We start from the raw sequence: 65,045 nt of genomic DNA on the forward strand, positions 1-65,045 counted from the left end.
TAGCGATTACCGCCACCCAAGACACCTCTGCCGAGATCAGGGCGCGGCCACTCTCATGTGTGCCGTCGGCCACCAAGGGTGTGCCAACCAGAGAAACTCCATCCCGTGGCTGCAGAGCATTTCCACACCTGCCCATCCCCTTTCTTCCCTTCCAACTTATCCCTTTGCTTTGCCTTCCATTAATAAACTGTTTGGCTTCTTCACTTTACCTGCATCTCTGTGGAGCTGGAGCGATGCAAATCCGCGGCCCTGGGACACTCAGGCCCCTCCTGCTGTTCTCTTCCACGCCGTGTTTTGTGCACAGACACAGAGGAATGAGGACAGATCAGGCTGGAAAGGTCGCTGTGCTGAAGGTCCAGTTCCACAACACTGTGCAGTTACAGATCTTGCTGAGCACTCTGGAGCCCCTGGACATTGGAAGAGCCAAGCTGAGAATGGATGCTCTGAACCCAGCTGTGAGGGATTCCATGGCAAGCATCCATGGAGGGCAAAGGAGCTTGGAATGCTGGAAGAATTCAACAACAGCGTCCTGAAAGCACAGCAGTGCTCCATCCCTGCACAGGATCAGGAAGAGGGCAGAACCAGAGAACATTCTGGTTTAACAGAGAGCTTTGGCTGTGCCTAAGAGCAAATGAAGCAGCAGCATTGTGCCCGAGACTCAGATGCGCGACCGTGCCGGTGCCCGGAGTGCTGTCAGGCAGTGCCGGGATCCCGGCTGTGCTTCTGGTCCCCACAAGTGAGGAATGGCAGCCCCAGGCTCAGACCCAGCCAGAAAGCCAAGTGAGACCAGAGGGAGGGCACCCTTCCAGTTTCTCTTGGGCATGGCTGCAAAACAGCCCCTGCTGCTTCTTCCTCTGCCTGTGTTTGGGCTGTGCTGGTGGCAGAGCCAGCCAGGTTGTCCCAAAGCCTGTTGGCAGCGGGCATGAAAAGCTCTGAGTGCACAACAGAGTCCTGGAAGGCGCTGGCAAGAGTGTCCTGTGGGGACAGGGCTCTGGGCTCTGGCTGGGAACAGCCTGGTTTTGCTGCTGTGAGCGCAGGCAGGAGTTGAGGCAGCTGAAGAGGCAGCGGGCAGCTTGTGTTTGTAGAGGGCCTGCGGCTGCACCCCTGAACCTCCACCTGGAAACACAGAAAGGGGAATACGAGCTGGAGCTGGAATGCCTGTCCTGAAAGGACCTGGAGTCATTCAGCCTTGCCAGGTTTTCTTAAGGGTGTGTTGGTGTTTCCCTGGAAAGCCACACATTTGGGGAAATGCCTTTGGAGGAAAGGGGCTTGCTTCTCAAGGAAAGTGCTCCACAGGGAGCTCCAGTGAGGTAGGTGCAAGTGTCCCCCTTTGGCTCGCTGTGCTCCTTTCAGTCCTTGAGGCCTGTTGCACTTGGCAGAGGGGCAGGGCAAGGGAGAAGGCTGTGAAGAGCAGGTTTGGCATCCACCTGGACCTGCAGAGACCAACCCAAGCACCTGCAGTAGGGTGTGTTCCCCCCTTTGGACAGAGGTGTTAGCAGGAGCATCTCTGTCCAGCCACGAGCCCCAAAGCTCTCCTTGAGAGCTGTGAATTAAAAGGCCTTTACACACACACTTTTCACATTTTCCCTGTCTGTTGTGCTTCAACTCTTGGCAATATGCATTTGCCTCCTACCTGGTGGAAGCTGCTGTGGCCCAGGGCCAGCACAGAGCTGGGCTGTGTGAGCCAGGCAGCGTGGAGAGCCTTGGCTGATCTTGGTGTGTCCCTGGCCTCAGAAAAGGCTTGGAAGGTTTGCCTCCCAAGGCATCCTGCTCATTGGCTCTCCCTGTGCATCTTGGAGAGAACAAGGTGGGCATTTCTGGCAGCTGGGCATCAGCAGGCTTTAAAATGGGGGCGTGTTGTGTAGCAAGGCCAGCTGAGATACCCTGACAGGAACCCAGTGCTCCTTGCTCCCCTTTGCTGACACGTGAGTGTTTGTCTGGTTTTGGGATGGCCCTGGCTGTGTCAGGGGTGCTACATGGACACGAGACAGCCGGTCCTGTCCCTCTGGGTCCCAGCAGTGCCTCGCAGCAGCCCTGCATCCACGTCAGGATGCTGGCCAAGAGAGGTCCTGGTAGCTGAGGCAGCTGATTTTAAGTTTGTGCAGGTGCCTACAGGTCAAGGCCAAGGGTGTTCCCTCAGGATACAGCAGTCCTGAGGGCTCTCCCTTATTCAAAGAAATCAGCAGACAAATGCATTGTCTGCAAGAAGCCCTTTTATTGACCTGGCAGGAGTGCAGGAGTCTGCACCCCACTAAAATGTTTTTCCACCATGTATACATTTCAGTGGGTTAATGTAGGAATTGTATCAAAAATACCATCTATCTTTACACTGCTGAGGTGATTCGATAGGCAGGGGGTTAGAAATACATTGTGTCAGATTCCTAGACTTGAAGCTGATGTCCAGGCACTGGCCAGGAGCGGTCTCCATGCCCTAAAGCATCACAAAGTCTTCCTCAGGGCTTTCCTGCACTGGCTGATTCCCTGCTTGCCCTTAGTTCTTCTGGCAGACTATATCTAAAGGTTTTTGTCAAGTCACTCTCATGTCAAGTTAGGCCAGCCAGGTTTTTCTTATGCTAACTGGTGCTTAGCACTTATGTCTGTCTGCACTAAGCACTTGCACACTATTGTGAATTGCTTGTGCTTACTAATGTAAAACAAAGGCCTTGTTCCATTGCCAAAGGTGCCTGAGGCCCCCTGCTCCTTGTGGCACCAGTTGCTTTCCTGTGGGATGTTCTACCTGCCCGGAGAGTAAAGAGGGAGCTGGAGAAAGAGCTGACCAGGCTGCTCTGGATCCTTTACCAGCAGCCCTGGCTGAGTGGAGCAGTCCGAGCTGAGCGCAGAGGTGCCAATGGAACAGCCGTGCCCAGGAAGGCTCAGTGGGAAGGGTGATCCAGGAACCACAGGCCTGGCAGCCTGAGCTGCCCCCGGGGAAGGCCTTGGAGCAGATCATCCTGAGTGCCATCCCACGGCACGTGCAGGGAACCAGGGCATCTGCTGGAGGGGGGAAAGCTCTGCGGAGGGACAGGGACAGCTGGGGGTCCTGGTGGGGTGTTGAGGGCTTCTGTGGGGGAGTTTGGGGAGGTTGGTGTTGGTGGGCTGTTGGAGGAGGAGTTGTCTGGAAGGTGAGAGGTCTAGGCTGGAATTTGAGTCAGTTTGAAGGCAGCATCTGTGGTTTGGCACAGCTTTGATTACGGAGGGCAGAAAGAATATCTGTGATTTTTCCTGTTCATGGTCCTGATTCTTCTAAAGGTCATAAGAGAGGAGAGCTGTACTTTACTGGCCACTTGGATATCTGTACCAGGGGGAGGATTAGCCCCTTCACCATCTACTCATTTGTTTGGGCTACTTTTGTAACACTGAGTGGACTTTCATTTCTTGAGAGCTTTTATCCTTAAGAGAATTAGGATATTATCATCCCTTCACAGAAAACCATTTGCAAACCAAAGAATGGCCTTTTCTTGCCTCTGTGCAGTGTTATGTTCTGTAAAGTGACTCTCAGAGGATGACATTAAGGCAAATGAGTTGCTGCAATGAGAAGGGAAGCAAAATTCCAACTCTTCACCTTCCCCATCCCAATGAATTTGGGAAGTTTGCAACTTTTTGGAACTATGTGAGTTGACCAATGGGAAGTAAAACTTTCCTGAATTGAGGAGTGTTAAATGACAGGTCCTTCTGTGACTTTGCAACTAAGGTGTTTTTGTGCTGAAGGAAATTACTTCAATGAGAAAATAATTTCAGCATGGAGTAAGAGCTTCTGACAGAAACCAAGTGTTGCCAGCAGTTGCTCCAGGTGCTGCTACCAACAGCCCCTGCAGGAAGGAGCACAGCCCCCAATTCACGTGGGCTTAGGCTCCCTGTGGCACAGAAGCCCCCTGGGGGCACAGGCCTCTGGGGCAGGAGATGGGCACCAGTGCTGCCAGGGCTCGGGGGTGGCCGCTCTGCTTGGGCAGGGACTCTGCCACACCTGCTGATGTCAGTGCTCCCCAGGCCCCAAAGGGTCAGAGCACCATTGGTGCCCTGGCCCACACGTTCCTTGCCTGTGTCACACCCGTGGGTTTAGGATGTTCACCAGCTGGGACGTGTCCGAAGGAGGCCATGCCAGCTTCTGTGGAAGGTCCTGTGCCCTTCCCAGCGCGGCTGCGTCGGCAGCCCTGGGGCTCCTTCTGCTGCACTGAGCCCACAGAGCAGGGCAGCATTTGCTGATGGACTGAGCCATTCCTAAAGACCCTGTTGGGTTGTCTTAGACACTTGGGGTGAGAGATTCCTTCCAAGCTGGGCCATTTTGGGTTGGCTGGGGGCAGCCCCAGGGCAGGGCAGGGTGTGTGCAGGGGCCCTTTGTGACATGGTGCAGCACGGTCACTGTGGCATGGAACGGGTGTCCAAGGGCCCTTTGTGACACATAGGAGCTGGTGGTGACAAGACCACGCCACAGCGCTTGGATCACACGACGGGGCAGAACGGGACAGAGCGGTGCCGTGAGGAGCCCCCGCACAGCGCACTCGTTCCTGTCTGACCCGGAGCCTTTCCGAGGCGTTATTACTGCAGCTGACCTCGAGGACAGACCACAGAACTTGGTGCCCCAGAGGCATCTCCCATCCCTGCCTCCAGTGCCCTCGAGGCCAGACCACAATCCTTGACAGGAGTCTCCTGTCCTTGTGGCAGGAGCCCTCGAGACCACAGTGCAGGACTTTCTGTCCTTTAGCCTTTCCAAGGCTTCTGTCTTGAAGGTGCCTTCCAGGCAGGACTGCAGGACTTGCTAACTCGGAGCTTTTCCGAGGCATCTCTCCTGCAAGTAGCCACAAATCCAGTCACTGACATGAAGCAAAGACCCCCAAGAGTGCCCAAGCTGGCGTGGCTGGAAGAGGAGGAAGAAGGCCCTGGAGTTGCCCCAGCACATCAAACCAAAGAGGTGGTGTCACTTGAGCTGCCGCAGGAGGGTGAGTGCCAGAGCTGGGCCACAGGGTTGGTGCCTGCACCAGCTTGGCGCCTTTGCATCCCATCGCATCCCATCCCATTCCATCCCATTCCCTGGGGACATGCCCATGGACAGGACAGAAGAGGGGCCAGGCAGACACCCTGCAGGGGCCGTGCTCCATCCCCTGAGCCATCCAGGGGCTGTCCCTGCCTGGGGAGTGCAGGGTTGGGCTGTGTTCTCCGGCCTCTCCCGCAGCCCCTCAGCTCTGGCTGCGCTCGCTCTTTGCCAGGTGCAGCCCTGCAGTGCACACAAGAGCAGGACCCCGCCCGCGGCCTCTTCCGCAGAACAGCCCAGGTACCTGCAGCCATTCCCACCTGGGCTGGGCCTGCTGGCACCGCGCTTGGAGCATTCCCTGCAACATCCATGGCTTCTTGCCCTTCTCCTACAGTTGGTTTGCCAATTCATGAGGAGAATTCGGGAGGAAGAGGCCAGCCCCATGGGCACTGGGCTCAGAGCATATTCGCACATCTTCAAAACCAAGACCAGTGCTGCCCTGCTGGATATGCTCGTAGAAGAGGGCTTTACCAATCCAAAGCAAGTAAGCAGCCTGTGGCCAGGGTTTGATCCTCCCAGCAATTGCTTGACCACACCTGCTGGTTCCTGGAAGCCTTTGAGGCCATGGCAGTGTGGTGGGAAGGGAAGCATTTCGCTGGGGACATTCCTCCCTCTGGCAGCTTTCCAAGTCTCCCCGTGCCTTCTCCAGGTTCCTGCCCTGGTCAGGTACATCCACCAGTGGCTCCTGGCCAATCAGTTTGCTGAGCACAGGCTGAACAGGACCCTGCTGGATCTCACCGAAGCACAGCCCGCTGACGTGGTCATGACGCTCCTGCGTGTGGCCCCGTCCTGTGACAGGTATGGGCCCCACCTGCCCAGAGGGCTCAGGGCTCACCAGCCCATCAGCCTATACAGCCTGGCCCAGGTGTCTGACCTACAGAGAGTTCCAGGGCCCTCTGGCTGCTCCTTTAGCCAGCCCTAGCACGTCAGTCCCCGAGCCTGCTGCCGTGCTCCCTCGCTGCCCCTCAGGGGCCTGTCCCCACAGGGCTGGGCTGCCTGGGTGCTGCTGGTGAGTGGCAATGGGCAGAGGCAGAGCTAGCAGCCAGCTCAGGTCCCCACTGCTGCCCAGGCCATGGTGCTATGTCTGAGAACCCCTGAGACAGAGCTCTAACCCCACAGAGCTGCTTTGACCATGTGGAAGAGCATCATTTGCTCGCCCAGGACTGCAGAGCCGGCGCTGCTCATACTCCTGGATGTCCTGGGGAGCTGGCCAGAGCACAGCACGTGCACCTCCGATGGGGACAAAACGGGTGTCTTTGTCCTGGCTGTGAGTTTCTGTAACGGCCTTTGCTGGCCCCAAGGCTGCCTCTCCAGCAGCTCTCCATCCTCCTTCCCCCAGTGCATCTCCCTGCCTCAGGCGCTGGGTTGAAACCCGGCCCAGGGGCAGCTTCAGGCCCACCAGGCCCCGTGCTCCCCCTGCATGTCTCTGGGCCTCTCCCTCCCCTGCTCAGGCCCTGCCACACGGACACCTTGGCACTGAGCCCTGTCTCGGGGTCTTTGTCCTTTGCAGGCAACTGTGGTGATGTGGAAGATCCTCCAGGTGCCCTGTGTCCCACATATGGTGACGGTGTATTTCCCTCGCTTCTTTGTACATCTGCTCTCCCAAGTGTTCTTGAGCACTCTGGATATGCCAGAGGAGGTTGATGCATTTTGGAAGGAATGCCAGGAGGAATACGGCCTTGCCACCAGCCCCAACAGGTGCTCCATCCTACTCCTCCTGTCTCTGCCATGTCCCTGGCCAAGAGCCAGTGTTCCCAGCATGACCTGGGCTTTGCTGTGCACGCAGATTTGCAGTGAGGACCCTGAAGTCCCTGCTCTGCCGAATGCAGCACGAGGATGTGGTGGTGGCAATGGAACGCAATTGTGGCTGGGACACGCTGCTGTGTGCTGACACCCACCACTATGCCGTGGCTCTGCTGGCCAGGTGAGACCCCCTTCTCCCCACTGCCTCTGACATTTGTGCTCCGTGCCCGGGGAGCTCCACACAGTCCCCGAGGTTGTGGACCAGAGGGCCTTGTCACCGAGGGATGGCCAAGCAGACTGGAAAAGGCTGGGAGAGGAGGGTGCCCACCAGGAGCTGCCTCCCAAATAGCCCAGGGCCCCTTGCAGGATGCTGGGGAAACACCAGACCTCTGTGTATCAGTCCTGGCAGAGGCTTGTCCCTCTGGCCCACAGTCTTGGTTCCTTTTCCTCCTGCCAGGGAGATGTGCTGTGTCTCCATCCCCTTGTGTTCCCGGATCGCTCGCTACCTGCTCCGGCTGCTCAGCACACAGGAGCCACGCTGGGAGCTGCCTGCCCTGGCGTTCCTTGTGGAGGTGAGCCTGATGGCCAGCGCTGCCTGGCTGAGCTGCCTTCCAGCTCTCTGCCCTCTCGGAGCCGCAGCTGCCTGGCACGGTGCCCGCGCCCTGTGCTGCTGCCTGGGCTCAGCCCCGTGTGGCTCTGGGCTCCTGCCGGCCTGGTCCCTGTCACTGCCCTGTGCCTTTCAGGTCCTCGAGTTCCTGGACTTGAGTGAACATGGTGCTAACAAAGTCCTGCAAATCTTGTCAAGGCAGCTGCAGAGCGAGTACAGGGAGAGGCGTCGCCTGGCGCTCAGGGCCCTTCTCGAGCTCATTGAGGAGCCCTCAATGGTGAGAAGGGGGCAGCGGCTGAGGCTGAGCTGGGGAATGCACTCGCTTGGGCTTGGCAGGGCTTTGAGTGCTGGGGCAGCTGCTCGCAGCTCTCCTGGCTTCCAGTTCAGCTGCACGAGTGCTTCGGGACAGGCCTTTGGCCTCTGGGCCCTGCGGTAGCAGGATGGCGTTTCTCAAACTTGTGTTCCACACAGACCGAAAAAATGTGGAGCCTGACTGAAGGTCTTGTGGAGTTCCTGTGGGATGCAGATGGAGAGATAGTTTTCATGACAGTCATGCTACTCAGCTTTATCATCTTGGACAATGACATGCTGATACCCAGCCCCATCACACTGCAGCTGCTTGAGGCCCTCCTGCCACTCTTTGACCATGTAAGGCTCACTGCTCCCAGCCACAGCCACTGGGTGTTGCCCGGACACTTGGTGCCCTGTGGATTTGCAGGCCTGCGGCAAGCTGAGCCCCGTGCAGCCTCAATGCTGAGGTCTTTTTTTCTTCCTTCCATACAGAACAATAGCCAGGTGCAGCTGCTCTCCATACTGCTCTTCCGAACACTGGTGACTCTTCCAGAAAGGAAAAAGGAAAAAAAGGCCCTGATGACACTCCTGCGCAAGAGCCTGCTGCCCCTCTTCTTCCACTGCCATGATGAGAATCGGCTTGTGGCACAGGTGAGGATTCGTGGGCTGCTGCTGTCCCCCTGGCAGGAGGCTCGGCTGCCTCCTGCCCTGGCACCTGCCGGGCTGCAGCCTCCTCCAGGCCTTGGCACAGGGACACGGGTTCTGCGCCATGGGCTGTGGGGCCATCTCTGCCTTTCTGCTCTTCTCCAGGCTTCTCAGGAAACGCTGCTATGTGTGGCCAAGTTCCTGAAGAGGAGGGATCTTGAAAGACTGGTGAAGAACCAGAATCTGTGGAAGTTCAGCGAATGCCTGGTAAGGATGGCCTGCAAGCCCCAGCCTCAGCCCGGAGAAGCTCCCTGAGCGCGGTGCTCAGTGTGCGGGCCGGGCAGCTGTGCCCCTGCACCCAGAGGCCCCGCGGGCTCTTCTCCAGGCTCCCGATGGAGCCCTGGCCCGGCGGGGCTGCGGGGCTGCGGGCCGGCACCGCGGCTCCCCGGGCAGCAGCCGGCCCTCTGCCCCTCCCTTTCGGGAGCCCAGCGCCGGCGGCTGCTGGCCGCGCCTCAGGGCCCTGCAGGCAGGGGAGGCCGGGGCTGGATGCAGGCAGCGCCCAGCCTAGGAGCTGAGCCCGCGCCAACCCTTCCCTCCTGCCGCTCTCTCCAGCTGGCAGAGAACAGGAGCAGAGCGGCCAAGCACCTGCGCCAGGCCCTGCCCTACCTGCAGAGCCCACAGGAGCCCCTGCGAGCGGCGGCCATCAGGTTCATCGGTGAGCAACGACCCCGGGCTCCCTCCCTGGCCCGCCGCAGCTCGGTCCCAGCCCCGCCTGCTGCCCCGGCAGCGCCAGCCGGGCCCGGCGCCGTGGAGCCCCGCCTGGCCTGGGCATTGCTGCTTCTGCCCTCTGGCAGCCGTGCCCTGGGGCGGCAGCGTGCGGCAAGGGCCGGGCTGAGCCCTACCGGGCCAGCAGCCCGTGTGGTCACAGCGCCGGCAGCGCCGCTGGCAGGGAGCTGTGCCGCTGGCGCCGTGACAGGCTCTGTGTTCACAGGGATGGCCGCGCAGCACCTGAGGGGGAAGAAGGAAGAGCTCCGGCTCATCTGCAACGGTGAGTGAGGGCAGCGGGCTGGCAGCGGGGGCTGCCGGGGCAGCTGCAAGCCCTGCCCCGGCTGTGGAGGGCTCTGCTCCCTGTGCGGACCAGGGGCGGCGTGGGCAGAGCACACAGAGATCTCAGGGCCACCTGGGCGATTCATGGCCAGCAGCTTCGGGCTGCTCCCGTTGGTCCCTGCTCCCTCCTGGCCATGGCTAGAGCCGGCTGGGATGGCCCTGGCAGGTGGATCTCCACGGCTCCGCGCAGATCCGGGATCTGACCATGGCTCTGTTCCTTTCTCTTTCAGCCCTTGAACACCTGACAGAGGACATCAGCAGTGCCGTGTCAGATCTGGCACTTGAAACATTGTATGTCCTCCAGGCACTGCAGAGTGAGCGTTATTCCATCTTCCAGAGGGTGCAAGATCAGCTCTGCTGGGCATGGAGGACACGGCCTCGTCTGTGCGGGCTCGGCTGGCTGCGCTGCTGGAGCTCTGCAGAGAGCTGATACCTCTGTCTGCTGAGGCCACCTGAGCCAGCGGGAATTTTCCATTTCTTAAAGATTTTTCTTTTTGTTTTCTTCTATTTGTTTTTTCTTTAGTATATGAATATAGAGTGTGTTATAATACACAGACTCCCAGGAGCTTTCTTTTGCTGCCCAGGGTCTGCAGGGCATAGGGGAAGAGGGGGAAAAGGGTGCTTGTGCTCAGAAAGCTGCCCAGGCGTGCAGTGTTGCAGGGAAAATGGCCAGAAACCCCTTAGCCTGTGGTGGTTCTGCTGAAGCCTTTGTGCTGGTGACAGAGCGGCTGGGCAGGGGCCGGGGCTGCGGGGATCCCTGTGAGCGCAGTGCCTGGAGATGGCCACAAGCCCTGTGCCAGGCAGGAAGCGCCATCCTTGTCCTCCTGCCCGTGTGCTGCTGGCTGGATTGCTGAGGGCTCCCAGGTGCCTCTGGATGGGGCTGCTCTGGAGCTGCTGTGGGGCTGCGGCGCTGCTGCCGGGCAGCTTGGCCGGGCTGGGGCAGAGCCTGAGGGGACGGGGCCAGGAAGGGAAGAGGAGCTGGGAAGCCCTGACAGGACACGGCAGAGGGAAGGCACGGGGGGGATGTGTGAGGGAGTGGGTGGCTGTAACGTTGGCTGGGGGGCAGTGGGTTGGAGACAGAGAGAGCACTCACCCCATTGTTCATGTGGCAAACAGAGAGCGTTTATTCTCAAGCCCTTCCTTCTAAAGGGCTTTTGAAAAACCCAGTCTGGAGAATTTCATTGCTCTGATCTCTATGCCTTGTCAGATTCTGACCAGTGAAATGCTGCAGCCCTGGGAGAGATGTGACTGGGCAAGGCCCCTGGCAGTCAAACCAGGGCTGGTACATTCACACAGCATGAGCCAGCCTGCACTGTGACACATGGCCACAGAGTGCAAGGCACAGCTCCGGGTGCTCCCCAGGAACCTCAGCTCTGGGAGCACTGTCTGCCCCAAGCTCCAGGGGCTGCAGTGGGAGCCCGGCTGGGCTCTGCCCTGGGGCCATCCTGCAGGGACAGCTGGAAACAAGGAGCATTCCCTTGCCACAAACAGCCAAGCCAGGGCTGCAGGGCAGCTGCTCCAGCCCGGACTGCACTGTTGTGTGCTGTGCTCTGGGGCTGGGGCTCCCTGCACAGGGCACTGGACTGATGTGCCACAGGAGACAGAGAAGCTTCAGCTTCACCCTAACTGAGGGAGGTGCATGGGCTGGGAAGAGTGGGGAGGCTCAAGGGGATTCACAGAGCTCATCCTGCTGCAAGGATGAGGAAAAGGGAGTGGGAGCTCAGCAGTGAGGAGAGCTGAGGGCTGGAGAGTGGCTCTGAGTGACACTAAAATCCCACTAAAATCCCACTGGACCTCTGAGACATTGCTGCTCCTCAGCCAGTGACAGGATGAGTCCCTAAGCCTGGGGCTCTGCCTTCCTCGTGGAGAGGGGCACCAAGGAAGGCAACAGTGTGATGGAGACTGCAATGGCCTGGGAACTCACTGTGGGAAAAGAGGGAGCAGTTGGGAAGTAAAAGGCAGGTGGGGGGTAGAGAACTGTTCAGAGAAGGGCTGAGCTACAGCTTCAGCAAGCTGAAAAATGTCATTTGGGGTCCTCCCAGATTGATTTCATTTCAGAAGTTACTGAACAAGTTTATTTTTTGAGGGGTGTCATGTTTTCCCTTGGAGGTGTACACTCTGCAGACTTGAGCTGTGCTGCCAAAATGCTCAAGCAAGTCTGTGCTGCAGGTCACACCATTTCTTCTTTGGCTGATTCCGGCCCGGTGCTGAGCTCCAGCAGAGCCCTGGCAGAGCCCAGAGCAGCCTCAGCACCCGCAGAGCCCGGCTGCAACAAGAGAAAGCAGAAACTGCCCATCAGCTGAAGGCTCCTATGCGCTTGTCCCAGCCACCCGCGGTGCCCAGGCCGTGCTGGCCGTGCTCAGAGCGGTGCCCAGAGCTGCCCATCCCTGCTGCCTTTGGCACCGAGCAGGAGGGCAGGACATGTGCCCAGCCTGCAGCCAGCCAGGGCACATGTGACGGTGGTCAAAGGGGTCTTTGCATGCAGGAAGAGATGAGGATTTGACTCCATATTTCAGAAGGCTTGATTTATTATTTTATTATATATATATGTCATGGTTTGACATTGGCACAAAGCCAGTGCCCCCATGAAAATACACTCTCCCTGGTTTCTGCTGTGAGATGTGACCAGGAATAAGCAAAGCAGGGCCGCACTTGGAAAGAAAACTTTATTAACGACACTACAAGTAAAAAGAAACACACAGGGAAAATGAAAACCTTCCAAAAACATTTCCTCCTCCCCCCACCAAATTTCCAATACATCCATCCCTCAGATCACCAACTCTCGGTCCATCACCACCCTTTAGATAATCAATTCTCTGTTCATCAAGAGGAGAGGAGTCCTTCTTGTGCCATAAGTTTCCCCAGGAAACACCGTCAAAACCTCATGTTTGGTATGCTGGCAGTTTATATACAGACGCGAACAGGATGGGGTTGCTTTGATCAGTGTCTAGAGCTTTTTATGTTTTCAGCATCAGTCTCATTACATAGTTATGACAATGGAAAGATGCGTACAGCTCGCTGACCAGGCAGCAGGCCAAAGAAACTTAATGTTATAACATACCATAAATGCATCTCAGCCAATTACATAGAGCAAAAGCATACCAACAGTAGTTCTATCCAATCATCTTAAACACACGTAGCTTTGCTTAAAACGATAGGGGCCAATTCTCCAAAACAATGGCTTGTTTATAAGAGACAACGAATAAAGCTGTATTCATAAGCACAACCTTCTAGATATATACTAAATAAACTTGTTGCAACTTATCAGGCCCATTACACAGCCCTGCTGTCTTCGCTACAGCTTATCTATCTTTTTCTGCTGCTTTAGCACTTCACAATTCTTGCTGTTTCTGCGGCCTGTCCTTTTTACAACCTTCCTAAAACTCTCCGATTTTTATGGATTCCCACACATGTGTTTCCATGTCACTGGTGGCACCACCTGGAGAACATCTGCCATCGTGACCTCTTCCTTCCATGTCCAGTGCTCTCACCACTGCACATGGACCAGAGCTGCTTCTAGGGTTTTCCTTTTAAGGATGCTTTGTCCTGGTCCAAAAAGAGCACAATCTCTCACTTTCACGACACCTGTCCCCCCCAAATTTCACCCCCTGGGGCCAAGGTATCTCATCACTTAACCCTCTTGGCTTTGAGCCATTGCCTCCCCCTGGATGCAGTCTCTGTGTCACAAGAAACATGGTTCTGTCCAGGCCTATACAAGAAAAGTCCAGCTAAGGCCACTGCATCATCTCTTCTCACCTAAGATTCTTCCCCACTCTTCTGACATCTTTCACTTGCAGGAACTTTCATCACACTTGCCCATTTCTTCCTCTGTTTCATCTCTATCTCTCTTCTAGGAAGGTTACTCTTCTGCAAAGTTTTCATTGTCCAAAATAAGGGTTAAAATCTCGGGCTCTGCCTGCCCAGAACTCCCATAGCAGCCGGACACCTTCTTGCTGCACCCCCCGCTCCCTCCCTTCTCCTTCTCATCCGTGCTGTGGGCACACGTTATCAAGTTTCAAGGTAGCACAGGCACAGACACAGGCTGGCGTGCTCTCTCGCTGTCTCTCTCTCTCTCTCTCTCTCTCTCCTGGGCGTGGGTGGCTGCCCGATGCCTCTCGGTGCTCTTCCACCCTTCCACCCTTCCATCCTTGGGGCCAGACCTTCCTCACCTGGCTGCATGGCTTCCCCTACCCCGCCCAGCAGGCAGCTGGGCATGGGAGCTCAGACCTGCTTCCCTCGCCAGAACCCAAGAGAGCTTCCCCTGGGAGTTCTCTCTCTGCTTTTAACTCCTGTGTTCTCAGAGATGTATCCATGTCCACAGTGGCCACACCAGGTGACAGTATTCAATCTGAGCACCCATTGGTTTGACCTCAGCATCCCAAAAACCTCACTTCCTCTCAAACCACGACCACGACGTATGACTTAAAGTTTGTAAAAACTATATTTTAGCATTGATCTATGATCCTTCTAATACGCTGTGTTCACACCCTTGGCATACAGAAGAGAAAGTTTAGTGGGACCAGAACTTACGTTTCACCTTCTAATGTCTTTATCTGTTCACTTTTAGGCCACCCAAGCCTCCAGATACTACATGAGCTAAAGTCAGAGGATGCTGCCGTTTCTTGCCGCTGCCGCAGGAATCTGGATGCTCCTCCCTGAGCCGCGTGCCTTCAGCTGGGTGCTTCCACAGTCAAGCCCTAATTTCATGCCCAAGGCCATGGCTGTCAGGCATTTGAAGGCATGTGTTTTTTCAACCTGCTGTCACAGAGGGAGTCAATATACCAGAGCATCCAGCTGCTAGAAGATCAAGGAAACAAGATCCAGATGGAAAGCAACAACGACTGGTTCAGTGGACTTTTCAGACACTGGGGGATCAAAAGCTGGCTCTCATCTCTAGTTAAGACTGTTTTGTGGGCTTTGTTTATTGTATTCATTGTGCTGGTTATTGTATTCATTTTTGCTAAATGCCTGCAAAACTCTGTGGCAGAAGCCTTCTTGATAGAAAACAAAAAGGAGGGAGAGGTGAGGGCCCAGGGGCCTGCCATTGGAACTGTAATACCTCAGGGCAAAGTGACCAAGGTAAAAGAGAGACACCGCTCTGAATGCAATGGTGAGACCCATGGGCATTTGCAGGCTCATGCTAAAGCCGCACGTTTTGCTGGTATCACCCAGTTCAAATGCTGAATTTTCCTTATATGAAGTCCCTCTAGAATGTTCCCCACTCTCTTATACCCTATTGGTCCTGGCTTACTGTAATGCTCTGCTGCCGTTCCCCTCCCCCATCTAAAACGCTGTGTCCCCAGCCCCATTTTGTCTCCCAGGACCCTCTTCTTTGCAATACACAATGTTTGGAGTTCCACACAAAGATCCCTTTAGATCCTGATTCACCAGAAGTTTGAGCAAGCGTGCTCCCAGCTCTGGGAGTGCAGGTCACTCACAGAGGCTGGCTGTGGGCAGGCCACCACACAGGAACTGAGTGCACCAGGGAACATGGCCTCCAAAAAAAGCCCTGAATCCTACAGCCCACCCAAATCAATGCCTTGCATGTCTCTACTTTTTCCTCCTACTCTCATCTCTCTTGTCACGGGAAAGAGAGATTTTCTCTGAGTGGGAGCTTGGCTTCTCTCTCCTGTCTGCAGGTTCAGCCACACGTGTGACCCTGCAGGAACAGCCTGACCCACAGGGAAGTGGGAGAGGACTCTTTGTCAGGAACTGTAGTGACAGGACATGGGGGAATGGAATCAAACTGCAAGAGGTCGAAGAGATTTGATGATGGGAAGAAGTTCTTTACTCTCAGGGTGTTTGTCCCGGACACCGGGAGCACTGCAGAGAGGCTGTGGATGCCCCATCCCCAGCAACATCCAAGGCCAGGTGGGACAGGGGCCACAGCAACCTGGTGTGCTGGGAGGTTGCTCAGCTTGGAAACAGATGATCTTTAGGGTCCCTTCGAAGCCAAACCATTCAAGGATTGGATCATTCTGCCATCCCCATCTCCCACTGCGCAGCAGCCCTGAAATTTCAGTGACATCACAGCTCCCAGAGGGTTCCAGGTGGAACATCCAGGACCTGGAAACGAGCAGAGCAGGCACTTCACTGGCTGCCAAGGGTCAGTTGCCACTCACTGTGTGCTCTGCCCCTCACTGTTGAGCTGTTGCTGCTGACTGGGCTTTTCCTGCTGCCTGCTCTGGAGCATCGATCCAAGCAGGATGTGCACTGCTGTGCCAGTGGAGGTACCTTGCCATTCCAGGCAGGGGGGCACCCGGCTTGGGCAGGCTGCAGCCATGTGGGAATGGATGGTGTGGGACAGGAAGCCCACGGGGAGATTGTGGTGCGCCTTGCAGAGTGCCAGAGACTCTGTGGAGGAGATAGAAGTGGACATGGTGCTGGAGAGGGAAGAGATGATGGAGGTGGACGAGGAAGACCCTATTGAAGAGATGGAAGTACAGGAGGAGGACAAAATCGAAGACATGGAGGTTGATGAGGAGGATAACACCGAGGTAATGGAGGTCAATGAGGATGATGAGGAGGAGCCCATGGTCCTTGGATGAAGATGGAGCCCCACAGGTAAGACAGGCAGCTGCTTCCCATGCCCTGCCCACACACACACTGGGTCCCCTGGCGCCAGGTTGGGGCTGGGCTGGATGGCCCCGCTCAGGGACACGGTGCCCGCAGGGGGCCTGGATTGTGGTGGCACAAGCACCAGCCCCGGCCTGCCCTGCGCTTGCCTGGGGCCACGCCAGCCCTGCCAGCCCCGTCCCAGCCCCTGGGGCCCAGCTCCCAGCCCTGCTGGGCCCAGTGCTGGCAGCTGAGTCCAGCCCTGCTGCTTCCTTTCTTCCAGGACTGATGCAGACTATGGCGCAGATGCCACGCCTTTGTAAATATGTTTTAAAGCTTCAAGTTTCTTGTAGATATGTTCACTGCCTTCGAAGATTTCTGTAAATATGTTTTGAAGATTGTTAGTCCATCGGATCCCATGTAAATGTCTTCTGTACATTGTCGTTGTTATAAGGATTTTTAAAATGAAACAGGTTCCATAAATCTGACCTTTTGCCAATCTTTGGCAAATAAATACTGCTTCTTTTTAAGACCTCACTTCTCTTTGCCATTCCTTTGAGCGCAGGCAGCGTTTGCACACTTGAGGGTTCCTCTTGATCCGAGTTCCCAGGGCTGGAGGTCCCTGGGGGTGCTGGCACAGCCACCCTGGGGCTGGGGGTCCTGTGCACAGGGGCTCCCACTGATACCACTGCTGGCACTGGGCACTGCTGCTCTTCCAGGCCTGGGGCACAGCGCTGTGTCCAAGAGCTCAGCTGTCACCAGCTCTCACCCAGGGGGCTCTCACAGCACTGGCCCCGGCAGCCATGCCACCAAAGCAGGCAGCAAACCTTCAGCCACCCTTCCTGCTGGAACCACAGGCACTCCTGGGCCCAGAGCAGGCAGCAGGCCACAGCCATGTAAAATCCCCCCGCACGCTCTGAAGGCACCACAGCCTCGGCAACAGGGGCACCTGCATCTGGCTTGTTACAGGGGCTGATCTTTAAGCCTTGCAACCTCCAAAGACTCCGGCCTCTGCTTCCCAGCCTGCTCTGCACTGCCCTGAGCTTGCATTGTTCAAGAGACAAAAGCCAAGCCAGGGCATCCTCACCCTGCCCGCATTCCTGCTGCTGGCAGCGGCCACTGGTCCTGAGCCCCACTCCGGTGACAGCTGACATGACAGGGCAGGCTGTGCTGGGCAGGGGGCACGGGGCTTTGGGCCCTGGGGCTGCTGCTGCTGCTGCTGGGGGCAATGGGCCCAACAGGGCCCCGAGCTCAGCCCCTGCGCGGGCAGCTGCCCCCAAAGCCCCACACTCCCCAAGCATCCCCATCACAGCTGCCAGGGGGAAATCCCACGGGCTTCAGGAAAGAAATTCCCCATACTGACTAAACCAAGGGGTCCAAGGGGAAAGTCAGCACCAGCTGATGTTTACAGCGCCTTTAAAAAGGTGGGTGAAGAGCAGGCGAGATCTCCAGGGCGTCTGGCAGTGCCTGCTCTGCAGGTGAGGCTGTGGGGCTGCTCCCAGTGGGACACAGCACTGTGCTCAGGCCAGCCCTCAGCCCCTCGCAGCTGATCCCAAGGAGCAGGCTCAGAAAGCAGTTTCAGACCACTTGCTGCAGATATTTCAAAGGACTAAATGTCATTCAAAGAAGCCACCTTGCACATTTAGTTTTGGTGTTGTGGCATGAGAAGCCATGTAGGTGCCTCTGAATGTGCACGCTGGGAAATTCCACTGCCATCCCAAAGGGAAGACAGAGGAGAGGCCTCTGCTTTCAGCACTACTGAGCTCCTCACCCAGCAATGATATCTCAGGAAGTAGTAGTTTTGTGGAGGTCCTGGGGCCTACCACTGGAACTGCAATACCTCAGGGCAAAGATAATGAATTAAAGTGAGACACTCCTCTAAATGCAATGATCTTGCCCAATGGCTTTTGCAGGCTAATGGGGATTCAACAGGGTTTCTTGGTATCATGAATTTCTTTTTTTCCTTATATGTACTCCACCTAGGATGTTCTCCCCTCTCTTAACCCCTATTGGTCCTGGGTTGCTGCATGTAAGACCCTTTTATCCCCCATATAAACCCTGTGTTCCCAGCCCCATTTTGTCTCTGGCCCTGGACCCTCTTCAGAACAATCCATAGTGTTTGGACTTCCACACAAAGACCCCTCTCTTGCCTCACTCACCAGCAGTTTAAGCAAGCATGCTCCCAGCTCTGGGAGGGCAGGTCACTCACAGAGGCTGGCTGTGGACAGGCCACCACACAGGAACTGAGTGCACCAGGGAACCTGGCCTCCAATAAGAGGCATGAATCCCACAGCACACCCAAACCAATGCCTTGCATGTCTCTACTTTTTCCTCCTACTCTCATCTCTCTTGTCACTTTCCCCATTTTCTCTGAGTGGGTACATGGCTTCTCTCTCCTGTCTGCAGGTTCAGCCACACGTGTGACCCTGCAGGAACAGTCTGACCCACAGGGAAGTGGGAGAGGACTCTTTGTCAGGAACTGTAGTGACAGGACATGGGGGAATGGGATCAAACTGCAAGAGTTGGAAAGGAGATTTGATGATGGGAAGAAGTTCTTTACTCTCCGGGTGCTTGTCCCGGACACAGAGACCAGTGCAGAGAGGCTGTGGATGCCCCATCCCCAGCAACATCCAAGGCCAGGTGGGACAGGGGCCACAGCAACCTGGTGTGCTAGGAGGTTGCTCAGCTTGGAAACAGATGATCTTTAGGGTCCCTTCCAAGCCAAACCATTCAAGGATTTGATCATTCTGCCATCCCCATCTCCCACTGCGCAGCAGCCCTGAAATTTCAGTGACATCACAGCTCCCAGAGGGTTCCAGGTGGAACGTCCAGGACCTGGAAACGAGCAGAGCAGGCACTTCACTGCCTGCCAAGGGTCAGTTGCCACTCACTGTGTGCTCTGCCCCTCACTGTTGAGCTGTTGCTGCTGACTGGGCTTTTCCTGCTGCCTGCTCTGGAGCACCAATCCCAGCAGGATGTGCACTGCTGTGCCAGTGGAGGTACAGTGCCGTCCCAGGCAGGGGGGCACCCGGCTTGGGCAGGCTGCAGCCATGTGGGAATGGATGGTGTGGGAGAGGATGCCCACTGAGAGATTGTGCTTCCCCTTGCAGACTGCAAGAGAAACTGAGGAGGAGATGGAAGTGGACATAGTGCTGGAGAGGGAGGAGAAGATGGAGGTGGACGAGGAATATCCTGTTGAGGAGATGGAAGTAGAGGAGGAGAACAACATAGAAGACATGGAGGTTGATGAGGAGGATAACACCAAGGAAATGGAGGTCAATGAGCAGGATGAGGAGGAGCCCATGGTCCTTGGATGAAGATGGAGCCCCACAGGTAAGACAGGCAGCTGCTTCCCACGCCCTGCCCACAGACACACTGGGTCCCCTGACGCCAGGCTGGGGTTGGGCTGGATGGCCCCACTAAGGGACACGGTGCCCGCAGGGCGCCTGGATTGTGGTGGCAGAAACACCAGTCCTGGCCTGCCCTGCGCTTGCCTGGGGCCACGCCAGCCCTGCCAGCCCTGCCAGCCCCTGGGGCCCAGCTGCCAGCCCTGCTGGGCCCAGGGCTGGCAGCTGAGTCCAGCTCTGCTGCTTCCTTTCTTCCAGGACTGATGCAGACTATGGCGCAGATGCCACGCCTTTGTAAATATGTTTGAAAGCTTCAAGTTTCTTGTAAATATGTTCCCTGCCTTCGAAGATTTCTGTAAATATGTTTTGAAGATTGTTAGTCCATCGGATCCCATGTAAATATCTTCTGTACATTGTTGATGTTATAAGGATTTTTTTAAGGAAACATGTTCTGTAAATCTGAGCTTTTGCCAATCTTCGGCAAATAAATACTGTTTCTTTTTAAAACATCTCTACTTTTGTCATTCTTTTTGGCGCAGGCAGCGTTTGCACACTTGTGAGTTCCTCTTGATCCGAGTTCGCAGGGCTGGAGGCCCCTGGGGGTGCTGGCACAGCCACCCTGGGGCTGGGGGTCCTGTGCGCAGGGGCTCCCACTGACACCACTCCTGGCACTGGGCATTGCTGCTCTTCCTGCCCTGGGGCACAGCGCTGTCCCCAAGAGCTCAGCAGTCCCCAGCTCTCACCCAGGGGGCTCTCACAGCACTGGCCCCTGCAGCCATTCCACCAAAGCAGGCAGCAAACCTTCAGCCACCCTTCCTGCTGGAGCCACAGGGGCTCCTGGGCCCAGAGCAGGCAGCAGGCCACAGCCATGCAAAATCCACCTGCACGCTCTGAAGGCCACCACAGCCTTGGCAACTGGGCCACCTGCATCTGGGCTGCTGCAGGGGCTGATCTTTAAGGCTTGCAGCCTCCAAAGGCTCTGGCCTCTGCTTCCCAGCCTGCTCTGCACTCCCTTGAGTCTGCATTGTTCAAGCAAAAAAAGCCAAGCCAGGGCATCTTCACCCTGCCCGCATTCCTGCTGCTGCCAGCGGCCACTGGTCCTGGGCCCCATTCGGGTGACAGCTGCAGGGACAGGGCAGGCTGTACTCGGCAGGGGGCACGGGGTGTTGGGCCCTGTAGCTGCTGCTGCTTCTGTGGAGGGGGCCATGGGCCCAACAGGGCTCTGAGCTCAGCCTTGCCCGGGCAGCTGCCCCCAAAGCCCCACACTCCCTGAGCATCCCCATCACAGCTGCCAGGGGGAAATCCCACGGGCTTCAGGAAAGAAATTCCCCATACTGACTAAACTAAGGGGTCCAAGGGGAATGTCAGCACCAACTGATGTTTACAGCACATTTATAAAGGTGGGTGCAGAGCAGGTGAGATCTCCAGGGCCTCTGGCAGTGCCTGCTCTGCAGGTGAAGCTGTGGGCCTGCTCCCAGTGGGACACAGCACTGCGCTCAGGCCAGCCCTCAGCCCCTCACAGCTGATCCCATGGAGCAGGCTCAGAAAGCAATTTCAGACCACTTGCTGCAGATATTTCAAAGGACTAAATATCATTCAAAGAAGCTACCTTGCACATTAAGTTTTGGTGTTTTGGCATGAGAAGCCATGAAAGTACCTTTGAAAGTGCACTCAGGGCACTTCCACTGCCATCCCAAAGGGAAGACAAAGGACAGGCCTCTGCTTTCAGCACTGCTGAGCTCCTCCCCCAGCAATGAAATCTCAGGTAGAGGCAGGAATTGAGTGCACCAGGGAACCTGACCTCTAATAAAAGGCATAAATCACACATACCACTAAACCCAAAGCCTTGCATGTCAGTACGTTTTTGTCCTTCTCTCATCCCTCATGTCACTTTCCCCAAAACCTACCATTGCACAAATGGTCGAGGCATGCACCCTTAGGGCATCCTAACACCTTTATGTCAGCCTAGATAAGGCTACCAGTCAGGGTGTATTTGTGGTGCTCGTAGCCTCCGAAGCTATTCCCTGACATATACATGAAAAATGACCTTGCATTAAATGTGGGGAAATGAGGCATTTTCAACAGAATTGTAAAAATACAGGCTATTACCAGGGACCTTCTAGGTGTCACAACCACTGTCCTCACTGCCCCCCTCATGCACATGCTTTCCAAAACCAGCAAAACCGGTGGTCTGCAGGAAACCCCATACAGACGTGGAAAGGCCCCGCGCAGTGACACCAAATGCGTGGCTGTTCAGCCCTACTCTCCCCAACATCGTGGAGAACCAGCCCAGCGACCTTCTCAGATCCATCGGGACAGCTCAATTGCTGCAGAAACTCGACAGAAGACAGCTCTGCCCTGGAACCCAAAGGCAGCTGGTAAGAGCCTTTTCAATTCCAATCCATGATATTTATGTTCACCATATTCCATTCAGGCAAATACGGGCCTGAAGAACGGCCCAGAGACATTTTGATTTTAAGCAACACCAGGGAAGAGATGGAGACACCCACTGTACTACCTGATGTAGTCGCCTTGACATCTTTGCAGGAGATAACTGCCCAGGCTTTATGCTTAGATCGTCTCCTTTTCATTCCAAAAGGAACAGTTATAGCCAGAGCCTACCTCCTACTGGACATGATCACCACACCAGCTGATCCAATGGTGATGTGGGCACAGATTACAGGTCGAAATAGACCCGTTCTAAAGTGTGCTTTGTCATGTAAAGGGAGAAAGAGATGTCTTTCAGGATTATTAGATACAGCACCTGACAGCATGATAATTTCCCACTCTGATTGGCTGAAGGATGGCCCCTGGTTCCAACTGCTGGGGAAATTTTAGCCATCGGGAGAGCCACTACCAACTTCTGGAGTCAAGACACCATCTGTATGGAAGGTCCTGAGGGCACAGTCGCTACAGTAAGATCTTTCATCACCTGGGCACCAATAACACTTAGGGGAAGATACCTCTTGTCCCAGTGGAGGACAAGGTTAGAGATCCTATCAACATCTCAGGATTTCTAGATGGGGCCACTGAGCAGCGTGCCGCCCTACAGTTAACCTGGAAGACCAATGACCCCATATGGGTGGATCAGTGGCCCCTCCCAGGCAGAAAGTTAAAGGCCCTGCAGTCCCTCGTGCAGGAGCAGCTTTCTGTGGGCCACATTGTACCATCTACTAGCCCCTGGAATGCGCCTGTCCTTGTCATACAAAAGCCTGGCAAAGACAAGAAGTGGCTCCTGCAGGACCTTAGGAAAATCAACGAGGTCATTGAGGACATGGGTCCCCTCCAGCCCAGCCTGCCCTCAGCCTGCATGATACCCCAAGATTGATAGATGGTTGTTATAGAACTAAATTACTGATTTGTTGACTCCCCCTTGCACCCTAATGACAAATCTGGTTTGCCTTTTCCATCCCTCAACCGACAAGCACCTTTACAGAGGTACCAGTGGAGCGTATTTCCTCAAGGAATGAAGCAGAGCCCTGCTATTTGTCAATGGCTTGGAGCCCAAATTCTCTCGCCCATCCGGAAAAGACATCCTCACACTATCATTTTTCATTATATGGATGATACACTCATTTGTGCAGAAGCTCAAATCATTTTGGATTTTGCAGTAGATGACGTCATCACTGCAGTACAGGAGAAAGGTTTTGAGATTGCAGCAGATAAAGTCCAAAAGACAGCCCCCTGGAAGTACCTTGGCCTAAAAAGCACAGAGAGAACCATCACACCCCAAACACTGCAAATCAAGGACAACCCAAAGACTCTGCGAGGACTCCACAGGCTCTGTGGAAGCATCAGTTGGGTACATTCACTGCTGGGAATCACCACAGAAGGTCTCGCGCCACAGTTCCTGCTGCTCCTTAAACACAGTGAAGAACTCAACTCCCTGTGATCGCTGACACCGGCAGAGGAAGCAGCAGTACAAAAGGTACCCCAGGCGATTCAAACTAAACAGGCACACAGATACCACCCTGATTTTCTTTTCTCCCTGGCAATCCTTGGTGTAAGTCCAAAATTCCACGCATTTATGTTTCAGTGGGACTCAACTACCTCAGATCCCCTGACAGAAATGCAATGTGTTTTCAGAGCACACCAACCTACTAAAACTATTACAACACCACAGAAAGTTACTGCAGAACTGATCAGGAAAGCTAGAGAGCGTCAGTGCTCCCTTGCAGGAACAGACTTTGTGAATATGTACATACTTCTCACTCAAAAACACCTCAATTGGCTACTTCAAACATTTGAACCACTGCAATACGCCTTAGATAGTTTTTGAACAGGCTAGGATCAGCCATCACTTCGATCATCAAAATATTCCTGTGCTGCTTTGGATCTTTAAAATTACCTGAGACCAGGCAAGATCCACTGGAGCCACCCGCCCAAATTGTCAGGAAGATGGCCTTGCTTCTGTCAGAGCTGGAGCCAATCCAAGTGGACGAGAGAGTCTCCATATCTGGCCATCAGACATCACACACTAAGCCGCTTTGGCAGACTAAAATACATCCACGTCTCAATCGGTGCCTTTTCCAGTGTGGTTTTTGCCTCTGCCCATGTTGGTGAAAAAATCAAAAGCCACTATAAAACATCACTTTTTAATTTTTTGCCCCTTAGCAGTTCCACAGGAAATTAAAACTGATAATGCTCCCTCTTATATCTTGTACTGATTCCAACACGTTTCTGACCACCGGGGCATAAAATATGTGACAGGCATACCACACTCTGCCACTGGACAGTCCAGAGTGAAGAGGGCTTACTGATCCATCAAAAGGATCCTTGATCACCTGGGTGGGGAGTCCAGATATTATCTCCCTTTGAGAGACTGGCCATGACTTTTTAGGTATTCAACATTTTGAACAACTCATTGATGGAGAAAACTCCCCCAATCATCAGGCATTTTACTAATTCAACTGAAACCCAATTAAAAGAAAAGCCACCTGCGCTGATCAAAGAACCTGAATCTAAAGAAATTATGGGCCCATTCCCATTAATTTCTTGGGGAAGAAAATACACTTGTGTCTCTCCAGCAGCAAACCCAAGACGGACCCCAGCAAAATCATAAAACCATTTCTGGGAATGGCGAGGCAAACACTAGGGCCACCATCAGAAGAACAGAATGAAAGCGGAGCAGAGTGTGAGCATCAGCCTGGGAAAGAGAAAGGATAAAAGGATAGACGAAGATCTCCTAAGCAGTGTTGACCACCCACACCAAGACCAGGATAGCTCACACAGCTCTAACCAGGATATATGATTTGACATTTGTAAAAACTATATTTTAGCATTGATACATGATCCTTCTAATAAGCTGTGTTCACACCCTTGGCATACAGAAGAGAAAGTTTAGTGGGACCAGAACTTACGTTTCACCTTCTAATGTCTTTATCTGTTCACTTTTAGGCCACCCAAGCCTCCAGACACTACATGAGCTAAAGTCAGAGGACGTTGCCGTTTGTTGCCACTGCAGCAGGAATCTGGGTGCTCCTCCCTGAGCCGCGTGCCTTCAGCTGGGTGCTTCCACAGTCAAGCCACAATTTCTTGTCCATGGCCATGGCTGACAGGCATTTGAAGGCATGTGTTTTTTCAACCTGCTGTCACAGAGGTAGTCAATATACCAGAGCATCCAGCTGATAGAAGATCAAGGAAACAAGATCCAGATGGAAAGCAACAACGACTGGTTCAGTGGACTTTTCAGACACTGGGGGATCAAAAGCTGGCTCTCATCTCTAGTTAAGACTGTTTTGTGGGCTTTGTTTATTGTATTCATTGTGCTGGTTATTGTATCCATTTTTGTTAAATGCCTGCAAACCTCTATGGCAGAAGCCTTCGTTATAGAAAACAAAAAGGAGGGAGAAGTGAGGGCCCAGGGGCCTACCATTGGAACTGTAATACCTCAAGGCAAAGTGACCAAGGTAAAAGAGAGATACCGCTCTGAATGCAATGGTGACACCCATGGGCATTTGCAGGCTCATGGTGATTCCGCATGTTTTGCTGGTGTCACCCAGTTCAACTGCTGTATTTTCCTTCTATGTACTCCCTCTAGGATGTTCCCCACTCTCTTGTGCCCTATTGGTCCCGGCTTACTGTAATGCTCTGCTGCCATTCCCCCCCCATAATAAACGCTGTGTCCCCAGCCCCATTTTGTCTCCCTCCCTGGACCCTCTTCATCGCAATACACAATGTTTGGATTTCCACACAAAGATCCCTTAGGAACCTCATTCACCAGCATTTTGAGCAGGCGTGCTCCCAGCTCTGGGAGAGCAGGTCATTCACAGAGGCTGGCTGCGGACAGGCCACCACACAGGAACTGAGTGCACCAGGGAACCTGGCCTCCAATGCAAGGCATGAATCCCACTGCCCACCCAAATCAATGCCTTGCATGTCTCTACTTTTTCCTCCTACTCTCATCTCTCTTGTCACATTCCCCATTTTCTCTGAGTGGGTACATGGCTTCTCTCTCTCCTGTCTGCAGGTTCAGCCACACGTGTGACCCTGCAGGAACAGTCTGACCCACAGGGAAGTGGGAGAGGACTCTTTGTCAGGAACTGTAGTGACAGGACATGGGGGAATGGGATCAAACTGCAAAAATTGGAAAGGATTGGATGATGGGAAGAAGTTCTTTACTCTCAGGGTGCTTGTCCCGGACACAGAGACCAGTGCAGAGAGGCTGTGGATGCCCCATCCCCAGCAACATCCAAGGCCAGGTGGGACAGGGGCCACAGCAAGCTGGTGTGCTGGGAGGTTGCTCAGCTTGGAAACAGATGATCTTTAGGGTCCCTTCCAAGCCAAACCATTCAAGGATTTGATCATTCTGCCATCCCCATCTCCCACTGCGCAGCAGCCCTGAAATTTCAGTGACATCACAGCTCCCAGAGGGTTCCAGGTGGAACGTCCAGGACCTGGAAACGAGCAGAGCAGGCACTTCACTGGCTGCCAAGCGTCAGTTGCCACTCACTGTGTGCTCTGCCCCTCACTGCTGAGCTGTTGCTGCTGACTGAGCTTTTCCCATTGCCTGCTCTGGAGCATCGATCCAAGCAGGATGTGCACTGCTGGGCCAGTGGAGGTACAGTGCCATTCCAGGCAGGGGGGCACCCGGCTTGGGCAGGCTGCAGCCATGTGGGAATGGATGGTGTGGGACAGGAAGCCCACTGGGAGATTGTGCTGCCCCTTGCAGAGTGCCAGAGACTCTGTGGAGGAGATGGAAGTGGACATGGTGCTGGAGAGGGAGGAGAAGATGGAGGTGGACGAGGAAGATCCTGTGGAGGACATGGAAGTAGAGGAGGAGGAAAACATAAAAGAGATGGGGGTTGATGAGGAGGATGATGATATCGAGGACATGGAAGTCGATGACGATGATGAGGAGGAGCCCATGGTCCTTGGATGAAGAGGGAGCCCCACAGGTAAGACAGGCAGCTGCTTCCCACGCCCTGCCCACAGACGCACTGGGTCCCCTGACGCCAGGCTGGGGCTGGGCTGGATGGCCCCACTAAGGGACACGGTGCCCGCAGGGGGCCTGGACTGTGGTGGCACAAGCACCAGCCCCGGCCTGCCCTGCGCTTGCCTGGGGCCAGGCCAGCCCTGCCAGCCCCGTCCAAGCCCCTGGGGCCCAGCTCCCAGCCCTGCTGGGCCCAGTGCTGGCAGCTGAGTCCAGCTCTGCTGCTTCCTTTCTTCCAGGACTGATGCAGACGATGGCGCAGATGCCACGCCTTTGTAAATATGTTGGAAAGCTTCAAGTTTCTTGTAAATATGTTCACTGCCTTCAAAGATTTCTGTAAATATGTTTTGAAGATTGTTAGTCCATCGGATCCCATGTAAATATCTTCTGTACATTGTTGTTGTTATAAGGATTTTTAAAATGAAACATGTTCTGTAAATCTGAGCTTTTGCCTATCTTTGGCAAATAAATACTGTTTCTTTTTAAACATCTCTACTTTTTGCCATTCTTTCGAGCGCAGGCAGGGTTTGCACACTTGTGGGTTCCTCTTGATCCGAGTTCGCTGGGCTGGGGGACCCTGCGGGTGCTGGAGCAGCCACCCTGGAGCTTGGGGTCCTGCGCACAGGGACTCCCACTGACACCACTACTGGCACTGGGCACTGCTGCTCTTCCACGCCTGGAGCACAGCGCTGTCCCCAAGAGCTCAGCTGTCACCAGCTCTCACCCAGGGGGCTCTCACAGCACTGGCCCCTGCAGCCATGCCACCAAATCAGGCAGCAAACCTTCAGCCACCCTTCCTGCTGGAACCACAGGAGCTCCTGGGCCCAGAGCAGGCAGCAGGCCACAGGTATGCAAAATCCACCTGCACGCTCTGAACTGGGGCACCTGCATTTGGGCTGCTGCAGGGGCTGATCTTTAAGGCTTGCAGCCTCCAAAGGCTCTGGCCTCTGCTTCCCAGCCTGCTCTGCACTGCCCTGAGCTTGCATTGTTCAAGATAAAAGAGCCAAACCAGGGCACCCTCACCCTGCCCGCATTCCTGCTGCTGCCAGCGGCCACTGGCCCCTGGGTCCCACTCGGGTGACAGCTGCAGGGACAGGGCAGGCTGTGCTGGGCAGGGGGCACGGGGCTTTGGGCCCTGGGGCTGCTGCTGCTGCTGCTGGGGGCCATGGGCCCAACAGGGCCCCGAGCTCAGCCCCTGCGCGGGCAGCTGCCCTCAGAGCCCCACACTCCCCAAGCATCCCCATCACAGCTGCCAGGGGGAAATCCCATGGGCTTCAGGAAAGAAATTCCCCATACTGGCAAAACCAAAGGGTCCAAGGGGAAAGTCAGCACCAGCTGATGTTTACAGGACCTTTACAAAGGTGGCTGCAGAGCAGGTGAGATCTCCAGGGCCTCTGGCAGTGCCTGCTCTGCAGGTGCGGCTCTGGGCCTGCTCCCAGTGGGACACAGCACCTGGCTCAGACCAGCCCTCAGCCCCTCGCAGGTGATCCCAAGGAGCAGGCTCAGAAAGCAGTTTCAGACCACTTGCTGCAGATATTTCAAAGGACTAAATGTCATTCAAAGAAGCCACCTTGCACATTTAGTTTTGGTGTTTGGGCATGAGAAGCCATGTAGGTGCCTCTGAATGTGCACTCAGGGCACTTCCACTGCCATCCCAAAGGGAACACAAAGGACAGGCCTCTGCTTTCAGCACTACTGAGCTCCTCACCCAGCAATGATATCTCAGGAAGTAGTAATTTTGTGGAGGTCCAGGGGCCTACCACTGGAACTGCAATACCTCAGGGCAAAGACAATGAATTAAAGTGAGACACTCCTCTGAATGCAATGGTCTTGCCCAATGGCTTTTGCATGCTTATGGGGATTTGAAAGGGTTTATTGGTATTATGAACTTCATTTTTTCCTTATATGTACTCCACCTATGATGTTCTCACCTCTCTTTTCCCCTGTTGGTCCTGGGTTGCTGCATATAAGACCCTTTTATCCCCCATATAAACCCTGTGTTCCCAGTCCCATTTTGTCTCTGGCCCTGGACCCTCTTTAGCACAATCCACAGTGTTTGGAGTTCCACACAAAGACCCCTCTCTTGCCTCATTCATCAGCAGTTTAAGCAAGCCTGCTCCCAGCTCTGGGAGTGCAGGCCTCTCACAGAGGCTGGCTGTGGACACGTCACAACAAGTGGTGCCCAAACAGGGACCTTCTTTGAGAATTCCCTGAGAGCGACTCCAGTGACGATCCGGCTGTGCCACCATCACTGGACAGAAAACGCCTCGGGTCAGCCTCCGCCCTGGAGTGGGACCTGAGTTTTATCAGGGCTTGCTGAAGGCAGCGTCGGTGCCCTCAAGGGGCAGGAGGGCCAGCTCAGCTGGTGAAGCCCATGGGACATTTTGAAACACCGGCATCCAGAGCCGCCAGAGCAGTGAGTTGGGGAACAGCTGCCTACAGTGCAGGATCCTTGGGTGATAGTTTAGTCCTGTGGGTGAGCGACCCTTTACATCAGGAGCAGCTATGGGTAACAAATTATCCAAAGCTGAGATGGGCATATATGTTTCAGTTAGGGAGGTTCTCCTTTCAGAGGGGAAGACTTTTACTAAGGGAAGTTGGAAGCCTTTTGTTCATTGGCTCTTTAAGGAGTTCCCAGACATTTCTGTTGATTCAGTTCTTCATGGAGCATTTTGGGACTCAGTTAGGGGAACACTCTGGCTTTTGCAAACTCAGGGGGTGGTAAGATTCACAAAATTTTTCCCACTTTTTCACATGATTTATGGAGTTTTCTCAAGGGTTCAAAGTTTTAATATTCAACCCAGATTTTGTGCTCTGCCCCCAGCATTCCTGAACCCCCTGACACCAAGATTAGGATGAGAGACAGAAACTGCTCCAAAGCACAGATGAGCCACCTGCTCTCTGCCATCTCCCCTCCTTCTCTACCCTCTGCCCAGGTCTGTACTGAACACATCGGCCTGGATTCTACCCTAACCCATTCTCCAGTAACTCTTCTCCCTGTATGCCCTTCAGATAGCTCACAAAATCCAGTCCCTCCACTGGGACGGGATGCCAATGTCAAAATCCCTCCCACCCCCGGCTGTCTCATTGGGTCATCCCCCGTGTGAAAAATGCATATATTTCATGATTGGCTTTTCGCAAATATTAAAATGAATATTATACGTGTTGTGTTAGAAAGCAATGATGTATTAATTTTCTTAAGTCCTGTGTTAAATATAGTTTTAGTTTATAAAATTTGCTAAAATAGAAACTATGCTATGTAAGATGCTTTGTTTAAAAGAAAGGACTTGCAGCATGATAGCAGCCACAGGACACCTAGATCTTTCAGAGAAAAAGAATTTATTGCCTTCTTATCAGAAGAAACGAACTTCTTCCCGCCTCGAATGTGCTATTAGGATTAGAGGGAAGAAGTTGATACTGACCAGACAGAATGCTGTGTTTGAATAGAATTTATGCATCATGTATGAAGTGCATGAATATGCAACCGGCTATTGTTTTTAAGGGTTAATGCTTTGTTAACGGGTGTCCTTTTTCGGGCTCGTGATGCCCAAAAAATGTACCCGGACGTCCGTAAGTCTCTGTTTTTATTGCCTCATATTGTCCAAATTCAATTTGTCCAAATTGTTATTACTCTAATTGTGTTACTATTTTTATAACCATTTTATTACTATTAAACTTTAAAATTGTAAAAACAAATGATTGGCGTTTTTCACAGTGAAAAACACGTTTGCTCTCCTGTTAAAATGTACAAAGTTTAATAATGGACAATGGGAGACCAGGACCATGGAGCAAAGGTTATTATGGCCGGGTGCATCTTGGCACTCAGCCAGGAGCACCCTGTTACCTTTGGGGATCCCCCTGAAATACCTTTCCCTTACATATGCCTGTTGCATATTCACAGACCCTCATGCATATCCACAAACTACTTTACATATTCCAGGAAAGATTTTACATGGCCCCTCTTGGGTCTGCCTTTTCAGAGCATGTGTGTTTCTTGGCTGTGGTTTTGGCTCCTTCTCTTTATCACTGCCAGTTTTTGGGCCTTGGTCCACTCTGCCTTCAGACGGGGAGTGCTGATAGTTGGCAGATCTGTACAGGTGTCCTCATCCTGTGTGCATTGGATGTGATCCCATCCAAGTAGGCAGTTAAACACAAGCAGCTATTCCACTGAGCGTAATTAATAACAGAAATAAAAACTGTATCTTTACAACAAAGTTACTTTAACACCGCACATATAAAATCCATTTTAATATTTGCGAAAAGCCAATGTTTTAATATGTATCTTTAACATTGCCCATATCTTTCCTTACCCTTTGGTTCTCCTGAGTGCAGCAAGGAGCGGGAACTGCCAGCACGGCACGGAGTTGCTGCCGTCTCTCCATCACCCCGTGTCCCTCTCCCATAAGAACCTGAATGAGAGATGTGGGACTCGAGGCAGCTCTTCAAAATACAGTTTATTGTATCCAAGATGTCACAGCAGTCCAGGGTTGTGGGTGGCAGTGCCTGTGCCTACAGCTGTCAGCTCCAGCTGCACACAAGCCTGGAGACCCTTTAGCTTTGGTTACAGTGCATTATATACTCTTTTTTGCTGAGCATCTTCACACAGAAGAACCAATCTATACCTTTAGTTTTACCTATAGCCTATCATAACTCCTGTAATTACCATATTGATGTTACTATTCTCCAATCACTAAAAGTTAGTATGTGTGTCTCCCTGCCTGTCCTGAGAAGCCCTGATTCCCTGGAGAGCACTGCTTTTGGCCTTTGTCCATGGAGAAAGCTTTCAAGGCTTTGGGATGAACTGGAATCTACGATTGTGTGAAATAGATAGTAGTGTAGTTTATCACAGGGTGAAAAACCGAGAGCTTTGGGATTTTAGTATGAGGGTGAACAGAAGACAGGATGGAGGATTTTGGGCATTGTCTGATCTCCTTGTCCTTCATCTACTCCATTTTCTGCTGTGTTGGGAGCACAGAGTGATTGGTTGGAAAGAGCTGCAATGCAGATGCTGAGGGGCAGACAAAGAATTAGTTACTGGCTGAAAGGTAGAAATAAAATGCATTCTAAGATTTAATTGGACAAAATCATTTTAAAAGACCTTGAACCTGTGTGTCTTGTGACTTTTGGTGCCTTCTCTTTGTACGCTAAGTCTGGTGTGCAGCTGGCGTGCTGAACTGTTGATAAGAGAAAAATAAACAACAACCTAAAGCCCAAAAAAACCAAAAGTCCCGTTCGTTTCTCAGTCCTGGCACAGAACTTTTTAGGGGTGTCCCCATCAGTGGATTCTCGGGGGGGTTTCACACCTCCATCCCTCCCCCCCTTCCTGCCCCACTGCTCAGCCCCCTCCAAGCTCTGCACCCGGGGCCCTCTCCGCTTCACAAAAGGACCCAAAATTATCCCAAATCCACCCAAAATTACCTCAGAGCCCATCCTGAGGAGCTCTGGGGGAATTTTAGGGGGGTTTTGAGAGAATCTGGGGAGATTTTGGCTGGGTTTGAATCCTACGTTAAATTTGTTGTCCAGAAGGTACCAAAACCATCCAAAATCCACCCAGAATCTACCCAAAATTACCTGAAATTAACCCAAAATTACGTCCAAATCTATCCTGAGGAGGTTTGGGGAAGACTTGGAGGGATTTTAGGGGAATTTTAGGGGGAATTTTGGGTGGGTTTGAATCCTATGCCCACTTCGGCATCCACAATGTACCAAAATCACCCAAAATTACCTGGAATTAACTCAAAAATTCATCCTGAGGGGGTTGGGGGGAGGTTTGGGGGGGGGGGGGGGAGTTGAGGAGATTTGGGGGTTTTGGGGGGGATTTTAGGGGTGTTTTTGGCAGTCATCATCATCCAAAACACAACACCCCATGCCAAAGCCAAGACCAAACCCTAAGGACTGTGCCCCTCGTGAAGAGGAGATCAAAGATCTGCACCCCTTCTGGGGTGGAGATCAAAAGCCAGAGGAGATTGAGCTATTAACTAAGCAAAAATGTATTCATTTCATTAAGGATCATAATTTCTGTTTCTTTATCCTTTGTGATTAGGTCTGGAATGCTTTTCTATTCCTTGTTAATTTAGATGAATAATATCCATTTTGGTTTCGTAAATGATTAAGTCATATTCCTGATGTTATATATGAGGTCCCACATGTCTAATTTAATAAACCACAAACTTAAAATTTAGCAGCAGTTTTACTGAGATAAAATAATACAATCAAATAGAATCCAGTAGTTACAAAAAGAAATTTGGCAGTGGTTCAGATAAAGCATAAGCAAAACTGATTGATCGGGGTATGGGGAGGGCTTCCCACCCTGCCTCACGTGCAAAAGGCAAAAGGATCCAAACACAACTTATATACTGTGTGCTAATACATATTCATCAATATTTTCCTGTAAATCTCCTCCTATTTCCAATTCCTGAAATCTGCATCACCACACACACACAGCGCATGCTCCCGCTGGGGCTAAGGGGGCTTCTGGCTCTTTGGTGCTCTTCTTGGAGGAAGGCCGACAGTCTTCCTCGCTGTCCTCTGAATAACCTGACAGGTTGTGCCTGTGCCCCAAATCCTGTGTTATGTAAGTGAGCACTATGCTCCAATTAAGCCTCATTATTTTATAGACAAGAGCACTATTTTAGACTCTCTGTCTGGAATTGTCCCAGCGTTATTCATGTCACGGCTGATCCTGTCCTAGGAGTTGTCTTAACTTTGTCTTGATGCCAATTCTGACTTGGAAGGCTTCCTAAATTTTGTTCATCAAGGCCATTCCAATCTCCTGTATCCTGTTTCCCACAGGTATCATCTACAAAGAAACTCATTTCTTTCATAACATTAATCACATATACCTTTCCAATTATTTTCCAAAAATATTGAAATAATTACAATTTTGTTAGAACTAATCACATCCATTTATCACAGGAGGCCAAAGCTTGGAAAAGGATGAAAGAAATGCTCCGAGGATGACGATGACAAAAAAATCCCAATTTATTTTTGACAGCAAATGAACACCGACCGCCCTCCAGCCCTCCCAGCCTGGCAGGCTGAGCGGGGCCGTTCCCATGGCATGAGGTGCTGGCAGCCTGCAGAGAGAAACCAGAGAGCCACGGTCAGTCGCAGCAGGCTCCTGTGCCCCTGTCCCATCATGGCTGTGCCTGGGCCAGGCTGCTGGCTGTGCTCAGAGCCCAAACCTCCCAACCCATTCTCTGTTTTTAGAGAAGGGCAGCGTGGCAGGGCACATTCCACCTCCTCTGCTTAATCACGGCACAGCAACCTCCTCAGCAGCTGCAGGAGTGGGATGCCCGTGTGCCCGCTGCCGCCTGCCCGGAGCCCTTCTGCCAGCCGAGCTGTGGAGCCGGGTGCCCACCTCTGGAGAGCTGCTGCCAGGAGAGGAGCCCATCCCGCACCAGGTCCTCGTCCTTCTGGAAGGGGCTGTCCCTGCAGACCGTGGCCCCTGGGGCAGCGCTGGCACTGGACGCGCTCCATAGATGCTGCAGGTGCTTCCCCATCTGGGCACCAGGTGTAATCCTTGTGGAGGATTTTATTAAGAGTTGGTTAGCTGAGAAAGGCCATACTGACTTAATGCCGCTGGTTAAGCTTGAAAGGGAGGTCAGCAGTCTCTGATTCAGTGACTGCTGACAAGCAAGAATGCTGGATGGCCTTGCTGCAACATGAGGAAAGGGAGGTGAGATTAGTCCTGAATATCTGCAGAATGTAACAGAAGAATAAGCACAAGAATGTAGAAGTAGGTGTAGTTGTTGATATGTAACTAACCAATCCTGAGCTCAACTTTTGCAATATGTATGAAGCTTATTAAGAACTATATTTAACCCGCCATATTCGATCAATAAATCGGACTTGGATGAACCAATTGGTGTCTGGGTCTCCTTCCTCCGACAAATGGTGGAGAATGCGGGCAAGCACTCTGAACGTTCGCTCTCTTGGATTATAAATTCGCCACGGTGGAGGAAGTTGGGTGAGAGTCCTTACAGCCGGGACGGTGCCGGATTTTAAAAGCACCCTTGAGGATCACAAAGGTGACTCAAGTCTCTACGTGTCGCCGAGAGCCTGGAAGGCTGCAACAGCGCGCGCTGATATATAGGTATGGATAGGCAAGCGACATACGATCCCTTCTCCTCATATTTAGAAAGGCGAGGAGTAAAAGGGGTAGATTTAAAAAAGGAATTACCAGGGTTATTAGCTTATGGTCATTCTAAAGGAATTTTTGCTAATTCACATACAGTTCATGAGATAGTAGAGTGGAAAAAGTTTGGGGATATCCTGTGGGATACAGTGTTAGATGATGATAAGTCAGCAAAGAAATTTGGCAAGTTATGGCGGGTGGTGTATCATACGTTACTTCAGCAGGTCTCTGAGAGAAAGGCAGCAGAAAGGGCGACAGAAGCTCATAAGAGGAATATAGGGTATGGTCGTGAGGATGATCCCTTAGCACCTTCTGTAACTCAGATACTTATGCCTAAGGGTCCCCAGCAAAATGGTGTGGAAAATTTTCCCTTAGATACAGTGGAACCATCTGCACCCTTCCTGTCAGAGGGGGAGGGCAAGTTGGATGGTGGAGGTGGGAGCAAGCCAGCTTTGCCTCCGCCGCCAGCTTCAGGCGGGTCGGATGGTGGGGGTGGGAGCAAGCCAGCTGCGCCTCCGCCGCCACCTTTGCCTCCGCCGCTTCCCTCGAGCGGGCCGGCTCCCGGGGGGCCACTTCCCCGCGCGAGTCGACTCCGGTTTCACTGTCAGCTCCAGCAGCGGGGGGGCTGCTTCCCCCGCGCGAGCCGGCCTCAGCGGGGGGGCCGCTTTCCCCGCGCGAGTCAGCTCCTGCTCCACCGCCTTCCCCGTGCGAGAACTCGGTCTCGGTACCGAAGTGCCAGCAGCATAGCACCCTTAAAGGGCCAGATCCTATCCCGGGGGCACACAGTGACCTATGGGGGGAGATGGCTAAACAGAGAAGGGAAGCTTGGGCTGCTGTGGCAAAAGTAGTAATGCAAATGGGGGATGGCGAGGTGGTGGAAGTAGCTTCTAATCTTGCATGTCCGGTCACATACACACCACAGTATGATGCACAGGGGAACCTTATGCATAATATAGCGGAATATAATCCCTTAGATTGGAAGATGTTAGCTCAATTACGTTCTACGGTTAGTTTGGAGTAAACAGTGAACCTGTTAGGCAAATGCAAGAGTGTTAGCTACTTTAGGGGCAAATTGGACTATTGAGGAAGCTTTAGAGCGAATGGCATTAATGCCAACAGCTTCACAGGCATTTATAGCAGAAACTTTAAAGGAATTAGGATTAGGGTTACAAAAGCAAGCAGAGTCTACTCAAAATCCGGTGTTAGCTGCTCAGAATCAGGTGTTAGCTGCTCTTGCTCCTCTCCGAAGCGGCTCACTGGCGGACACGCAGAGCTCGAGACCATTCATCAAGTGTTACCGATGCGGCAGTGAGGGACATACGCGCCCAGACACAAGTAGCTACCGTGACATCGGAGACACCAGCTGCCGACGCAACATCGCTGTCACCTCCTGTCTGCAACCAGCAACAGCAGAGAGCCTCGATTTGGATTTATCAGCAGCAGTAGACGTCACACTAATGACGAACCGGCCTGAGAGGATACAAACTGGAGTAAAGGGTCCTCTTATATTAAATGGATAAAGATGTGGAGCATTATTATTAGGATGTTCTTCAATAACTATGCTGGGATTATTTGTATTGCCTGAAGTTATCGATGAGGATTATACAGGGGAAATACAAATTATGGTTTACACCCTTTATCCTCCTATTAGAATAACAAAAGGACAACGCATTGCACAATTAATACCACTATCACAAATGACATCTGGTATACCATCATTTACTGGACAAACGCGGGATGAAAAGGGTTTTGGCTCTACTGGTGTTACACTTTTAACTGTGGATTTACAAAACAGACCAAAACAAAAAGTGGAAATTACCCATGGGCATCAAAGCATAACCCTTTATGGATTATTGGACGCAGGAGCTATTACAGCTTTTACAGATGCAGGAAAGAAATCAAGGCGTGCTGCTGTCACCTGGCAAGAAAAAGGACAATGGAAGCATCAACTTCTCACAACAGACCCTACAGATAGCTTACAAACTTTGGAATTGTTACCAGTAGTATGGGCAGTGTCCAACTTACAGGAGCCTTTAAATGTGGTCACAGACTCTATGTATGTTGCCGGAGTAGCCAGACGAATAGAGGAAGCAGCAATTAAGGAAGTGAATAATAAACGATTGTATGAGTTATTGATACAATTAAGGAAAGCTTTACGAGAAAGAAGTGCAGCGTATTCTGTGATTCATATTAGCAGCCATAAATGGTCTGAAAATTTAGGAAAAGGGAATGAACGTGCAGACAAATTGGTTACTTTACCCATTGATAACTCTTGTCCTATTGATAAGCATACATTGGCCAGAGAAGCACATAGTAAATATCATCAAAATGCAAAGGGATTAGCAAAGCACTTTGAGCTGAGTTTGTCAGAAGCTAAGGCTATTGTTAGAGCATGTCCAACATGTAGTTATCATAATGGTGGAATAGGTTTAGGCACTGGAGTTAATCCTCGATGTTTAGAAATAAATGAGAAATGGCAAATGGATGTTACACATATAGCTAGATTTGGTAAAGTTAAGTGTGTGCATGTCACTATAGATACATATAGTCATTACATATGGGCTACGGCTCAGGCAGGAGAAAAAGCTATACATGTTATTAGGCATCTGTTAAGTTGTTTCGCTGTCATGGGAGTTCCAAAGAGTATCAAAACGGATAATGTTTGAGCTTATGTAAGTGCTAGGGTCCAGAAATTTTTAAATCAGTGGTCTGTTAAGCATGTGACAGGTATTCTACACTCTCCTACTGGATAGGCAATAGTGGAAAGAGCAAATGGTACCCTTAAGCAGTATATTGAAAAGCATCAAGATATAAAGGACCCACAATCATGTTTAGCTAAGGTTCTGTATGTGATCAATCATTTATGTATTTTTGGGGAAGACGATATCCCTCCTGCAATTAAACATCATCTGAGGTCAGGTCAGGAAATTAAAACCCGACTACAGGATTATGGGAAAAACCTGCAAAATTATTATACTAGGGTCGGGGATATCTTTGTGTTTCCTCACCTACAGGACCTTTGTGGGTGTCTGCTAAGTGGACTAAACCTGTTTTTGATGCAGCCTCTGGTGGACTGTCTCACAGAGGAGGACAAGGAGCTACTGGAGAAGAAACTGTTTCTAATCCTACGATCACTACTGTTATAGTTGAAGGCACACTTGAAAGCGGTGGACAGAGCACTGACACGTCACTATCGGACGGCCCAGGAGCCGATTGGTTTTATTGACTCATTATCAACTTTTCATTTAACAAATCCAGCAAAAGAACATTGCATTGACTGTCACGATCCACATTGTGCTGCCTGGATAACCCTACCTTGTAGTGGTTGTGATAGAACTTTTTGGATAGAACAATCATTATTATGGGATTTATGGTGTCACACTTGTGAGCATGAGCACACGTGGGGTAAAAGCTGGCAAGATGAATTAAGGAGACAAACAGGGCTAAATGCATATATAGCTTTAAATCTTTATGAGTCTCCTGAACAGAAAATTCTTGCTTATTATCGATGGGAAGTACAATGTGTTGTGAATAGAATTAAGGTTCAAGGTAAATCATGTATAGTCTCTGTAAGGTGTAGAAAATTAGTACCTTTAACGCAACGTTTGATTGTAGGGCGTTTCAGGGGGAATCCTGAAAGAGCATTAGATCATTGCATTGAAAGGTTGCAAAAATTAAGTTTGCAAGTAACAGTACCAGTAAAGTTAGGAGCAGCAAAACTGAAAACAGATAAGAAAAAGAAGGTAAGATAGGGAACAACCTCATCTAAATAAGACTATTAGTGATTGCTAATTAGTTTTCTATGATTAGGGCAATTTCACATCTATGGGACCCTGCCTTGTGGGATGCTGTAGCTCCATGAGACCCTGCTTCGTGGCATGCTATAGGTGTTGAAGAACAAGAACAGCGATTACGAGATAAGATACATTTTGTATTAAAGAAGGAGCTTGAATTGGTAGCCGTATATAGTAAGAAAGCTGAAGAGGCTTTGCAATCACCACCATTGAACTGGTTGGATTAGATCACACAAACAAATTTTAATACTGATCCTTTCCTATATACACTTCCTTGTTATGTTTGCAAAAAGGATAATAATAAGTGCTATGCTTGGGTAGCTTTGCATTGTGCTGATTGCAATAAGGTTTATTGGTATTCACAGAGGACAGTAGGAATTTTATGGTGTCACCCTTGTTTTGGGAAGTGGATTCGATATTCTTTCTGGTTTAGATCTCTTGAACAAAGTACTGGCCTGCCAGGAAGGGCAGGATTAGAGCTTTTTGAGAGTGCAGAACAAGTGGCTATAGCATATATTAGATGGAAATTACAGCAAGTACTTAGAGAGCTTGAAATTACTACATCCTCACGCATCATAGCAGTTCGCTGTAAAGCTGATTTGCTTTTAAACCTACCTGATGCTATACCTGTAAGCAAGGATGCTGATTTGGAATTAGACCAGTGTATTCAAAAATTGACTCAGCCTTACAATAGACATTCTAACAAACCAGGGAAAAGACAACGAAGAAAGGAAAAACAGAGAAAGCAGAAAGAAAAATGAGGTTTGTTTCTATTATATTGCTCAATGCTGTAGCAAGTGAAGCAGTAGGAATAACGCATTTTAGTCAGCCAAGAGAGAATTTATGGGTAACACTTGCTAAACAGATTAACCAATCATCGCTTTGTCTTAGTCTTGGAGGAGTTACTAACCCATTTCGAACATGCCTGGTAGGACTTCCGGTGTGGTCTCCTGGAGAATTTTGCGGTTTGATAAATAATCAAACCTTATGTATGTCTAACATGTCAAACATCACATTGCCAGTGCAACAAGGGTATACTGCAGGTCAGAGTGATGGCTATCGCCAATGCTTACTAATCCAATCACTTAACACCTCTTTGCATTCTCCTCCTGAGGAATTGGATCTTTTTGGAAGTGCAAATGCCAGTATGCCTAACACTACAGCTGGAGGATAGTTTAGTTTCAAACCCTTGGATGTTCAAAATTTAAATCAACCTAAAGACACATGGGCCACCTTAGATTCATCCCTGAATTTGAGTGAATTCTCTCCACAGTATTACAGTCAATGTAACAGTACAAAAATCACGGCACCAATGAAATTACCTACAGGAATATTTCTAATTTGTGGAGACAGGGCGTGGAATGGTGTACCAACTAAACCACAGGGTGGACTCTGTTATTTGGGAAAATTGTCCTTGTTTCCTCCTAATGTGTCCTTGCTAATGCAGCTCAGTCGAACATCAAACAGGAAAAAGCGTAGTATACATGACTTGGACTGCAGTCAGATAGGAGATCCAAAGTTTTGGGGTACATTCAGGCAAGTAGTAGTTTCAACTATTTTACCAGGAGGATCTGCCAATAAGGCTATAAATTTAGCAAAGCAATTAGGGTGCTGGGCAAAAAATGAGCTGAACAAGACATCCCAAATTCTAGACATGTTAACCACAGATGTGCAGAGTGTTAACCATACTGTTTTACAAAATAGAGCTGCTGTAGACTTTTTGCTCTTAGCACAAGGGCATGGACGTGAAGAATTTGAGGGAATGTGTTGTATGAATCTGTCTGATCATTCGGTGTCCATTCACACTAAGATAAAAGAATTGCAACAAGGACTACACAATCTCAAGGAAGAAGAAGGTTTAGGAATTGACGAATGGCTTAAAAACTTAGGACTTGGGCCATGGCTGAGGAACCTTGTGATCTATGCTATAGGACTACTGGGTGTAGTTTTACTGTTTTTGCTTATTTTGCCTTGTGTCTTTAATTGCATTCAAAACATGGTCAGTCGTATGATAGCAAAAATGCAGACTAGTCTTCTTGCTCAAGAAGAAAACGGGGGAAATGTGGAGGATTTTATTAAGAGTTGGTTAGCTGAGAAAGGCCATACTGACTTAATGCCGCTGGTTAAGCTTGAAAGGGAGGTCAGCAGTCTCTGATTCAGTGACTGCTGACAGGCAAGAATGCCGGATGGCCTTGCTGCAACATGAGGAAAGGGAGGTGAGATTAGTCCTGAATATCTGCAGAATGTAACAGAAGAATAAGCACAAGAATGTAGAAGTAGGTGTAGTTGTTGATATGTAACTAACCAATCCTGAGCTCAACTTTTGCAATATGTATGAAGCTTATTAAGAACTATATTTAACCCGCCATATTCGATCAATAAATCGGACTTGGATGAACCAATTGGTGTCTGGGTCTCCTTCCTCCGACAAATCCTCCTGATGTGTGACTGACACTCAACTCATCTAGTTAATGGTGACTGCAAAACGTAATTGGGCAAGATGACTGAGTTGGGTAAATTTATCTTGCCATCAGGCGCCAAGCAAGCCACAAGAAAGGGCAGAAAAAACTCATGCATCAGAGCAAAGTCAGTTCAATAGGGAAAAACCCAAACCCAACCAAAACCTAAAAACCCCAAACCTAATCAAAAAACCCAAAGCAAGATCCACCCACAACAACACAAAAACCCCAGAAACAAACCAACCACAAAAAGAAAAAGGCCACAGAGAGAAGAAAAGCAAATTCACAGGAAATCTCCTATCAGCAGAAAATATTTAACCACCCTGTGGCAGGAGAGGATTCTGCATGTGTAGGTGCTGTTTTGAAAGAAAAATGTCTGAAAAAAGAAATTTATCCCCTACCCCCCTTGACCCCCCACTTCTCTCAGTTGATTGCTGATCATGGTGTGACATGGAGTGGAACATCCCTTGGGTCAGTCCAGCCCAGCTGTCTCATCCCTGTTCCCCAGGAACACTTGCCCACCCCAGGCCCATAGGTTGGAGGGGGTTGCAGACGCCTCATGCGGGGCTAGCACTGAGACAAGGACAAGAGACCAGAACAGCCCAGCCTTGGAGAAACTGATTGAGGATGTACCTATGGCAAACAGAAGTCACACAAAAATCAGGCAGCATGCCAGCTCAGCTCTGCAAGGCTGACAAAGCAGAAGTTATGCAGAACAATAATATTGCCCTTACTCAAAAGGAGGGTTCAAGGAACAGCCACCTAAAAAGGGCACTGGATGTTGAAGACAAAACCCAAAGAACCATAAAAGAATTTGTGATAAGGGGTGCAACTATGTCAAATAAACTCAAAGGAAGTGGGGATAGCTAATGGATACATAATCAGTGTGTGTGATAAAAACACTGTTCATTCAATGCTTAATGCACTCCAATGGAAGGAGGATGGCCCAAGTGACCACCACGCTGTAATAAAGAATACCTGCTTTCAAATACTCAAAACTCTGTTCAGAAGTTTCTATCCAGTGGATTTCAGTATCAGTGGTTTCCTTGACTCCCTTATGCCCCACAGTTTCACAATGGCCCCTTGGTTCCATGAGGCCCTGCTGTAGAACAATGGATCCTTGGTTCCATTGGGTTCCGTATTCTCAAAATGGCCTCCTTGGTTCTGCACTGCCACAATGCTCTCCTTGGTTCCACAAGGCCTTGGTGTGTCACAACAGCCCCTTGGTTCCATCAACTGCCAGACTGTCACCCTGGTCTCTTGGATCTGCAGTGTCACAATGGACAACTGGTCACAAGGAGCCCCGCTGTGTCACCATGAATATTTGGCTCCATGGAGTCCCACAGTGTCACAATGGCCCCTTGGCTCCAGGAGGTTCCACAGCATCACCATGATCTCCTTGGATCCGCAGTATCTCCATGGACCATTGGTTCCATGTGGCCCTGCTGTGTCACAGTAGTTCCTTGGTTCCATGAAGCCCCACAGTATAACAATGGAATCTTGGTCCTGTGAGGTTCCATGATGTCCACAATGGTCTCCTTGGTTCCACAAGGTTCCATGATGTCACAATGGTCTCCTTGGTTCCACAAGGACTTGCTTTGTGACAATGGACCCATCTTTCCAGGAGCTTCCATGGTGTCACCATGGTCTCCTCAGATCCACATTGTCACAATGGACAATTGGGCCCTCCTGTGTCACAAAAAAACCTCAGTGCCATGAGGTTCTGTGGTGTCACAATGGTCTGCCTGGTTCAACAAGGCCCTGGAGTGTCACAGTGGCTACTTGGTTCCAAGACCTTCCATATAGCATCAACAATGGTCTCCTTGTTGCTGCAGTGTCACAATGGATCCTGGCTCCACGAGGTCCCTAAATGTCACTGGTCTCCTGGGTTCCATGTGGCCCTGCTGTGTCACAGTGCTTCCTTGGTTCCATGAGTTTCTGTATTGTCAGCAACAGTTTCTTTGTTCCAATGAGGCCCTGCTGTGTCACAATGGACCCTGGGTTCCATGAAGTTCTTCAGTGTCACAATGGCCCCCTAGACCCTTGAGGTCCCACAGTATCACCATGGTGTTCTTGGATCCACAGTGCCATAATGGGCCATTGTTGCAGCCGGAATAGCTGCTAAAAAAGCCCAGGGTAGGGAAGCAAAAAGGGCCTTTGCATGGTACCCACAGATGTTTAATTCAGCCGTGGGATGTTCTGGGTCACAAGGCAGGACTCCTGGGGGAGTCCAGGTTTCTTTATCTCGATAGGAAGGGACTGATCAGTGCCATGGGGGCAGTACAAAGATGGGGCCAATGGGGGAATGGGGAGGGAGGGGCTGAGGGACACAGAACAAGGGGAAGGAGCCAATGGGGTCAAACAGCTTTTGAGAGAAGCTTCTTGTGTCTCCCTAACCCAGGGAATGCCTTTCAGGGTCTCCACAGCTGCAGAATGTCAAAACGGCCCCTTGGTTCTTTTGGGCGCCTCAGGATCCCAGTGGCCCCTTGGCTGCATGAGGCCCAGCTGTGTCACACTGGCCACTTGCTTCCACTGGGTCCCACAGCGTCACAATTGTGCCCTCTTAGATCCATGAGGCCTCACAATGTCACAATGGACCTTTGGTTCCATCAGTCCCACACTGTTCCAAGAATCCTTAGTTCCATGGGGCCCTGTAGTGTCGCAATGGTCCCTTGGTTCCATGGTGCCACACAGTGCCACATTTGCCCTTTGGCCCAACAGGGGTTCATAGTGTCACAATGGACTCCTTGGTTCTATAGGGACACAAAGTGCCACAATGGCTCTTTGGTTTCACAAGGCTTCAAAGTGTAAAAATGGCCTCCATGGTTTCATGCAGCCATACTGTGTCAAAATGGACTTTTGTTTCCATGATGCAACACAGTGTCACAGTGGTCAGCTTGGTTGTGCACTGTAAGAATGCCCCATTGGTCACTCAGAGCCCTACAGTGTCACTATTGTGCCCTTGGTTCCACGAGGGCTTGCTGTGTCACAATGCCCTTTGGTTCCATGAGGTCCCATGTGTCATAATGATCTCCATGGTTCCATGAGGCTTCGCTGTGGCTCAATGGCCCCCTTGGTTCCATGATGTCCCATAGCAGAGCAATGGTCACCTTGGTTTCATGGGGTCAGAAAGGCCCCTTTGTCCCATGGAGCCCAACAGTGTCACTGTGGTCCCCTTGATTCCATGAGGCCCTGCAGTGTCATGGTGGCTCCTTGGCTCTATGAGGGAAAGCAGAATCAGAATGGCCCCTTGGTTCCATGGAGCACCACGGTGTCACCACAGTCCTGTTGATTCCACAGGGCCCCTCAGTGTAACAATGGACCTTTGGTTCCATGAGGTTCCTCAGTGTCTCAGTGGCCCCTTGGCTCCATGTGGCCCCGCTGTGTCACTATGCCAGGTGGTTCCATGAGGTCCCACAGCGTCCAAATGGTCTCCTTTGTTCTGGGAAGCCCCACAGAGCCACAATGGACCCTTGGTTCCAGGTGGCCTTGCTGTGTCCCAATGGACTTTTGGTTCCATGGGGTTCCACTGCATAACCATGGACGCTTTGTTCCATGGGGTTCCATAGCATAACATGATCCCCTTGATTCCAGAAGGTTCTGCAGTGTCCCAATGGACCATTGGTAACATGCAGCCCCACACTGTCACAATGACCCCATGGCTCCATGAGCTTCCACACTGTCAGCAATGCTCTCCTTGGTTCCACGAGGCCTCGCTCTGACACAATGGACATTTGGTTCCATGGGGCTCCACTGCATCACAATGGACCCTTTGTGCCATGAGTTTGCAAAGTGTCACAGCTAGGCCCTTGGATCTGTCAGCCTCTGCTGTCACCAAATGTCCAAAAAATCAGAATAAGGCTCCTGAACACTAATTTGCTATTTCAGAGGGTATCATTTATTCAGGCCTGAGGTCCAGCATGGGATAAGTCCTAACCTTACATGGACATGTAATTCTACCACTGTGTTGCTCATATACAGTCCCTAAATGTGAATTACAATTTACTCATTTCCATGAAACCCACCCCAAGTTCCCAGATTCACTCCTTGTTTTCTCCATTCCTGGCCCCTTGAGCCAGATTTCTTCTTCTCCTCTTCTAACCATCCTTGCTGGGAAAGCAGCCCCTGCATGCCTTGTTCCTGTGCTGAAAGTTCACAGGCAGGGTAAACCTGGAATGAACCCTTTTGGTATCAGCCCCAGGCTTTATGTGGGCAGGGAGAGGCAGGCAGGAGGCAGAGCTGTCAGCAAAGGAAGGGCCCAGCCAGGTGGGGCAGCCAGGGGATGCCGACAGCCTGCAGGGACAGAGGCGCAGGGCAGGGACACCGTGGGACAGCCTGGGCTGCACAGGGCACAGGCATGTGCAGCAGCTGCAAGACAGCCCTGCCAGAGCCAACTTGGGCAGCACTTTGGCCATGGCTGCTGGGCCTGGGCCTGAGGCAGGAGCAGGAGACAAGCGACCCTTGCAGGCCTGGGGCCTCATTGCCTCCTTGTCCCTGCTCAGCAGCCTGGCAGGGGCCGCCCCATGCTCCTGCCCTTGCCATTGCACATCCCCACATGCCAGTGCCCATCGCGGCAAGAGCCCTGAGCAAGGAGGGAGGGACAGCATCTGCCTGGCCAGGGGCTGGGGCTCAGCCCTTGGCCCTGTGCATTCCTCAAACACATCCAGCTTTGCTCAGCATCAGAAACACCTTTGCCTTGTTTGTCCCCAGCTGTCATCACTGCCTCCAGTGTTCTGCTCTAACTGGAACCTGGGGACACTTTCCCAGTCGTGTGCGTCAGTGGGACCCATTAAAACTTCAAGAAAGTTCAGAATTTCAATTTAATTTGAATTGTTGAGAAACTTTCTGAAGACACTCTCAGGGACTGAGACTGATGTAAACAAAATCACTGCCCTGTGAGAATCATTAAAGTTTTTCTAGTCCAGTTATGGAGAAAGATTTCAAAGAACTTGTAAGAAATACACATTCCTATTTGAAATGAAGTCTTTTATTTTATTTCTCTTTAGAATAGAGGTGATTGCAGCATTCTGTGATTGATATTGACCCAGGGTCTCTCCTCAGCAGCTCTGGCCTGCTCACAGAAGCTGTGCCTTGAGCTCTGACCCAGTGTGGACAACCTTGCTCCACATTGCCCAGCCCCATCCTGTCTGTCCTCACTTCCCCGGGACCTGCTGTGCTTGCAGAGCTGGCTGCACTCAGCCTAAGAGGGGTTTGCCCTTTTTGGGGTTTTTTGAAGCAATCTGAAACTCCTGAGTTTCCCCACTGCAAACAGACACACTGCTCAGGTGTGTGCCAGCCACAGGTGCCACCAAAGCCACTGCAGAGCTGCCCTGGGCCAGCTGTGAGGGTGGATCATCAGCCCAAGCTGCACGGGGCCACTGCAAGGGGCTGTGGCCATGGGCACTGCACTGACCCCACTGCTGGGTTTGGCTGCCATGGCCACCGAGAGAAATTAAACTGTCCTTGGAAACACTGGGGAGGACTGGGACATACTGGGGAACACTGGGAATGCTGTGGGAGATACTGGGGCATACTGGGAGTGATACTGGGGAATACTGAGAGAAACTAGGGACACTGGGGCAATTGCAGAGAAAACTGGGGACACTGGGGCATCCTGTGGATGACACTGGGAGGAACTGGGAACGACTGGGAATGAACTCTGGTTTATTGGGACGGACTGGGCTGTACTGGAAGGGATTGGAGGGGTACTGGATTGTACTGGGTTCTACTGGGGATTAATTGGGCTTTACTGAGGTTATACTGCTGTGTACTAGGGATGAACTGGGCTTTACTGGGAGGGACTGCAGGAGGGTGAATGGGCTGTTCCCACCTTCACTGCATCCCATTTGCCGAAGCTCCCACCGATCACCAGACGCAGCCAATCAGCGCCAGGGACCCGGGCCTGGGGGCGGCGCTTACACGGGCAGCAAATTTTCTTTTTGCTTACAACTCCCGCCATGCCCCGCGGCCCTACTGAGCCCCATTGCAGCCGGGAGAACAACTCCCGTCATGCCCCGTGCTCCACAGAACTCCGGGATCCGCCCCCATCTGTCCCATACGTGTCCCCCAAACACTCCAGGATCCCTCAGTGCCCTCTCAGTGCCCATTCGGGACTCCCATAAGCACCCTCGAACCCCTGAGTGCTCCCATCCCCACAGATGCCCGGTACAGCCACTTCTGGGAATTCATCTCCTCTCATCCCCCGTGGCCCCAGAGCCCCTCAGAACACAGTCCCGTGCCTAAAACTCCGGCTGCGACCCGCGCCCTAAAGAGCCCGGTTGGAGCTCCCCGAGCTCCTCCCAAGGGCTCCCGTGCCGTTTACGTTCCCCCAGAGGATCTCAAGTCGGGGCTCGGATGCAAAGGTGTCCCCCAAGAGCCGTCCCGGACTCCCAAACATTTCGTTCCAACCACTTCCGGGACTTTATCTCCCGTCATGCCCCGCGCCCCACCGAGAGCCATTGCAGCTGCGCCCAGAACTCCCGTGATGCTCCGCGGCCCCACTAAACCGCGCCTACAACTCCCATCACAACCTGCTCCCCTGAGAGCCAGGTTCGAGACCCCCAAGGGCCTGCCCGGACCCCGAAGGGCCCCAGAATCCCCTCCCTGACCCCCAAGGGCCCCCCTGGACCCCTAAGTGCTGCCCCGGACCCTGAACTGTCCCTCAGAATCCCTGAGTGCCCCTCCAAGTGCCTACTCGGCTTCCCCAAGTGTCCTCCAGACGCTCAATTTCTCTCTGAATTCCCTCCCCAGACCCAAAACTGTCCCAAATGTACCCCAGAAATGTCTCCAGGGACCCCGCAGTGTACAGCCCCCCAACCCTGTCTGAGAAAAAGATGATAAAAAAGATGACAAAAAGACTACAAATATAACTAATTAACATAAAGAGAAAGAAATGAATAGCCAATGGAAATTAATTAATTAATTCATGAAGGGAATTGTGTTACTTAGAACCAATGATGAATATTTTTCTTGGTTGCTAGAAATGTATCCAATTTTAATTCAAATATACAAATTCGGTAATAAATTATTGTATAAGACTATCCTAAACTAAAATAATATAATTATAATTTTGTTAATAATAAATTTTATTTATAAGGAAAAATGCTAAAATTTTTCTCTTTTTTTGGGATGTCAGTCCCAGGTGGGCGTTGTCAGACATGGTGAGGCTGGGGGTAAGGAGCCGATTGTCCAAACAGGCTCAGCCTGCAAGGGGCTCATTCTTATCCATGCCCAGACATCCTAAGGAGATATTCAGCATCCAGATCACTTGGGGAATGCTTCTATCCCCTCTTCTCAAAACTAAAAAATAAAAAAAATACTGATGTGATTAAAAAACCAAAAATCATGAGGTGCATTTTGAAATCTTCCTCCCGAAGACAACTCCAAACTGACTCCAATCACTGCACAAGCCCTGGAGACTCAAAGACAATGGAAGGGAGACAAAGAGCTCCTGAGCGCTCTCTGTATTTTAATCAGCTCTACACTGGATTTGGGGCTGGGTCCAGGAGCCTCAGACACGCAGAGAAGGATGAAGAAGCTGCTCAAGGAGTCAGCAGCAAAACTCCAAGTGCCTTGGAGCATGGCTGCGCCGCAGGGAGGGAAGGGAGTGCCCAAGGCTGCCCAGGGCCTGGTGAGAGCAGATCCTTGAGGCCAGGATTGCAGGGAGCCCAAGGCTGTGAGCAGGGAACTGCAATGCTGAGCAAGGCCTGGCTTGGCTGCAGGAAGCAGAAAGGCCAAGCCCTGAGCCCAGCCTGGGCCAGCAGGGCCTGTCCCTCACGGCTGCCTCGGGGCTCTTGGTGGGCCAGGGGGATGTGAGGGGCAGCAAGGACAAATGGCATCAACCTGCAGCCCCTGCCAGCCTCCCCAGGGAGGCCGAGGGAGAAGCAAAGTGCAGCCCCTGCCGGGAAAGTTCCTCCTGTGGGGCCTCCAGAGGTGCTGCCTGTGGCCCTGCCAGCCCTGCCCAGCCCTTGGCCATCTGTCCTGCAGGCTGTGCCCCCTGGGCGTGCTGCTCCTCTGCCCTGGCTGGCTGCACTCGCCCATCTCGCTGTGCCCCAGCCTTTCTCACCCAGCGTTTCTTTGCCCTCCCTGGGCTCCCTGCACCCAGCGCTGCCGGCTCCTGGCACACAGAGCCCGGCCATGGCCCAGCCTCACACTGCCACACCTCCAGCACCAACATTCTGCCCTGCGAGGGACTTTGCTTTCTCCTCAGCTCCGGGCTGAACCTTCCAAGAGCCTCTTTGGGGAGGTTTCCTGCAATTCCCACTGCCAAAGAAAGCTCTGTCCCCTGCTGGTCATAAACAGAGAAGGGCTGGTGGCAGATCAGAGGTGGTCAGAGGCTGTTTGGGGCACAGTGACCATTGTAGCCATGATATTTTCTGAAAAATCCCTTTGCTAGGATTTAGCTCCTGAGAAGCTGAGGCCTCAGGTACAAAATATAAACAATAATTATCTGCTGCTGTGGAATGCAACAGGTGGATCTGTGATTGGCTTCATGTCATTGTTTCTAATTAATGGCCAATCACAGTCCAGCTGTGTCTCTCTGGTCAGACACAGGACTTTGTTATCATTCCATTCTTTCTCCTTTGCTTGCAAGCCTTCTGATGAAATCCTTTCTTCTATTCTTTTTGTATAGTTTTAAAATAATATCTATCATAAAATAATAAATTAGTCTTCTGAAACACGGAGTCAGATCCTTTTCTCTTCCCTCTTCTGGGACCTCTGTGAACACCACTACTGACCATGAAATTTTTAAGTTCTTTAATATTCTCTGAAAGAACGAGGGGCATCAACTAAACACCTACAACTGGCTGGATGGCCAGTTGAGTGGCGGTGAATGTTACACCAGAGAGTGGTGGTGAATGCTGCTGCATCCAGCTGGAAAGCAGTCACCTGAGGTGTCCCTCAGGGGTCTCTGCTGGAGCCAGTTCTGTTCAATATTGTTACTGACAACATGGATGAGAGTGTTGAGACTTTCAGTAGTAAATGTGCACACAAAACTAATCTGGGAGCGTGTGTCCATCTGCTGGAAGGTAGGAGGCCTCTGCAGAGAGACCGGGAACAGTTGGATGGATGGGCAGAGTCCAATAAGATGAAATTTACTAAGTCCAAGTGCTGGGTCCTGCACTTTGGCCACTTTGGCCCCTGCAATGCTACAGGCTGGGGACAGAGTGGCTGGACAGCGGCCAGGCACAAAGGGCCCTGGGGCACTGATGGACAGCAGGCTGGACATGAGCCAGCAGTGTGCCCAGGCTGGCAAGAAGGCCAATGGCTGCTGGCCTGGATCAGGAATGGTGTGGCCAGCAGGAGCAGGGCAGTGATTCTTCCCCTGCACTCGGCAATGGTGAGGCCACACCGCAAGTGCAGTGTCCAGTTCTGGGCCCCCAATTTAGGAAGGCCATGGAGGGGCTGGAGTGTGTCCAGACAAATTCAACGAGGCAGGGGAGGGGTCTGGAAGAGGAATCTGGTTTCAAGGAACCGAGGGAGCTGGTATTCTATGATCTGGAGGAGGCTCATGGTAGGCAAGGTGGTATTAGGATGCAGGTTGGATTTGCTGATCTCAATAGTTTGTCACAACAAACCTGAGTGTTTCCCTACCATCCCCCAGCCATTGCTGGTCCCAGGGGCTGATGGCACTTGTGCTCCCTCATGTTCATGTCCCCACAGCAACAGCATGGGGGTGCTCCCCCTGCTCTGTGCAATGCAAACAGGGGCTGCTGAGCCATTGCTGCCGTGTCTGTGCCTGCAAGGATGGGGCACCCGTGTGAGCTGGGGGAGAGGCCGGGGCTGCAGAGGGGGGATGTTGTTGGCAGCTCCATGAGGACGCTCTGGGATGCTGCCCTGGGCTGTGCAGCGCACTGGGGATGGATCAGCCCCTGCTCTGCTGCTCCTTCCCATCTGCCCCAGGGCCCTTGCAGAGCCCCAGCCATGCTGTTTGCCCCCAGCCTGCCCACGGCCAGCCTGGGGCTGCTCACGGGGCTTTTCTGTGCTGAGCATTGGCCTGGGCGTGTTCTTGAGAGAGCCTGGGCAAGGAGCCTGGAGCCCCCAGGCCCTGGGCTGAGGCGTCAGCACTGCCCCAGCCATGCCCATGGCCTGTCCCTGCTGCAGCCCTGGCACTGCCACCCCCAGGGCTGTGCCCGGCCCCGAGAGCACTCAGGCCCTGCAGCAACACCAGGGCCACCAGGGCAGCGGGGCAGGGCCACGGCAGCAGCTCTGGCAACACTAAGTGCTTCTGCTGCTGGGCACAGCTGCTGTGCCAGCCCTGATCTGCCCCAGCTCTGCACACAGACATTGCTGCTGCAGCTCCAGAGAAGGCAACGTAAGGTGGAACTCTGGTGAAAAGTCTGCTCGGAGAGCCTTTATTCTGTCTGAAGCCACTGAGAGTGCAGCTCTTCATTGACACAGTCTGACGCCACCGTGAAGGTTGAGAGAAACAAAATGAGAAATGGTACAAACACTGACCTTCCTTTGTTGTAAATAATAAAACGCTAAACCGAAAGACAAGAACATATAACAAACAAACCCAAGTGGTATCAAAGATGACTTTTATTACATGAGATTTGCAGAAACTGGTCAGAAGCTAATCTTTCTGTAACGGTCTATTCATCAGTTTCCACACCGCAGCCTTGAGCTCCTGGTTCCTCAGGCTGTAGATGAGGGGGTTCATGGCTGGAGGCACCACCGAGTACAGAACTGACACTGCCAGATCCAGGGATGGGGAGGAGATGGAGGGGGGCTTCAGGTAGGAAAATGTGCCAGTGCTGACAAACAGGGAGACCACGGCCAGGTGAGGGAGGCAGGTGGAAAAGGCTTTGTGCCGTCCCTGCTCAGAGGGGATCCTCAGCACAGCCCTGAAGATCTGCACATACGAGAAAACCATGAACACAAAACAACCAAAACCTAAACAGACACCAAGCAATGAAATCCAAATTTTTCTGAAGGTGGAGTATGAGCAGGAGAGCTTGAGGATCTGGGGAACCTCACAGAAGAACTGGCCCAGGGCATTGCCATGGCACAGGGGCAGGGAAAATGTATTGGCTGTTTGCAGTAGAGCATTGAGAAAGGCACTGGCCCAGGCAGCTGCTGCCATGTGGGCACAAGCTCTGCTGCCCAGGAGGGTCCCGTAGTGCAGGGGTTTGCAGATGGACACGTAGCGGTCATAGCACATGACGGTCAGGAGGGAAAACTCTGCTGAGATGAAGAACAGAAAGAAAAAGAGCTGTGCAGCACATCCTAAGTAGGAGATGGTGCTGGTGTCCCAGAGGGAATTGTGCATGGCTTTGAGGACAGTGGTGCAGATGGAGCCCAGGTCGCTGAGGGCCAGGTTGAGCAGGAAGAAGAACATGGGCGTGTGCAGGTGGTGGCTGCAGGCTATGGCGCTGATGATGAGGCCGTTGCCCAGGAGGGCAGCCAGGGAGATGCCCAGCAAGAGGCAGAAGTGCAGGAGCTGCAGCTGCCGCGTGTCTGCCAATGCCAGCAGGAGGAAGTGCCTGATGGAGCTGCTGTTGGACATTTCCTGTGTCTGCACATTTCAACGTACAGAAGGAGGAAAGACAGGGCAATGGAGGGGAAATTTCTCACAGAAAAATCAAAACTCTTTGTCGTAGCCTCTTTCTTTCCACTAAGCACCTCCCCCTTGTCTATGTCTAGGAGATCTTCCTTCACCATTGTTGGTGGAGCTCTGATTGCTGCTGGCCAATGCTGTGTGAGGAGCTGGACCTTGGCCTCCAGGACACCCCCAGTCAGTGCAGGGGAACAGTGAGAGCAGGGCCCAGTCCTGGTGTTCAGGCTTGGATAAAGAATCTTCAGGTAAGGCTGCAGAACTGGGTGAAGTGATGGGGATAACAGAAGGCAGAATGAGGGATTCTGCTGCACCTGGGGAGAACAGAGAGTCCAGAGAGGCAGGAGGGTTGGCTTAGTGCAGACTGAGGGGAGCTGCTCTGTCCCTCTCTCCTGTTCCAGCTGCCCTGCACTTGCACCTTTCTGAAATCCACTCCCGTGTTACCCTAGACAGCCAGGAGACACTGCTGAGAGCAGAGGGATCCCTGGCACACAAAGTGGCTCCTGCCTTTCCCAGAGTCAGGAGAGTGGGCTCATTGCCAGCCTCCCAGGCTGCCCTGCCCAGAGCTGCCCGGGCACAGGGAGCTGGGACACCCCATTGCTGTGCTCAGCCTGCACAGGAGGAGCCCAAGGGCTGGGCCTGGCCCTGCAGCTGGAACTGCCATTGCAGAGAGCCCCTCAGCAATGCCAGCAGCACCTGGGCAAGGCAAGCAGAGAGAGAGAGCTGGGCCTGAGGAAAAGCCTTTCCCTGGCCAGCCCTGGCCAGCCCCTGCCAGGCAGCAGCAGGGCAGGACAGTGGCCCTCAGGCCCTGGTCAGCAGGGAATGGGCACATGGCCGCAGAGATGCCCTTCATCTCTGGGGCTGCTCTGCTGGCCCAGGAGGGACTGAGGGCCCCGAGCCACCGGGCTGAGGGCTGTGCTGGCTGCGAGGGGACACAAGAGCTGTGCTGCTCAGGGCAGAGTCTGCCCTGCAGGGCAGGCCCGGCAGGTGTCACATCTGCCCTGCAGCAGGGCTCCCCTCAGCACTGCCTCCCTCCCTGCCTGCCCACGGTTCTGCTGCTGGAGCCGTCCCAGCCCCCGCTGCTCCTGTGGCCCCGGGCTCCTTCCCTGCCAGAGCTGCCAGAGCCCAGCCCAGCCCCTGGGCCAGCCATGCCCTGCAGCTGCTGCGCCCTGCAGGGATTAAAGAACAGCTCCCCCAGCCTGGGCACCAGGGAAAGGTGATGCTGCATGGATCTGGAGGCTGGGCAGGTGCAGGCACTTGCTGAGGTGCCCAGGAATCCTCAGGGTGATGGTGTAAGAGCCTCAGCCCCTGCTCTACCCTGCATACCTGAGTTTCCATTGCCACCAGGCTGAGCCACGGAAAATTGGGAGCACAGATTCGGAAAAGCAGAGACCCGAGCAGGAAACTCCTGCCCTGAATGAGTTCATGACAAGTCCTCTCAGAAATGAGCTGGGCATGAGCTGGAGCTCTGGACAGCCCTGGCTGCAGCCCCAGCTTCACCCCCTGTAGCCGTCCCTGGCAGCAGGAGCCGTCCTGCCCTGTCCCTCTGACGGTGCCCAGGGCACCCCCACTCTGCAGCACATCTTCCCCTTCCTCCTCCTCCTGTGCCACAGAGAACTCACCACGTAGAGGGCTGTGAAGATGTTTCCCCAAGTGAAGTCTCAGCTCAATATCTTCCCAGTCCTGATTGCCTTCAGCCTGTCTCTGCCTGGCTCCTGTCCCCTCAGTGCCTGCAGGCAGAGCCCTTAGCCCTGCTGGACTGGGAGAGGAGCTGGTCCTGGGAAGAGATGTTCCTTTAAAGCTCAGTAGCACAGACACAGCACAAGGACTTTAATGTGTCTCTTGGGGATTTGGTGTTGTTTTCATCAGACTCAGTCCCTGAGAGTGTCTTCAAAAAACTTCTCAAGAACTCAAAATTAAATTGAAACTCCAAACTTTCTTGAAGTTTTAATGGGTTCCACTGAGAGAAACAAATGAGAAAGTGTCCCCAGGTTCCAGTTAGAGCAGAACACTGGAGGCAGTGATGACAGCTGGGGACAAACAAGGCCAAGGTGTCTCTGGTGCTGAGCAAAGCTGGATGTGTTTGAGGAATGCAAAGGGCCAAGGGCTGAGCCCCAGCCCCTGGCCAGGCAGATGCTGTCCCTCCCTCCTTGCTCAGGGCTCTTGCCGGGATGGGCACTGGCATGTGGGGATGTGCAATGGCAAGGGCAGGAGCATGGGGCGGCCCCTGCCAGGCTGCTGAGCAGGGACAAGGAGGCAATGAGGCCCCAGGCCTGCAAGGGTCGCTTGTCTCCTGCTCCTGCCTCAGGCCCAGGCCCAGCAGCCATGGCCAAAGTGCTGCCCAAGGTGGCTCTGGCAGGGCTGTCTTGCAGCTGCTGCACATGCCTGTGCCCTGTGCAGCCCAGGCTGTGCTACGCTGTCCCTGCCCTGCGCCTCTGTCCCTGCAGGCTTTTGGGAAAAGGTCCCCCTGTACCGTTTGGACACATACCTTGGCATATTGGAAGGTTGTCCCCATGGATGGCTGCAGAACACTAAAACATAAATTCTCATCCCTTTTTTCTGAAAATATAAGATCATAAGTGTCTATACTATCCTGTGGTGGTCTTCATTCTAATGAAACTGACCTTTCTGAACAGAAGGTTGTCCTTCTTCGTGTGTAATATCTAATAAAAAGGTAAAAATAATTAGGAATCATTTTAGGCATAGGGATTCATGACCATAGCACTCCTGGAAGGGGCCAAGTTAGAATCCATGCATTTTTCAATGCAATTGTTGTTCTGGAAGCTTGAAACATAACTGAAGAAAACAATTGCGAAGTGACTTTGTCCTGCATCCTTATGCTGCTTCTTTTTTAAGAGATTCGTGTGTGAAATTATAACTAACCTGATGTCACTTGTACCTTTAGAGGAAAAAAGGGGTGACTAAGGGTAACTAAGGCCTATCCATGAGACATTCTATAAATCTTTAGATTACTGAGCTCCAAAGGATAAGTTATCATGGTGTACCATGATATAGGGTACCTTTATCAACACCATATTGACCACCCTGTAGCTGGCCTTTGGACACTCAACTTTTCAGCTACCTCATACAGACATGTTCATACACAGACAAGTGTGCAAAAAGGTTTCTCATCTGATTCCACCAGTTCCCACTCTCTCTGCAGAGCAGTCAGAAAATACACATTGAGTCTAATGAGGAAACAGGGTACTGTCGGACAGTGCAGGGACCAGGTGCAAGGCAGGGCCTTACAAGCACACTGATCAGCTTTTGTCAGCATCTGTCAGCATGACTGACCCCACTTATTGTACTATTCCTTTATTTTCCTATGTCTATTTCTCTCCAAACCATCTTGATCCCTCCCTTTTCCTTTTTTGGTTTTTCCCCTAACATTCCATATTGAGTCTAGTGAATTTCAAAAATGCTGCTTCCTTGCACCCCAGTATTAACCCTGTAACACTAGGCAGTAATACCAGCCATTCTGCAAAGCCATCTGGACAGCCACTCTGCTGACTCATGGTGATAAGTTTTCTTCCCAGACCATGAGGCTGAGGCGCTCCTGGAACATCTGGGAATGTTTTTATTTATTTATTTATAAATGTAGTTTTGAATTTAATGTATTTTATTTATTTATTTAACATCTTTTACCATGGTCCACATGTTCCATATGGTTGTCATGGTTTGACGCTGGTGCAATGCCTGTGCCCCCATGAAAATACACTCTCCCTGGTGTCTGTTGTGAGATGTGACCAGAAATAAGCAAAGCAGGCCCGCACTTAGAAATAAAGAAAAAGAAAATTTTATTAACTAAACTACAACTACATGTAAAAAGAAACACAGGAAAAATGAATACCTTCCAAAAACTTTTTCTCTTCCCCCCACCAAATTTCCAATACATCTATCCCTCAGATCACCAAGTATCAGTCCATCACCACCCTTTAGATAATCAATTCTCAGTTCATCAAGAGGAGAGGAGTGCTTCTTGTGCCATAGGCTTCCTCAGGAAACACCATCGAAACCTCGTGTGTTTCCATGTCATTCGTGGCACTACCCGGAGAACATCTGTGACCTCTTCCTTCCATGTCCAGTGCTCTCACCACTGCACATGGGCCAGAGGTGCTTCTAGGGTTTTCCTTTTAAGGATGCTTTGTCCCATTCCAAAAAGAGCGCAGTCTCTCCTTTGGGACACCGCAAATTTCACTCCCTGAGGCCAAGGGGTCTCAACACTGAACCCTCTTGACTCTGAGCCATTACCTGCTCCTGGATGCAATCTCTGTGTCACAGGAAACATGGTTCTGTCCATGGCTATACAAGGAAAGTTCAGCTAAGCCCACTCCATCATCTCTTCCCACCTAAGATTCTTCTCCACTCTTCCAACATCTTTCACTTAGAGGAACGTTCATCACACCTGCCCATTTCTTCCTCTGTTTCATCTCCATCTCTCTTCTAGGAAGGTTAATGTTCTGCAAAGTTTTCATTGTCTAAAAAGGGGTTAAAATCTCCAGCTCTGCCCGCCCAGAACTCCCACAGCGGCCAGACACCTTCTGGCAGCACCCCCCACCCCTGCCTTCTTCTCCTTCTTGGCTGTGCTGCTGGCACATATTATCAAGTTTCAAGGCAGCACAGTCACACACACAGGCTGGCTCTCTCTCTCGTGGAGGGTGAGCTGCCTGATTCCTCCCGGTTTTTCTCCAGCCTTCCATCCTCGGGGCCAGGCCTACCTCACCTGGCCGCATGGCTTCCCCTCCCCCGCCCAGCAGCTTTTTTCCCCTGGAACCCAAGAGAGCTTCCCCTGGGAGTTCTCTGCTTTTAACCCCCTGTGTTCTCAGAGGCGTATCCATGTCCCCAGTGGCCACACAAGGTGCCAATATTCAAATCTGAACACCCATTGGTTTGACCACAGCATCCCAAAAAACTCACTTCCTCTCAAACCACGACCACGATGTATGACTTAAAGCTTGTAAAAACTCTATTTTAGCATTGATATATGATCCTTCTAATAAGCTGTGTTCACACCCTTGGCATACAGAAGAGAAAGTTTACTGGGACCAGAATTTACGTTTCACCTTCTACTCTCTTTATCTGTTCACTTTTAGGCTACCAAAGCCTCCAGACACTACATGAGCTAAAGTCAAAGGATGCTGCCGTTTGTTGCCGCTGCAGCAAGAATCTGGATGCTCCTCCCTGAGCTGCATGCCTTCAGCTGCGCGCTTCCACAGGCAAGCCACAATTTCTTGTCCATGGCCATGGCTGACAGCCATTTGAAGGCATGTGTTTTTTCAACCGGCTGTCACATGAGGAGTCAGTATACCAGAGCATCCAGCTGCTGAAAGATCAAGGAAACAACATCCAGACGGAAAGCAACAATGACTGGTTCAGTGGACTTTTCAAACACTGGGGGATCAAAAGCTGGCTCTCATCTCTAGTTAAGACTGGTTTGTGGACTTTGTTTACTGTATTCATTGTGTTGGTTATTTTATCAAATTTTTTGCTACATGCCTGCAAAACTCTGTGGCAGAAGCCTTCTTGATAGAAAACAAAAAGGAGGGAGAGGTGAGGGCCCAGGGGCCTACCATTGGAACTGTAATACCTCAGGGCAAAGTGACCAAGGTAAAAGAGAGACACCGCTCTAAATGCAATGGTGACACCCATGGGCATTTGCAGGCTCATGCTGATGCCGCACGTTTTGCCGGTGTCACCCAGTTCAACAGCTGTATTTTCCGTATATGTACTCCCTCTAGGATGTTCCCCACTCTCTTATACCCTATTGGTCCTGGCTTACTGTAATGCTCTGCTGCCATTCCCCCCCCCCCCCCCCCCCATATAAAACCCTGTGTCCCCAGCCCCATTTTGTTTCCCTCCCTGGACCCTCTTCATTGCAATACACAATGTTTGGAGTTCCACACAAAGATCCATCTCTCGCTTCGTTCACCAGCAGTTTAAGCAAGCGTGCTCCCAGCTCTGGGAGTGCAGGTCAATCAGAGAGGCTGGCTGTGGACAGGCCACCACACAGGAACTGAGTGCACCAGGCAGTCCAATAAAAGGCATGAATCCCACAGCACACCCAAACCAATGCCTTGCATGTCTCTACTTTTTCCTCCTGCTCTTATCTCTCTTGTCACTTCCCCCATTTTCTCTGAGTGGGACCTTGGCTTCTCTCTCCTGTCTGCAGGTTCAGCCACACGTGTCACCCTGCAGGAACAGCCTGACCCACAGGGAAGTGGGAGAGGACTCTTTGTCAGGAACTGTAGTGACAGGACACGGGGAAATGGGATCAAACTGCAAGAGATGGAAGAGATTTGATGATGGAAAGAAGTTCTTTATTATCAGGGTGCTTGTCCCTGACACGGGACCAGTGCAGAGAGGCTGTGGATGCCCCATCCCCAGCAACATCCGAGGCCAGGTGGGACAGGGGCCACAGCAACCCGGTGTGCTGGGAGGTTGCTCAGCTTGGAACCAGATGATCTTTAGGGTCCCTTCCAAGCCAAACCATTCAAGGATTTGATCATTCTGCCATCCCCATCTCCCACTGCGCAGCAGCCCTGAAATTTCAGTGACATCACAGCTCCCAGAGGGTTCCAGGTGGAACGTCCAGGACCTGGAAACGAGCAGAGCAGGCACTTCACTGGCTGCCAAGCGTCAGTTGCCACTCACTGTGTGCTCTGCCCCTCACTGCTGAGCTGTTGCTGCTGACTTGGCTTTTCCCATTGCCTGCTCTGGAGCATCGATCCAAGCAGGATGTGCACTGCTGGGCCAGTGGAGGTACAGTGCCATTCCAGGCAGGGGGGCACCCGGCTTGGGCAGGCTGCAGCCATGTGGGAATGGATGGTGTGGGACAGGAAGCCCACTGGGAGATTGTGCTGCCCCTTGCAGAGTGCCAGAGACACTGAGGAGGAGATGGAAGTGGACATGGTGCTGGAGAGGGAGGAGAAGATGGAGGTGGACGAGGAAGATCCTGTGGAGGACATGGAATTAGAGGAGGAGGACAACATCGAAGACATGGAGGTTGATGAGGAGGATAACACCGAGGAAATGGAGGTCAATGAGGATGATGAGGAGGAGCCCATGGTCCTTGGATGAAGATGGAGCCCCACAGGTAAGACAGGCAGCTGCTTCCCACGCCCTGCCCAAACACACACTGGGTCCCCTGACGCCAGGTTGGGGCTGGGCTGGATGGCCCCGCTCAGGGACACGGTGCCCACAGGGGGCCTGGATTGTGGTGGCACAAGCACCAGCCCCGGCCTGCCCTGCGCTTGCCTGGGGCCACGCCAGCCCTGCCAGCCCCGTCCAAGCCCCTGGGGCCCAGCTCCCAGCCCTGCTGGGCCCAGTACTGGCAGCTGAGTCGAGCTCTCCTGCTTCCTTTCTTCCAGGACTGATGCAGACGATGGCGCAGATGCCACGCCTTTGTAAATATGTTTGAAAGCTTCAAGTTTCTTGTAAATATGTTCACTGCCTTCGAAGATTTCTGTAAATATGTTTTGAAGATTGTTAGTCCATCGGATCCCATGTAAATATCTTCTGTACCTTGTTGTTGTTATAAGGATTTTTAAAATGAAACATGTTCTGTAAATCTGAGCTTTTGCCTATCTTGGGCAAATAAATACTCTTTCTTTTTAAACATCTCTACTTTTTGCCATTCTTTCGAGCGCAGGCAGGGTTTGCACACTTGTGGGTTCCTCTTGATCCGAGTTCGCAGGGCTGGAGGTCCCTGCGGGTGCTGGCACAGCCACCCTGGGGCTGGGGGTCCTGTGCACAGGGGCTCCCACTGACACCACTCCTGGCACTGGGCATTGCTGCTCTTCCTGCCCTGGGGCACAGCGCTGTCCCCAAGAGCTCAGCTGTCACCAGCTCTCACCCAGGGGGCTCTCACAGCACTGGCCCCTGCAGCCATGCCACCAAAGCAGGCAGCAAACCTTCAGCCACCCTTCCTGCTGGAACCACAGGCACTCCTGGGCCCAGAGCAGGCAGCAGGCCACAGGCATGCAAAATCCACCTGCACGCTCTGAACTGGGGCAACTGCATTTGGGCTGCTGCAGGGGCTGATCTTTAAGGCTTGCAGCCTCCAAAGGCTCCAGCCTCTGCTTCCCAGCCTGCTCTGCACTGCCCTGAGCTTGCATTATTCAGGAGAAAAAAGCCAAGCCAGGGCACCCTCACCCTGCCCGCATTCCTGCTGCTGGCAGCGGCCACTGGCCCCTGGGTCCCACTCGGGTGACAGCTGCAGGGACAGGGCAGGCTGTGCTGGGCAGGGGGCACGGGGCTTTGGGCCCTGGGGCTGCTGCTGCTGCTGCTGCTGGGGGCCATGGGCCAACAGGGCCCCGAGCTCAGCCCCTGCGCGGGCAGCTGCCCCCAGAGCCCCACACTCCCCGAGCATCCCCATCACAGCTGCCAGGGGGAAATCCCACAGGCTTCAGGAAAGAAATTCCCCATACTGACTAAACCAAGGGGTCCAAGGGGAAAGTCAGCACCAGCTGATGTTTACAGCGCCTTTAAAAAGGTGGGTGGAGAGCAGGCGAGATCTCCAGGGCGTCTGGCAGTGCCTGCTCTGCAGGTGAGGCTGTGGGGCTGCTCCCAGTGGGACACAGCACCTGGCTCAGGCCAGCCCTCAGCCCCTCGCAGCTGATCCCAAGGAGCAGGCTCAGAAAGCAGTTTCAGACTACTTGCTGCAGATATTTCAAAGGACTAAATGTCATTCAAAGAAGCCACCTTGCACATTTAGTTTTGGTGTTGTGGCATGAGAAGCCATGTAGGTGCCTCTGAATGTGCACGCTGGGAAATTCCACTGCCATCCCAAAGGGAAGACAGAGGAGAGGCCTCTGCTTTCAGCACTACTGAGCTCCTCACCCGGCAATGATATCTCAGGAAGTAGTAGTGTTGTGGAGGTCCTGGGGCCTACCACTGGAACTGCAATACCTCAGGGCAAAGATAATGAATTAAAGTGAGACACTCCTCAAAATGCAATGATCTTGCCCAATGGCTTTTGCAGGCTAATGGGGATTCAACAGGGTTTCTTGGTATCATGAATTTCTTTTTTTCCTTATATGTACTCCACCTAGGATTTTCTCCCCTCTCTTAACCCCTAGTGGTCCTGGGTTGCTGCATGTAAGACCCTTTTATCCCCCATATAAACCCTGTGTTCCCAGCCCCATTTTGTCTCTGGCCCTGGACCCTGTTCAGAACACTCCATAGTGTTTGGACTTCCACACAAAGATCCATCTCTCGCCTCACTCACCAGCAGTTTAAGCAAGCGTGCTCCCAGCTCTGGGAGGGCAGGTCACTCACAGACGCTGGCTGTGGACAGGCCACCACACAGGAACTGAGTGCACCAGGGAACCTGGCCTCCAATAAAAGGCATGAATCCCACAGCACACCCAAACCAATGCCTTGCATGTCTCTACTTTTTCCTCCTACTCTCATCTCTCTTGTCACTTTCCCCATTTTCTCTGAGTGGGTACATGGCTTCTCTCTCCTGTCTGCAGGCTCAGCCACACGTGTGACCCTGCAGGAAAAGCCTGACCCACAGGGAAGTAGGGGAGGACTCTTTGTCAGGAACTGTAGTGACAGGACACGGGGGAATGGGATCAAACTGCAAAAATTGGAAAGGATTGGATGATGGGAAGAAGTTCTTTACTCTCAGGGTGCTTGTCCCGGACACAGAGACCAGTGCAGAGAGGCTGTGGATGCCCCATCCCCAGCAACATCCAAGGCCAGGTGGGACAGGGGCCACAGCAAGCTGGTGTGCTGGGAGGTTGCTCAGCTTGGAAACAGATGATCTTTAGGGTCCCTTCCAAGCCAAACCATTCAAGGATTTGATCATTCTGCCATCCCCATCTCCCACTGCGCAGCAGCCCTGAAATTTCAGTGACATCACAGCTCCCAGAGGGTTCCAGGTGGAACGTCCTGGACCTGGAAACGAGCAGAGCAGGCACTTCACTGGCTGCCAAGCATCAGTTGCCACTCGCTGTGTGCTCTGCCCCTCACTGCTGAGCTGTTGCTGCTGACTGGGCTTTTCCTGCTGCCTGCTCTGGAGCACCAATCCCAGCAGGATGTGCACTTCTGTGCCAGTGGAGGTACAGTGCCATTCCAGGCAGGGGAGCACCCGGCTTGGGCAGGCTGCAGCCATGTGGGAATGGATGGTGTGGGACAGGAAGCAAAATGGGAGATTGTGCTGCCCCTTGCAGAGTGCCAGAGACTCTGTGGAGGAGATGGAAGTGGACATGGTGCTAGAGAGGGAGGAGAAGATGGAGGTGGACGAGGAAGATCCTGTGGAGGACATGGAAGTAGAGGAGGAGGACAACATAGAAGATATGGAGGTTGATGAGGAGGATAACACCGAGGAAATGGAGGTCAATGAGGATGATGAGGAGGAGCCCATGGTCCTTGGATGAAGATGGAGCCCCACAGGTAAGACAGGCAGCTGCTTCCCACGCCCTGCCCACAGACACACTGGGTCCCCTGACGCCAGGTTGGGGCTGGGCTGGATGGCCCCGCTCAGGGACACGGTGCCCGCAGGGGGCCTGGATTGTGGTGGAACAAGCACCAGCCCCGGCCTGCCCTGCGCTTGCCTGGGGCCACGCCAGCCCTGCCAGCCCCGTCCAAGCCCCTGGGGCCCAGCTCCCAGCCCTGCTGGGCCCAGTGCTGGCAGCTGAGTCCAGTTCTGCTGCTTCCTTTCTTCCAGGACTGATGCAGACGATGGCGCAGATGCCACACCTTTGTAAATATGTTTGAAAGCTTCAAGTTTCTTGTAAATATGTTCCCTGCCTTCGAAGGTTTCTGTAAATACGTTTTGAAGATTGTTAGTCCATCGGATCCCATGTAAATATCTTCTGTACATTGTTGTTGTTATAGGGATTTTTAAAATGAAACATGTTCTGTAAATCCGAGCTTTTGCTGATCTTCGGCAAATAAATACTGTTTCTTTTTACAACATCTCTACTTCTTGCCATTCTTTTGGGCACAGGCAGGGTTTCCACACTTGTGGGTTCCTCTTGATCTGAGTTCGCTGCGCTGGGGGTCCCTGGGGGTGCTGGCACAGCCACCCTGGGGCTGGGGGTCCCTGTGCACAGGGGCTCCCACTGACACCACTCCTGGCACTGGGCACTGCTGCTCTTCCTGCCCTGGGGCACAGCGTTGTCCCCAAGAGCTCAGCTGTCACCAGCTCTCACCCAGGGGGCTCTCACAGCACTGGGCCCTGCAGCCATGCCACCAAAGCAGGCAGCAAACCTTCAGCCACCCTTCCTGCTGGAGCCACAGGGGCTCCTGGGCCCAGAGCCGGCAGCAGGCCACAGGCATGCAAAATCCACCTGCACGCTCTGAAGGCCACCACAGCCTTGATAACTGGGGAACCTGCATCTGGGCTGCTGCAGGGGCTGATCTTTAAGGCTTGCAGCCTCCAAACGCTCCAGCCTCTGCTTCCCAGCCTGCTCTGCACTGCCCTGAGCTTGCATTGTTCAAGAGACAAAAGCCAAGCCAGGGCATCCTCACCCTGCCCGCATTCCTGCTGCTGGCAGCAGCCGCTGGCCCCTGGGCCCCACTCCGGTGACAGCTGCAGGGACAGGGCAAGCTGTGCTGGGCAGGGGGCACGGGGCTTTGGGCCCTGGGGCTGCTGCTGCTGCTTCTGCAGGGGCCATGGGCCCAACAGGGCCCCGAGCTCAGCCCCTGCGCGGGCAGCTGCCCCCAAAGCCCCACACTCCCCAAGCATCCCCATCACAGCTGCCAGGGGGAAATCCCACGGGCTTCAGGAAAGAAATTCCCCATACTGACTAAACCAAGGGGTCCAAGGGGAAAGTCAGCACCAGCTGATGTTTACAGCACCTTTAAAAAGGTGGGTGCAGAGCAGGCAAGATCTCCAGGGCCTCTGGCAGTGCCTGCTCTGCAGGTGAGGCTGTGGGGCTGCTCCCAGTGGGACACAGCACCGTGCTCAGGCCAGCCCTCAGCCCCTCACAGCTGATCCCAAGGAGCAGGCTCAGAAAGCAGTTTCAGACCACTTGCTGCAGATATTTCAAAGGACTAAATATCATTCAAAGAAGCCAACTTTGCACATTTAGTTTTGGTGTTGTGGCATGAGAAGCCATGTAGGTGCGTCTGAATGTGCACTCAGGGCACTTCCACTGCCATCCCAAAGGGAAGACAAAGGACAGGCCTCTGCTTTCAGCACTACTGAGCTCCTCACCCAGCAATGGAGTCTCAGGAAGAGGCAGGAATTGAGTGCACCAGGGAACCTGGCCTCTAATAAAAGGCATAAATCCCACATGCCACTAAACCCAAAGCCTTGCATGTCAGTACGTTTTTCTCCTTCTCTCATCCCTCATGTCACTTTCCCCAAAACCTACCATTGCACAAATGGTT

At 52.3% G+C, this 65,045-nt stretch overlaps 1 protein-coding gene across 1 annotated transcript; it reads right to left on the reverse strand.

Annotated features, from left to right (window-relative positions):
• Nucleotides 1-32,500: 32,500 nt before the first annotated feature.
• Nucleotides 32,501-52,274, reverse strand: LOC128949411 (olfactory receptor 14J1-like; the record flags this gene model as incomplete). The annotated part of the gene is made up of 3 exons (XM_054294274.1): nt 32,501-32,505; nt 34,117-34,258; nt 51,813-52,274. Coding segments are annotated over 3 exons (609 nt in total), but the record flags the coding sequence as incomplete, so codon positions are not given.
• Between the last annotated feature and the right edge of the window lie 12,771 nt (nt 52,275-65,045).

This window comes from Melozone crissalis, unplaced genomic scaffold (assembly GCF_028551555.1).
Source record: "Melozone crissalis strain CALT ecotype California unplaced genomic scaffold, PUWL_Pcris_2 ptg000231l_1, whole genome shotgun sequence".
NCBI classification, from domain to species: Eukaryota; Metazoa; Chordata; class Aves; order Passeriformes; family Passerellidae; genus Melozone; species Melozone crissalis.